The 72,089-nt window shown below is 40.8% G+C and overlaps 3 protein-coding genes and 1 pseudogene across 4 annotated transcripts in view; 3 read left to right on the top strand and 1 right to left on the bottom strand.

Moving 5' to 3' along the window:
• Positions 1-5,429, bottom strand: part of LOC110533811 (plastin-3) — a 17,547-nt gene extending 12,118 nt beyond the window's left edge. The window contains exon 1 of the mRNA XM_021618337.2: positions 5,278-5,429. The gene's annotated coding sequence lies outside the window, so the exon portion shown is untranslated. The remainder of the gene's footprint in view (positions 1-5,277) is intronic.
• Positions 5,430-16,465: 11,036 nt separating this feature from the next.
• On the top strand, positions 16,466-62,825 carry LOC110533809 (transcriptional regulator ATRX). Of its 2 annotated transcripts, XM_021618336.2 has the most exons (35): positions 16,466-16,731; positions 27,866-27,972; positions 28,058-28,113; positions 28,220-28,263; positions 28,578-28,699; positions 28,838-28,954; positions 33,179-33,288; positions 36,504-36,571; positions 36,690-38,506; positions 38,653-38,719; positions 41,441-41,592; positions 41,837-42,001; positions 42,123-42,237; positions 42,367-42,466; positions 42,691-42,864; positions 43,014-43,158; positions 43,270-43,379; positions 46,393-46,536; positions 47,101-47,278; positions 47,382-47,519; positions 47,708-47,883; positions 48,025-48,142; positions 48,265-48,395; positions 48,506-48,543; positions 53,420-53,565; positions 53,727-53,883; positions 54,014-54,114; positions 54,229-54,337; positions 54,540-54,717; positions 58,012-58,206; positions 60,506-60,649; positions 60,903-61,019; positions 61,155-61,250; positions 61,360-61,488; positions 61,594-62,825. In XM_021618336.2, exons 1-35 carry the CDS (start codon positions 16,712-16,714, stop codon positions 61,708-61,710), a joined length of 5,901 nt encoding a protein of 1,966 aa, XP_021474011.2. In that variant the 5' UTR covers positions 16,466-16,711; the 3' UTR covers positions 61,711-62,825. The 2 variants fall into 2 exon arrangements, with proteins under 2 accessions (XP_021474011.2, XP_036846101.1); XM_036990206.1 differs by lacking the exons at positions 27,866-27,972; positions 28,058-28,113; positions 28,220-28,263.
• On the top strand, positions 20,635-21,427 carry LOC110533810 (annotated as a pseudogene).
• Positions 62,826-69,462: 6,637 nt separating the features above from the next.
• Positions 69,463-71,806, top strand: LOC110533808 (cysteinyl leukotriene receptor 2-like). Its single transcript, XM_021618335.2, has 2 exons — positions 69,463-69,698; positions 70,218-71,806. The coding sequence occupies exons 1-2, from the start codon at positions 69,662-69,664 to the stop codon at positions 71,270-71,272; spliced, it is 1,092 nt and encodes a 363-aa protein (XP_021474010.2). The 5' UTR covers positions 69,463-69,661; the 3' UTR covers positions 71,273-71,806.
• Positions 71,807-72,089: the final 283 nt, after the last annotated feature.

Here is a 72,089-nt window from a genome sequence, read left to right as displayed (position 1 = left end):
GCCCTGTACTGTTCCCACTCTGCGCCATCCAAAGCTAAACCGGAATAAGCACATTCTCCTTCCATAAAGAGTTCACCCATGAAGGCAAGCACTGACAAAATACTCACAAGTATGAATGCAATTACAATGTTCTTTAACAAATTACTCCTCCCTGAAGACATAGGCTTGGGAATCTGGATTCCTCACAATCATGCTTTCAGAACATAATTAATAGGCTTGGGTAGTATACCGTTTATACTTTGGGAAAAGCCACAGGATGGCTCTTCAATACCCCAGAGTGCTGTAGCGTGTAAAAATCGTATGTCCTCGGTTGCAACACTCACTACCTAGTTCCAAACTGCCTCTGAAGCACCGTCAGCACAAAAACTGTTCGATGGGAGCTTCATGAAATGGGTTTCCGTGGCCGAGCAGCTGCACACAAGGCTAAGATCACCATGTGCAATGCCAAGCATTGGCTGAAGTGGTGTAAAGCTTGTTGCCATTGGACTCCGGAGAAGTGGAAAGAGTTCTCTGGAGTGATGAATCATTCTTCCCCATCAGGCAGTCCAATGGACAAATCTGGGTTTGGCGGATGCCAAGAGAACGCTACCTGCCCCTTGCATAGTGCCAACTGTAAAGTTTTGTGGAGGAGGAATAAATGGTATGGGGCTTCAAAAAAAATCCTCTCTTCATGGTTTGGCCTAGGCCCCTTAGTTCCAGTGAAGGGAAACACTACAGCATACAATGATATTCTAAACAATTCTGTGCTTCCAACTTAGGGGCAAAAGTTTGGGAAGACCCTTTCCTGTTTCAGCATGACCTATTTATAGTGCAGTGAAGTGCACAGAGCAAGGTCCATACAGAAATGGCTTGTCGAGATCGGTGTGAAAGAACATGACTGGCCAACACAGAGCCCTGACCTCAACCCCATTGGGATGAATTGGAACGCCGACTAAATCGCCCAACATCAGTGCCAGACCTCATTAATGCTCGTGGCTGAATGGAAGCAAGTTCCTGCAGCAATGTTCCAACATCTAGAGGAAAGCCTTCCCAGAAGAGTGGAGGCTGTCGTAGCAGTAAAGGGGGACCAACTCCATTAATGCCCATGAGTTTTGAATGAGATGTTCGACAAGCAGGTGTCCACATACACCACATGACCAAAAGTATCAAGATCAAGCAGCAGAGACAATCCCCTCCTGGATTAAGATCCCTGCTGCCGAATATTTGTTTTGTCTTTGCTGCAAGCTATGTTTTGAGATACTTTCATAACTTCATGGGCTGGGTTGTCTGTCCTAGAGGTAAATGTTTGCATGTACTCGTTAGCATTTACCTAGCATGCGATATGAGAAGTCCTTAGTACTTGTTAGCATTCTGGTAAGTGTTGGTTTTTGGCCTTTTATTATACAAAAAGAATAATAAATTACGCCCCTTGTGTGTACTACTGATAAAACTGTATATCCCGGGATGGCACAGGCAAGGTATGGAGATCTGGATACAGCACAACCCTAACAACTAACATGTCGGATGGGCTATACAATACAGTGAGTCAGTGCATAACAAAATGTCCTTGCTAAATATAAGTCCTGGGTATGAAGAAATTATCTATGATAATAGATCAATTGATTAGAGAGGCCTAAATCATGAGTCATGACCATAAATAAGATGGCAATATCAGTCAGTTCAGTTCCTCCAATGGGACCAATTTCTCCTAATCTGCATCTGGCATCACAGGCACACATTCAACAGGACGAACAAAGGACAAAAGACAAGACAGAATGTGTAATCACTGCCATGAATGAAGATCATTGATTGCCTTGACACTCACATAAACTAAAGGGGCAAAGAGGTGCTTTGGTTTCTGCTTATGACACTCACACTCCTTATCAAGCAGCTGGAAATGAAATTCAGTCAAAACCATACAAGGCAATCGTTTTCCCCCCAGAGAGTAGCAATTTCCTATGTGAGTCATGCAGGGGCATTTCCCCAATAATCAAACCATCTCATTCTGCAAGTTGAAATTCAAAATTACAGGGCGCAAAACTGCTAGAATAGTCCTACAACATGGGGGGGGGGGGGGTAAATTTAGCTTAGCCTGATCAAAATTCACACATCCTCACACCCATACCTCTTGTTTATTTTGTATTGTTTAGCCATTGTAAGACTATACAACGAGAGAAAACATACAACCCTAAGTAAACCTTTGTATTATCACTAGGAAAATTACCAACCATGTGAATGACTATTACTGTGTAACTGTATTTGAGCCTCGCCTGGATGTGAAATGAGGCCACTGGAGTCAGACCAGCCATAATAAGGGACTCCAAACATTACCTCATATGCCAACCCCTGTCACACCCCAGACAGAAAGAGAGAGGGAGAGAAAGCGAACGAATGAGAGAGAGGGGGTGGGGGTTACATACACAGAGCAAAAATGGAGGCGGTAGAGAAGTAGTGTGCACACTGTAGAGTATAATCATTACTGGTATAGAAGAATAAGGACATTGTAATGTGAACCATCATGTCTAGACATGGGGATAAACGTTAAGAATAACATCTCTGTCAACACCTAAAAATAGCAGGCCTCAATGGCAGTTGACAGAACAAGCTGTTTTTGGACGGGTGACAAAGTTAAATACATTGGACGGATACAGGTAACAATGTTCTCTGAATAGAAGTACATTTGCATAATAGCACGATCACAGAATGTGATATGATTCAAATGCATTATTCAAATTGACAATGCTTTGCTTAGCAGCAAGTCAACGCAACAATGTACACATAATTATAACATCTTGACATATGGCTAGGCACTCAAGACTAGTACAAGACCAGAGGATTTAAAGAAAAGTTATTCTGCGACTAATACTAGCCCCACCTCCACGGCAATTAGACACTTTGCAGCAGCCGGCGACAGCTGTTAATTGCCACAACATACAAAACATTTACAAGTTTGAACTGATCTTTCTGACAGTTGAGTCAGATCAGGGGAGGGTTCCCAGATGGTAGAGACAACAGGGTAGAGCCAAGACCACACCTTGCCAGTGCTTCACCCGCCCCGTCCGTGACATGGGAAATGTAAGGCACATAAATAGAATGGGCACCCCTCCCAAGTGTGGTCAAGTTCATGTGCACACACCCAGCGAGCTCCTACAGGAACATGAGGATTTTCTGCACCGTCAGCTTTCCACTTACATGTGATATCTTGAGCCTATTCTAAACTACATGTTCTTTATGACATTACAGCTCAACTTCCTGTCAGCTTGTGTGGGTACAAGATAAGCATAATTATGTTTACTGACAGGTGACTCACTGACAGATCCTAAAGATCAACAAACCACACTGTGACCCATTCCAACATGGTTAGAAAGAACAGCTTTCTGCCCGTGAAAAACAGCTGACACATTGCTGATGTGCCAATGCTAAAACCAAACTTTGGGCTTAAAGCTGCACTATGCAGAAATTGCTCCGCCATTTCCTTGTTGCAAAAAGTCTAAATAAATTTCAGTTTGTGACAAAACAAGCACGTATAGTGTAGATAATCATTGTACCATCTAAATCGCTGTGAAATATATTTTTCATAACCAAACATATTGTATTTTCAGCTGTTTAAAGCTGGTAAACATAAAAAACAAAACTTAACAGGAAGCAGACATAGCCCACACAGCACAGATATACCGCTTCTTAGACTTGCTTTCAATGTGAATGACCGATCTATTACTAACATTTCTATGTGAATTTGGAAGAGTAGCCCAAAAAGTTACTTATTGCAGCTTTAACTGGCCATGGCAAAGCTATGCGATTACTCATTTTATGAATAAGGACAACAAAAATCAGACCATACTAAGACAGAAGAATGAGCCAGCTATAATGCATTCACTCACAGAGAAAGGAACTAGACTAGCCAGGAAAATATATTAACAAAGATTATTTATATACACTACTATACTTCACCTCTTCCTCTCGGTCTTCACTGCACTATAAATAGGTCTAAACATGTCATGCCTAACTTATGTTTACTCCACCACAAAATGCACACATTTGTACAAATGTATGCACAAAGTATTGTCTATAGGGGTTGTTACTAGCAAATGGATATAAAATATGCACTGTGGAATGACTGTCCTTGCATCCTTAGCTATGTCTAGGAATGTGAGTGACTAGCCTAAATTTATTTCCCTGGCTCCATCCCTCTGCTTCATACTAAAAGTGCTGAGGATGACTTGGGCTTAAACACAATCTCAAGATTGTGGCTTTAACACACACACATGCATTGGGTGAAAAAAAATTGTATGAACAGTATGGCATTATCTCCCACAAAGTAAAAAGAAGTAGGCAACAGGTATCAGGCAACAGGTATCCTGCATGCATGGAAAGAATGTCATCAGACTGGTGACTGAATTCTTGAAGCAGCCAGTTATTTGGTCTACGCATAGCAAGCAGCAAGACATCACCATGGTTGAGAATGCTGCCTACATGGGAGAGAGGATATGTATGATAGTATTATAGTCAGTAATGTAACAATTCCTAACCATTATCAGTCAGCACTAATATTTAGGACATTTTTCAAATCCCCTATAATATTGAAACATTGCTTCAAAATAAATAGTATAGGTCATGGTGTAATATTTCTGAGGATAATAGTTATTTCGAATGTAATTCAAAACATTGCCAATAGTCTGGCTGGTATGTACTTATTTGGGTAGGCTACGAACAAAAAAAGTACGTTTTTGAGGGCGCAGTAGACTATGTGGCACGAGTCTACTCCCTGTTTGACTTTACGGCAGGCTACTAGGTTAGGTCGTACAAACATATCGGCACTTTAATAGGCGCGGGATAGAAGAATACTCATCAAATATCCTGTCATGTCGGCAGAAAACAACCAACTGCAGCTGCCACTTTTCATGGCAGACGCAATTAACGTTAGCTAGCTAACGCTACTGATTGTTCTTCCAGGTGCAATGAGTGGGTGGTAAAATGGATGCAAAATGGTATTCCCCGTCGTCCTTTCCCAACATATTTTTTTTAATATATTGCAATTTTAAAGATCTTAACGTTACCAATCACGTATTCACCCTAAAAAAAAAAGCAATTTCCCCAAGTAAAGTTGGGACGATGAACGAATAACGTAGCTGGCTGGCTTGGGTTGCTAGCTAAATGGCTAACAGATGCGAACGTACTGCAAGCTAAAAATAAAAAGCAAACAGGCAAACTAATACTGTAATGGATGAACAATTCGAACGTTTTTAACAAGTTTCAACAAACCATGATGTACTTTTTTGAATCTTAAGAATAACTTACTTTAGCTAACTAGATACCCCCCAAATTCCACAAACGTCCAGCTCGAGCCCAGAGACTTCCTCCCTCATCCAGCAAGGCACGGAAAAGTGAGCGGGTGGAATGTTATCCCCGCCCGCTGACTACCCATTAGGTGTTCAGAGTAGCCAGAACATTCCAACCCTACCGTTACACTGGGCTGCACTGGGGTCGGAACGCCATCATGGTTAGATTAAGAGAGCTGAGATATTGTTTGGAAAACGTTCCTCAGTGCAGGGATGTGATATGCTACTGTACACCTAACATTTACCTTTATCCAAACTGATACATTGAGAAGATTGAAATATTGCTTATTTTTCAAGAAAATGGTTGTTTTTGTCCTCATGCTAGCTAGTAGCAGCCACTGCAGCCATTTTGGAATGGCTGTGTCAGCCAATTAGTTATTTTGTTGTTCAACACAACATGCTATTCGATAATAGAGTCCCACAGTGAAGGTGTCATAATATCCATCAAACAAAGAGGTCAAACAGGGAAATGAGTCCAGTCATTTTTACACACCATTCATTTTTCCCATAGGAAAAATGAAAATGTGTTTCGTATAGGCTTACCCTGTCATGATGTTTTGATAACCATGTAAATCTCTCTCAAGGACAAGGTGACTTTTATCAATATATTCAGCTCTATTTATTCTCATATTCCAAAATGCTAATTAGCATCAAAGAAGACATCCTGCAAGACTAAAAATCCATGCAAGCTCCTGCACATAATCTCTAACTGAAACCTTTGCTAAACAGGCATTGTGTCAATTTAAAACTTGCACAAGATAGTTCACAGAATTGTCAATTTAAAGACATTTAACCAATTTATTCATTACAACATTTAGTTAATCGAGTTAATCCAGAGATTTTTTTTTACCTTTGCCTCGATTCAGCAGTCTTGTCCAGATCACCATGGTATTTGTAGTTCTTTATGATAGCCACATTAGCAGCTAATTAGAATTTCATTTTTTCAGGGTAAATACAGCCGAATATATTGATACAGTGCCTTGCGAAAGTATTCGGCCCCCTTGAACTTTGCGACCTTTTGCCACATTTCAGGCTTCAAACATAAAGATATTAAACTGTATTTTTTTGTGAAGAATCAACAACAAGTGGGACACAATCATGAAGTGGAACGACATTTATTGGATATTTCAAACTTTTTTAACAAATCAAAAACTGAAAAATTGGGCGTGCAAAATTATTCAGCCCCCTTAAGTTAATACTTTGTAGCGCCACCTTTTGCTGCGATTACAGCTGTAAGTCGCTTGGGGTATGTCTCTATCAGTTTTGCACATCGAGAGACTGAATTTTTGACTGAATTTTTTCAGCAGTTTTCAGTTCTTTCCACAGATTCTCGATTGGATTCAGGTCTGGACTTTGACTTGGTCATTCTAACACCTGGATATCGTTTATTTTTGAACCATTCCATTGTAGATTTTGCTTTATGTTTTGGATCATTGTCTTGTTGGAAGACAAATCTCCGTCCCAGTCTCAGGTCTTTTGTAGACTCCATCAGGTTTTCTTCCAGAATGGTCCTGTATTTGGCTCCATCCATCTTCCCTTCAATTTTAACCATCTTCCCTGTCCCTGCTGAAGAAAAGCAGGCCCAAACCATGATGCTGCCACCACCATGTTTGACAGTGGGGATGGTGTGTTCAGGGTGATGAGCTGTGTTGCTTTTACGCCAAACATAACGTTTTGCATTGTTGCCAAAAAGTTCAATTTTGGTTTCATCTGACCAGAGCACCTTCTTCCACATGTTTGGTGTGTCTCCCAGGTGGCTTGTGGCAAACTTTAAACAACACTTTTTATGGATATCTTTAAGAAATGGCTTTCTTCTTGCCACTCTTTCATAAAGGCGCATTTATATGGAGACTTGATTACACACAGGTGGATTGTATTTATCATCATTAGTCATTTAGGTCAACATTGGATCATTCAGAGATCCTCACTGAACTTCTGGAGAGAGTTTGCTGCACTGAAAGTAAAGGGGCTGAATAATTTTGCACGCCCAATTTTTCCGTTTTTGATTTGTTAAAAAAGTTTGAAATATCCAATAAATGTCGTTCCACTTCATGATTGTGTCCCACTTGTTGTTGATTCTTCACAAAAAAATACAGTTTTATATCTTTATGTTTGAAGCCTGAAATGTGTAAAAAGGTCGCAAAGTTCAAGGGGGCCGAATACTTTCGCAAGGCACTGTAAATCACCTTGTCCTAGAGCGGTTATCAAAACGTCACACCAGGGTAAGCCTTTGAGCAGAAAATGTGTCAGACAAAGCAAGAGCTGATGCTGGAGCATTTTGTGGGGCTTTCAAGGCAACTGGGAACTCTGAAAAATACGAGGTCAAATCATGACGTCAGTGATCTTTAGGTCGAAAAGTTGGTGCCCTAGAAAGAGTCAGAGATTTCCGAGTTCCCAGTTGTTAACTCAGCATCAAACGGCAACGGAAGGAAGACTTCATCAGCGTGTCACACACCACTTTGTAATGAGCTGGAGGCAGTACTCATTTTGAAAACATATAATTAATTGTTTGAAACCTGAACGTTTGAATACATATTATGAGGCATGTCTTACCTTGCTTCACAGTAGTCTATTAGAACTCCTCTCTTTCTAAATTTCTAACAGTTATTTTAATCTCTGTCACATGAAACTGCTCTCATGTGCAGTGCCCTTTTGACAATGCTGTTTTCCTGCTAATTACATTACAGAACGAATATTCGGGCATAGCCTACTGCCTTGTGTGCATTGCTGCGCTTATGTGAAAAAATTATAGTTTATCAACATTTAAAGCTAAACGTTCTGATCTGTTGCATCAGACTCATTGCTTTTTAATTTTTTTTTATGTAGCATAGGTTGTACGAATTTGGGATCTATCGCCCGACAACTGTCCCAGAGTCGGTTTGGAATAGGCTAGTTCTTTCTCGACAAGCTGACCAATAAAATAGGTAGCCTAAACTTTTCTTCTATAATAGATTGATATAGGCTAATGATTTTGCTGTTTGTTACTCATCTTATTGGCTGATGAAAATGAAGTGTGGGCAGTTATTCTAACATGTTTAAAGTGCACATCAGAATTCAGTAAGCAGATCATTGCATCCTCGACTTGCATGTTCTGTTAATATGAATTACCATATTCTAAATGTGATTTTTGTCATTCTTAGCACCGTGGATGGATGCACTAATCAGGTTACGCACCCAATGCATAGGGGTCCGGTAAATTTCTCAAATGTCTGGTAAATTAAAATGTTGCTGCTCAAATGTCCGGCGCCACATTTTCCTAATTGAAACCCTGCTACCAAGTGGGAAACTCAGGATCCGACGTCCGCCTAAGTTAGCAAGTCTGACATTTTTTCAGTTTCCGACATGAAGTGGACTCGGCATCAATCTAACCATCATGGCGTTCCGACCCCAGAGCAGCTCACTGTAAACAAGCGTAATGGTAGGGTCCAGATGTTCTGGCAAGTGAATGGCAGTCTGCCCATCACATAGAAGTCATGTTCCCCTGCTCAGGCCAGGCAAGGCCCTGGGCAAAGATGGTGGATAGATTAAGATAGTTCACTCATGCGGTTTATCTTTTTTTTTTATGGTAAATTCCGGTCTACTTAAATGGGTGAGTCTCCCATAGACGCCAAAGCAATCGAGGGGTTGGTTGTTTAGCAACAAAATCGATGCCTTCACAACTATGGGTCAAACATACGGGGTTGGCTTAGATTGTTGACAACATGTAAACTATACTTCATCGCCAATGTTTATTGAAAACATAAATACATTTGCACAATGAGCAATTGTCTCTCAAATACATAATTACAGTTGTTGGTTAATTGTCAGTTGTTTATGTGTGCAGAGAGTCCCTGGTTCGCGCCCGGGTTGGGGCGAGGAGAGGGACGGAAGCTATACTCTCACACCGCCAGAAACAGACCCTCGAGCATCATTGATTCGGACTCGGGGATGGGGCTTCATACGGGCGGAGCTCTTCCCGAGTCCGGGAGATTCATATTACTCTGGGTTCCGGCTAATGGTACTTGGGCCGAGTCAACTTCAGCATATCTGTCTGTCCCGTTTAATTTTTCAGAAGTAGGCCATATGAGGTTTTTATTTGGAAGGTGATTGAAGAATAAAAAAACGAATTAATGTAATAATTTCACCTCTAAAATCAAAAATTGGTCCCATTAGGCTATTAGATTGAGAAGGACCCTAGAGAATCTATGCTATAAATTAATTAGATTTTACTACATATTTTTTTTGGAACCCCACTCACACTAATTCTATTCATTTCAGTGCTTTGGCCATTCTTGGCTTAATATAATAATATTAGCGATATTTAGGCATATGCTGGTGGTTATGTTAATTAAAAGACGATTTGGGACAGATGATCCACGATAAACAGCACATCTCAGTGTCATAGGCCTATTTTTCTAAGGTAGACCTATCTATAAACAACGATACATCATAACAAAATACACCATATGAGTGGCCTAATGTAATTTGGACCTTCTAAACTGATACAAATGGTTGTATTATCGGGGCTTTATTTCGGCAAATTTTTTGCAAATTTAAGTTAAAACTGTAACTCGGCCACCACTATGCTTGAAAATGTGTTGTATTTGATTTGCCCCAAACATAACACTTGTATCAGGACAAAAGTGAATTGCTTTGCCACATTTATTTGCAGTATTATTATCAATCACATTTATTTACATCAGCCGATGTCACAAAGTGCTGTATAGAAACCCAGCATAAAACCCCAAACAGCAAGCAATGCAGAAGTAGAAATACAGTGGATAGGAAAAACTCCCTAAGAAAGGCTGAAACGTAGGAAGAAACCTAGAGAGGAAGCAGGCTCTGAGGGGTGGCCAGTCCTCTCTGGCTGTGCCAGGTTGATATTATAACAGTACATGGCCAAGATGTTCAAACGTTCATCGATGACCAGCAGGGTCACATAATAATAATAATCCCAGTGGTTGTAGAGGATGCAACAGGTCAGCACCTCAGGAGTAAATGTCCATTGGTTTTTCATAGCCAAGCATTCAGAGTTAGAGACAGCAGGTGCAGTAGAGAGAGAGTTTGCCTTGTTGCAAACAGGATGCATGTTTTGTAATATTTTTATTCTATACAGGCTTCCTTCTTTTCACTCTGTCAATTAGGTTAGTATTGTGGAGTAACTACAATGTTGTTGATCCATCCTCAGTTTTCTTCTATCACAGACATCAATCTCTAACTGTTTTAAAGTCACCATTGGTCTCATGGTGAAATCCCTGAGCAGTTTCCTTCCTCTCCAGCAACTGAGTTAGGAAGGATGCCTGTATCTTTGTTGTGACTGGGTGTATTGGTACACCATCCAACGTGAAATTAATAACTTCACCATGCTCAAAGGGATATTCATTGTCTGCTTTTTTATTTTTACCCATCTAACAATATGTTCCCTTCTTTGCATGGCATTGGAAAACCTCACTGGTCTTTGTAGTCGAATCTGTGTTTGAAATTCACTGCTCAACTGAGGGACCTTACAGATAATTGTATGTGTTTGGTACAGAGACGAGGTAGTCATTAAAAAATCATGTTAATAAACACTTATTGCACACAGTGTGAGTTCCTGCAACTTATGTGACTTGTTAAGCACATTTTTACTCCTGAATTTACCATAAGGGGTTGATTACTTATTGACTCAAGACGTTTCAGCTTTTTATTTTTTTTATAAAAAAAAATTATAATAAAACATAATTCCACTTTTATATTATGGGATATTGTGTGTATAGGCCAGTGACAAAAAATATAAATGTAATGAATTTTAATACAGATTTAACACAGTAAAATAGGTAAACACTCCCACTAGTACATCACAGTGAACTTTGAGTGATTTTAATCAAGGCATTCATTCATGCAGACATGTGATGTTAACCATCCAATTTTACTGTGTTAAAATGAAAATGATAGTCCATCAAATAGCACTGTAATATAAAGTAAACTAGTGTTTTTCCTATTTTGTAGCTGGCATGTGACAATGGATTAGTGATCTACTAGTGGCAAACGTGTGACCAATTGTTTAACATCCATTTTTACTGTTTTAAAATTGAATTATGTTCCCTCAAAGTTCACTGTAATATACTGTAAACAAGTGTTTTTCCAATGTTGAAGCTGTCCTAGTATGGGCATGTTATACTGAATCAATAAGGCAGGAGGAGGTGTGATATATGGCAAATATACCAAGGCCAAGGGCTGTTCTTATTCACGACGCAATTCGGAGTGCCTGAACGCAGCCCTTACCGTGGCATATTGACCACATATCACAAACCCCCAAAGTGCCTTATTGCTATTCTAAACTGGTTGCCATTGTAATTAGATCAGTAAAAACGAATGTTTTTTCACACCCATGGTATACGGTCTGAAATACCATGACTGTCAGCCAATCAGCATTCAGGGCTCGAACCATCCAGTTTATAATTTGCAATGTTAATGACAATGGATTAGTGATGATCTAGTGGCAGACGTGACAAAATGTTTACCATCCATTTGTACTGTTTTCGAATGTAATTGAAATCACTGAAAGTTCATTATAATGTACAGTAAACTAGTGTTTTTCCAATGTTTTAGCTGGCATAATATGAGCATGTTATGCTTTGCATTAAAAATGACAATGGAATAGTGATCTACTCGTGGCAGACACAGGGATTTGGAACCAAAATTATTTTCCAATCGTTTCGTTCTAAACAGAACCATTATTGTTTTTGTTCCATTCCACTGTTCCAGCAAAATAATGTTCTGAACCGGTTCGAAACCCCCCAAAAATATCAGTTTATATTGTTTCTTTCTGTTCCTTTTTAAACCTCTGAAATATATTCTTTGACATTTAGCTCAATATTAAATTACTTCACCAATCAGTGCAGATAAAGCAGCTTGCTGTGGAGCGGGTAACCAATTTAATCTGTATAGGAAAGTCATTAAGAACAAATTGTATTTTGCAGTAACTGCATGGTTTAATCATAATGAAAGACAAACAATTTTGAGGGTGAGGAGAGAGCGAGTGAGAATGGGGGAAGCTTGAGTTGAAGTACTGGACATCTTGTTATGACATGCATTATTTGAATTAGGCCCCAAAAATTATACCTACGGAGGAGCAGCTTCTATGGAGGAACTTTTAACGTCTATGAGCTTCCGAGTTGGTTTAACGTTGGACTAGAGAAAACGTTAGCGAGCTAACAAGCTTGTGTTCAGAGTAGCGCTAAAAAAAAAAAAAGCTGTCTTACTAATAAATCCAATGTGAACCGCGATAACTATAGGATCCTTAACTTGCATTGAAAAAGTAAATCCATTCTTCTGTAATCTCTTCTTTTTGTCTTAGTGGGAAAGGGCAATGTGGAGTGCAATTGAGATTGTGTCATCTGTGGATCTGTTGGGTTGGTGTGCTAAAGATTGTGTTGTGAGCCATGACCAGCCTTTCAAAGCTTTTCATGGCCACAAATGTGAGTGCAAGGGGGCGATAGTCATTTAGACAGATTATCATGGCGTTTTCGGGCACAGGGGCTATGGTGGCCTGCTTGAAACATGTAGGTATTACAGACTGGGTCAGAGAGATGTTGAAAATGTCAGTGAAGACACTTGACATCTGGTCACCCCATGCTCTGAGTACGCTTCCTGGTAATCAGTTTTACACTGCAGCCTTTTGAATGTTACCTGTTTAAAGGTCTATGGAGAGTGTGATCACACAGTCATCCGGAACCGCTGGTGAACTCATGCATAGTTCACCAGCTGAACTATGAAGGTATTCAATCAATCAAATGTATTTATAAAGCCCTTTTTACATCAGCAGATGTCAAAGTGTTATACAGAAGCCCAGCCTAAAACACCAAACAATGCAGATGTAGAAGCACGGTGGCTAGGAAAAAGTCCCCAGGAAGGCAGGAACCTAGGAAAAAACCAGGCTCTGAGGGGTGGCCAGTCCTATTCTGGCTGTGCCAGATGGAGATTATAAGAGTACATGGCCATTTAAGGCCAAATTGTTCTTCAAGATGTTCAATTGTTCTTAGCTGACCAGCAGGGTCAAATAACAATCAGTGGTTGTAGAGGGTGCAACAGGTCAGTACCTCAGGAGTAAATGTCAGTTGGCTTTCCATGGCCAAGCATTCAGAGGTCGAGACAGCAGGTGCGGGAGAGAGAAAGAGTCAAAAACAGCAGGTCCGGAACAAGATAGCACATCCGGTGAAGAGGTCAGGATTCCATAGCCACAGGCAGAACAGTTAAACTGGAGCAGCAGCACGACCAGGTGGACTGGGGACAGCCAGGAGTCATCAGTCCAGGTAGTCCTGAGGCATGATCCTAGGGCTCAGGTCCTCCGGGAAGGAGGGAAAGCGGGAGAGCGAGAGAATTAGAGGGAGCATACTTAAATTTACAAAGGACACCAGATAAGACAGGACAATTACACCAGTTAACAGATTTTAGCTCATCTGGTAGGCTCCCGTCACTGGACAGATCGCAGCTGGTTTTCCCTTTGTAATCCGTAATAGTTTGCAAGCCCTGCCACATCCGACGAGTGTCAGAGCCGGTGTAGTAGGATTTGATCTTTGTCCTGTATTGACCAGGTCTAACCTTTAGCTCAGTGTGGATGTTACCTGTAATCCATGGCTTCTGGTTGGGATATGTACATATGGTCACTGTAGGGACAATGTCATCGATGCACTTATTAATGAAGCCGATGACTGATGTGGTAAACTCCTCAATGCCATCTGATGAATTCTGGAACATATTCCAGTCTGTGCTAGCAAAACGGTCCAGTAGCTTAGCATCTGATTCTTGAGCACGTCACTGGTACTTCCTGATAAGAGTTTTTGCTTGGAAGCAGGAATCAGGAGGATAGCATTATGGTCAGATTTGCCAAATGGAGGGCGAGATTTTTATGCGTCTCTGTGTGTGGAGTAAAAGTGATCTAGAGTTTTTTTTGCCTCTAGTTCACAGGTGTCATGCTGGTAGAAATGAGGTTAAACGTTTCAGTTTTCCTGCATTAATGTCACCGGACAAAAGTAACCTGTTGGTTATCATTTTCTTGTTTGCTAATGGCAATATCACAGCTATTTGAATGCAGTCTTAGTGCCAGCATCGGTTTGTGGTGGTAAATGGACAGCTACAAAAAATATAAACTCTCTTGGTAAAGAGTGTGGTTTCAACTTATGAGGTATTCTAACAGGCGAGAAAACCTCAAGACTTGTTAATATTAGAGATTGCGCACCAGTTTTTGTTAACAAAGAGACACACACCACCTCTGAGCTTCTCCGATGCAGCCGTTCTGTCCTGTTGATATATAGGAAAACCATCTAAATGAACATTTACCATGTCTTTGTTCAGCCAAGACTCTGAGAAACATAGGATATTACAGCTCATCACATCAATAGGATAGTCTCGAACCGAGCTCATGCAGTTTATTCTCCAGTGGTTGCACAGGTGACATGCCAATAGATCGAAGCATAGAGGCGATTTATCCACTCTTCAACATGGTCTTTTCAGGTATCCCGCACACCAGCCTATATAGGCCCGTCTCATCCATCCTTCATCGAGTGTCGGGATTTGGGCCTGGTCTACAATAATCAATATGTCTCAGACTCATTGAATTAGACCTCTTTGTCCAAATGGAGGTCATTGATAGCTGTTCTGATGTCCAGAACTCTTTTCAGTCATAGGAAACGATGGCAGAAACAGGAAAAAGTCTCTGCACACTTCCAGTCAGATGCAAATGTTTTTAATTATAGCTGAGCTTTCGGTCAGTCGACCTTCATCAGAGCATATCTCCACAAACAATAGCGGGACAGATAAGGCCACAGTGAGCCAGAGGTAATTGCAGACACCTGTGGTAATCTAAAGTACCCAAAAGGGCCACAAGGTGTCATAATATCAGATACAGGATAAAATAGAACTTGTTATAGATGTATTTCTACTAGAACAAAAACACATGTACACAGGGAATGTGGTTAGTATAATTAATCCATACTCTCAAAGATAGCAATAAAGGTGAAAAACTACATAAAAAAGAAAGAAAAGGAAAACATATACAGCACTATATACATATGCAGAACCAGGAGAAATCTAGAAAACAACCAGATAACGGTAAAGGTAACCTGTCAGGGAAGTATCGGGCCACTAGGGCTGTCATGAATACAGGACATCATAATAGCAGGGAGTGTGTTAAGCTGAAATGATGTAAAGATTATGTACAAAAAGGTTAAGATCAGCCCAATACAAAAACACAGAAACCAGGCCCTGATCATGTGCAAGTTAATACATTTACATACACAAGCCCACCCCCTTACCAAGATGAACAGTCGTTGGTCTATTATAATCAAATGTTGTGGGCCAATAGTTCCATCCCAACTGAAATTCCCTTTAAAGGTAGTTTAGTAATTGGTAGCTTGGAAGACGATATTTTCAGAGTAGCTTCCCCAGTGCTAACCACTGCTCCTATAGGGTTATCCCACTTGGGGCACAGGTTGTTATTTGTTCCACTACCTACCCTCTTCATTCAGGAGAGTGTGGCTGTGGCCACAAACACCATCCTACTTATGATACCAGTGCAGTGAACAAAGACTGTGCACTGCCTCTTTCAGGTATTGAACTTGGGTCTCCCAGTCCCAGTCAATGACGTTTTAAGTAACCTTACATTTTCCAGGACATAGCCATGTCTTATATGGGCAGAAAGCCTAAATTCTTGTTAATCTAACTGAAGTGTCCAATTTACAGTAGCTATTTCAGTGAAAAAATACCATGCTATTGTTTGAGGAGAGTGCATAACAACAAAAACTTTTATCGTGGCTGGTTTGATACATTCACCTCTGAAAGTAAATAATGTACTTACATTCAGTGATCTTGCTCTGATTTGTCACCCTGAGGGTCCCAGAGATAAAATGTAGCATAGTTTTGTTTGATAAAATCAATTTTTATATTCAAATGTAGGAACTGGGTTCTACAGTTTGAACCCCTGCTGTGTAGATTTGGGTGTCATTTTAGTCGAAAATTGAAAAAAGGTCCGATCCTTATTAACCCACTTAGGGGATATGGTAAGGATGACCCAAGGGTCTTTACAATAACAATGTGGCTCCCAGGCGTTGTGACTGTGAGATCATCTGCGCAACTCGAGTAGCCTACTATAAAAAGATGTCCAGGAAGCGGCCAAATTAACATTTGAACTCAAAATGACTGCAGCTCCGACCACACAGGACAGTCTGGAACGCGCCCATTCTCAGATTTGCGCAGTCGCAATGATGAAAGCATTCGAGAAACACCGCCATTATTGCGTAGCTAGTCTGACTATTGCATTGTGTTAGCGACCTAAACAAAAGTTACCTGCAATAATGAGGGCAATTGTGAAATTTTGTGGGAGTAAGCCCATATAGTGCGCGCCGTTTGCATAAGGTGCCGTTGACCAGCTCAAGATGTCCGCAGAGATGCTCAGGTAACAAACATATCGACCGTTCAGCAAGCTACTGTAGCTAGTAGGGCAAGCCGTAGATGGCTAACCGTAACCTAGCTAGCTTATTTGCTGCCTGCTAGCTTCCTAAAGCACTCAGTCCTCACATTCAAGCTACAAGTCCGACTTGAACTTCTGACATTTACATCATTACATACATCAAGATATACCTAGTTATGTTTGCCCAACGTTATTGTATGATATTTATCTAGCTAGGGAACAAGCTTTACTGCTAGCTAACTAGCTATACATTAGTTGAATGACGTACATTAACGTTAGCTAACGAGCTAGATAGCTAATTGGTTTGTCAATGATCTGAGCGCGGTTTCCCAAAAGCATCTTAAGGCTAAGTTCAACGTTAGGAAAATATATGGTGAATTTAGTCTTAAGATACCTTTGGGAAAACAGGCCCTGTTGTTTTTTTTTAGGGTAGCTCTCAGAAAAAAACCTTAGGGTTTAAATGCAATTTCAAATATAAGTTACAGTTCATATAAGGAAATCAGTATGGTGAGTGAAATTTATTAGGCCCTGGATTTCACAGGGCAGGGATGGAAATCATGGGCTGGCGTGGTTGCACGTTGTCTGAGGTTGAGTCTGGGTGGATGTACTGCCAAATTCTTTTGGAGTTAAGTTGGAGGTGGCATATGGTAGAGAACTTAACATTCTAATCTCTAGCAACAGTTCTGTTGGACATTCCTGCAGTCAGCATGCCAATTGCACGCTCCCTCAAAGCATGGGGCGTCTGTGGCGTTTTGACAAAACTGCACATTTTAGTGCCCTTTTAGTCCCCAGCACAAGGTGCACCAGTGTATTGATTATGTTTAAACAGCTATTTGATATGCCACACCTGTTAGATGGACGGAGTATCTTGGCAGAGGAGAAATGCAACCTAGCAGGAATGTAAACTAATTTGTGCACAGAAAGAAAGAAATAAGCTGTGTATGGAACATTTCTGGGATCTTTAATTTCAGCAGATAAAACATGGGACCAACACTTTACATGTTTATTTTTGTTCAGTATACAATTCTGACACTGTTTTAACATTTAGAAAAGCCAATCATCGCTTGCAAAACGATTTTTGAAAATACATAATAGCCCTTTCATATCAGCCAGAAAGAAACTTTCACATAAAAATATACACTTACCGTTGCAGATTTGTACAGATCATATGCTGTGTGCCTCCAGTTGTAGAACTACACTTCCTCCCCAGTAACTTACACACGGGTGTTCGAGCAGATAGCTAATTGGCACAGGTGATCGCCTCTGTGTACCTTCTGTAATCAAGGGCTGTAACATGGACATTAGTCTGGTTAATCAAGCTGTAATACACAATTCATTGGTATATCGCCTGAAGCTAATGCTTGCAACATCATGTAACTGTTCCTTACCAGCCAGAATGATTAATAAAATGAAATTCAAACTTAACCTGTTGTGCATGCTCAGACATGTCACCCACTGAGCATGTTTGGGATGCTCTGGATCGAATAGTACGACAGCGTGTTCAATATCCAGCAACTTTGCACAGCCATTGAAGAGGAGTGGGACAACATTCCACAATCAACAGCCTGATCAACTCTATGCGAAGGAGATGTCGCTCTAATGAGGCAAATGGTGGTCATACCAGATACTGACTGGTTTTCTGATCCACTCCCCTACCTTTGATTTTAAGGTATCTATTCCCAGTCATGTGAAATCTGTAGATTAGGGCCTAATGAATTCATTTAAATTGACTAGTTTCCTTATATGAACTGTAAACAGTAACAGTAAAATCACTGAAATTGTTGCATGTTGTGTTGATATTTTTGCTCAGTGTAATTAAAATGATATAAATATCAAAGCAAAAATTCAACCAATGCTAGAGCACCAGCCTCTGCCACATTGATACATTGTCGGTTAAATGGCCTAAATGAGCGCATGGAACTCCGAGATGGCCAATGCAGCTGTTGGCCTATAACTTCCATTGTCAACTAATTAAAATGGATAAAGCCAAGAAATAAAACAGAAAATATACGGATGAAAATTCCGGTTCTTTCATTCACCTCTACTCAGCATGTTGGCCTTCCTTTCACTAATAAAGTGCAACATTTGTATCGACTGGATCTTGCATGAAGTTGTCTCTGAACTTGCAACATTGTCTCAACTAGCCTATTCCAGGCGCTCAGCTTCCTACACCAGTGAGCTCGGGACAGACAGCTATTTTTGTGCAAGGGAAAGGTATTTTCTGACGTTTCAACTGGATATATCCAGTCATCGGCTGATATTTTGCTCTTTCACACCAGGCTTGGTGATTATCGCGGGGGAGAGATTGGAAAGATTCTTTCAGATAGGCCTACTGTGAGGAACTATAATTTGCAATTGAGCTGAAATAAAAGATCCCCCAAAAAATTCCAAATGCACAAAAAGCTTATTTCTCTAAAAATGTTGTTCACATATTTGTTTACATCCCTGTTAGTGAGCATTTCTCCTTTGGCAAAATAATACATCCACCTTACAAGTGTAGGATATCAAGAAGCTGATTAAACAGCATGATCTTTACACAGGTGCACCTTGTGCTGGGGACAATAAAAGGCCACTCGAATGTGGACTTCTGTCACACAACGCCACAGATGTCTCGTGTTTTGAGGGAGCATGCAATTGGAATGCTGACTGTAGGAATGTCCATCAGAGCTGTTGCCAGAGAATTGAATGTTCATTTCTATACCATAAGCCTCTGTTGTTTTAGAGAATTTTACAGTACTTCCAACCGGCCTCAAAACTGAAGACTGTGTAACCATGCCAGCTCAGGACCTCCACATCCGACTTCTTCACCTGCAGGATCGTCTGAGACCAGCCACCCGGACATTTGATGAAACTAAGGAGTATTTCTGTCTTATAATAAAGCCCTTTTGTGGGGAATAACTCATTCTGATTGGCTGGTCCTGGCTACCCAGTGGGTGGGCCCATGTCCTCCCAAGCCCACCCATGGCTGCGTCCTGCCCAGTCATGCGAAATCCATAGATCAGTGCCTAATTTATTTATTTAAATTGACTGATTTCCTTATGAATTGTAACTCAGTAAAATTGTTAATTATTTGTTAAGTATAAATGTGATTTCTGTCATTCTGATCACCGTGGGTGGACACCCTAATGGGTTACACACCCAATGCGTAAATGTATGGTAAATTTCTCAACTGGTCGGTAAATTTAAATCTTCCTGGTCACGTTGTCCGCTGCCACGTTTTCCTACCGGAAATAAACAGTTGAAGTTGGAAGTTTACATACACTCAGGTTGGAGTCATTAAAACTAGTTTTTCAACCACTCCACAAATTTCTTGTTAACAAACTATAGTTTTGGCAAGTCTGTTAGGACATCTACTTTGCATGACACAAGACATTTTTCCAACAATTGTTTACAGACAGATTATTTCACTTATAATTCACTGTATCACAATTCCAATGGGTCAGATGTTTACATACACTAAGTTGACTGTGCCTTTAAACAGCTTGGAACATTCCAGAAAATAATGTCATGGCTTTAGAAGCTTCTGATAGGCTAATTGATATAATTTGAGTCAATTTGGAGGTGTACCTGTGGATGTATTTCAAGGCCTTCCTTCAAACTCAGTGCCTCTTCGCTTGACGTCATGGGAAAATCAAAAGAAATCAGCCAAGACCTTAGAAAAAAAAATTGTAGACCTCCACAAGTCTGGTTCATCCTTGGGAGCAATTTCCAAACGCCTGAAGGTACCACGTTCATCTGTACAAACAATAGTACGCAATTATAAACACCATGGGACCACGTAGCCGTCATACTGCTCAAGAAAGAGATGCGTGCCTTCTGAATTTGTGGCGATTTGTGTACTGCACTGCTGCCCTTTTGACGTGAACTTCAGTTTGAAGAACAGGTGAAGTTTTCTTCTTTCAAAGTGAAATCCAAAGTGCAACTTAAAATGCCTGGACCAGCATCAAGTGCAACTAATGTCGGTGCAGGGAGCCGATCCCCCAGCAAGACAGCAGCCCCCCGCGCAGCAGGATCCACAGTCCGACAGAGGAAAGCAACGAGCAGTGGCAAACGCAGTGCAGGCAGGACCACAGCGTCAGCGGGCGGCACAGGGGGCATGTGGCGCTTCTACACTGAGGACTCACCAGGACTCAAAGTAGGTCCAGTACCAGTGCTGGTGATCAGTTTTGCTGTTCATCGCGTCGGTCTTCATGCTGCACATCTGGGGGAAGTACACCCGCTCCTAAACCCCGCCCCATGACCCTTCACCCTCAATCCCTGAACCTGCGGCGCAGCTTCTTAACACATCAGACCTGGACCAAACAACCAACCAACCTGAATCCCCAACAACACTACTCGCCTGTCTCGGCGGGTGGTACAGCCCCAATCTGTCTGGTGTTCTCTTAGAGTAGAGCAACAGTCTAGTGTCCAACTCAAACTGAAATGCAGATCACCAGTGTGTTGACTTTGAGCACAGATCATCTAGGACTGAATCCTGACATGAGACTCATCTCCTACTGTCATTAACAGGACCTACAGCAGCCAATGGGTGATTCCTCTCCAGTAAGGATCAGGCACCTAGTCCCCTCATCAGGACGTCAGTAAGCATCTATATATTTCAGCCTGAATTGGAACCTGTAGATGTTTTGTTAACATCATTTGGACATTTTTATTGTGATATTGTACAATAAATGGACTCAAAACAGAATGCATCTTTTTAGTTGTCTCCTAGAGATGAACGTACTTTGTTGCGAAAAGGGTAAATCAATCCCAGAACAACAGCAAAGGACCTTGTACCTAATTCCTCCAGCATCTTCACAAAAGATGTGTATCTATATCCACAGTAAAACAAGTCCTATATCGATAACCTGAAAGGCCACTCAGCAAGGAAGAAGCCACTGCTCCAAAACCACCGTAAAAAAGCCAGACTGCGGTTTGCAACTGCACATGGGGACAAAGATTGTACTTTTTAGAAAAATTTCCTCTGGTCTGATGAAGCAAAAATATAACTGTTTGGCCATCATGGCCATCGTTATGTTTGGAGGAAAAACTGGGAGTCTTGCAAGCAGAAGAACACCATCCCAACCGTGAAACACAGGGGTGGAAGCATCATGTTGTGGGGGTGCTTTGCTGCAGGAGGGACTGGTGCACATCACAACATTTCCCTCCCTAATGATGCCATCTATTATGTGGATATATTGAAGCAACATCTCAACACATCAGTGTTGTTAAGTTAAAGCTTGGTCCAAATGGGTCTTCCAAATAGACAATGACCCCCAAGCATACTTCCAAAGTTGTCAAAATGGCTTAAAGACAACAAAATCAAGGTATTGGAGTGGCCATCACAAAGCCCTGACCTCAATCCTATAGAAAATGTGTGGTCAGAACTGAAAAGGCGTGTGCGCGCAAGTACGCCTACAAACCTGACTCGGTTACAGCAGCTCTGTCAGGAGGAATGGGCCAAAATTCACCCAACTTATTGTGGGAAGCTTGTGGAAGGCTACACGAAAAGTTTGACCCAAGTTAAACAATTTAAAGGCAATGCTACCAAATACTAATTGAGTGTATGTAAACTTCTGACCCACTGGGAATTTGATGAAAGAAATAAAAGCTTAAATCATTCTCTCTGCTATTATTCTGACATGTCACATTCTTAAAATGAAGTGGTTATCCTACCTGACCTAGGACTGGGAATTTTTACTCTGATTAAATGTCAGGAATTGTGAAAAACTGAGTTTAAATGTTTTTGGCTAAGGTGTATGTAAACTTCCGACTTCAACTGTATGGCTTTGTGGAAATGCTAACCCTATAAAGGTGCTACACACAGGATGTATTTTAATATTTGCATTTTAATTTCAGAATTTACATAATATATCTGGCGATAATAGTGGAATGATAGTGTTTCACAGTATTACTTACCCACAATATTTGTGATATTCGCCTATTGATTTCTCCCGCCGGAGCGGCATCTGTTGTCAAACTGGGAAAGCTGTTTTGACTTTGGCTGTGTTTTCTAGTGAAAATCTAAATTTTCTGGTTTCTAAAATTCTTCGCTGTTAGTTCAATTTCAGTTAGAGAACAAGCACTGGGTAATATAGGGAATCCTTATCTAAATTGTTGTGAAATACACTACATGATCAAAAACATCTCACTCTAAAATCATGGGCATTAATATGGAGTTGATCCCCTTTTGCTTTAAACTGCTTAGGGCTGCAATCCTGTTAACGGGATCGATATGACAACAGCCAGTGAAAGTGCAGGGCGCCAAATTCAAAACAGAAATCTCATAATTAAAATTCCTCAAACATACATTTATTTTATACCGTTTTAAAGGTAATCTTGTTGTTAATCCCACCACAGTGACCAATTTCAAAAAGGCTTTACAGCAAAAGCACCACAAATGATTGTTAGGTCACCACCAACTCACAGAAAAATTCAGCCATTTTTCCAGCCAAAGAGAGGAGTCACAAAAAACACAAATGGAGATCAAATTAATTCCTAACCTTTGATCTTCACAAGATGACACTCATAGGACTTCATGTTACACAATACATGTATGTTTTGTTTCATAAAGTTCATATTTATATAAAAAAAATCTCAGTATACATTGGCTCGTTACGTTCACTTGTTCCAAAAACATCCAGTGATATTGCAGAGAGTCACATAATTTTACAGAAATACTCATTATAAATGTTGATAAATACAATTGTTAGACATGGAAATATAGATATACCACTCCTTAACCTGTTGCGACGAGCAATCCCGTATCCGGGAGCGTAATTATAGCCTCAAGCTCATTAGCATAACGCAACGTTAACTATTCATGAAAATCGCAAATGAAATAAATATATTGGCTCACAAGCTTAGCCTTTTGTTAACACTGTCATCTCAGATTTTCAAAATATGCTTTTCAACCATAGCTACACAAGCATTTGTGTAAGAGTATTGATAGCTAGCATAGCATTAAGCCTAGCATTCAGCAGGCAACATTTTCACAAAAACAAGAAAAGCATTCAAATAAAATAATTTCTTTGAAGAACTTCGGACGTTTTCAATGAGGAGACTCTCAGTTAGATAGCAAATGTTCAGTTTTTCCAAAAAGATTATTTGCGTAGGAGAAATCGCTCTGTTTTGTTCATCACGTTTGGCTAAGAAAAAACCCCCAAAAATCAGTCATTACAACGCCAAACTTTTTTCCAAATTAACTCCATAATATCGACAGAAACATGGCAAACGTTGTTTAGAATCAATCCTCAAGGTGATTTTCACATATCTATTCGATGATAAATCACTCGTGGCAGTTTGGTTTCTCCTCTGAACCAAATGGAAAAATACATGCAGCTGGAGATTGCGCAATAATCTCGACGGAGGACACCAAGCGGACGGACACCTGGTAAATGTAGTCTCTTATGGTCAATCTTCCAATGATATGCCTACAAATACGTCACAATGCTGCAGACACCTTGGGGAAATGACAAAGTGTAGGCTCATTCCTTGCGCATTCACAGCCATATAAGGAGACATTGGAACACAGCGCCTCCAAAATCTGGGGCATTTCATGTTTGAAATGTTATCTTGGTTTCGCCTGTAGCATCAGTTCTGTGGCACTCACAGATAATATCTTTGCAGTTTTGGAAACGTCAGTGTTTTCTTTCCAAAGCTGTCAATTATATGCATAGTCGAGCATCTTTTCATGACAAAATATCTTGTTTAAAACGGGAACGTTTTTCATCCAAAAAGGAAATACTGCCCCCAGAGGTTCAAGAGGTTAATGCAACCGCTGTGTCAGATTTCCCAAAAATTATACAGAAAAAGCAAACCATGCAATAATCTGGGACGGCACTCAGAAAAAAGAAAGAAAAATTACCCTCCATGTTGGAGTCAACAGAAATCACATTGTCAAAAGTAAGGGAATATTTATAATCTTCATCAGAATACACTCCCAGGAATCCTAGTTCCACAATAAATGCATGATTTGTTTGATAATGTCCATTATTTATGTCCAAGTAGCTACTTTTGTTAGCGCGTTTAGTACACAAATCCAAACGCTCGTGCAGGTCCAGCCGAATGTCGGACGAAAACTTCAAAAAGTTATATTACAGATCGAAGAAACTTGTCAAACTAAGTATAGAATCAATCTTTAGGATGTTATCATAAATCTTCAATAACGTTCCAACCGGAGAATTCCTACGTCTGTAGAATTCCTATGTCCATGTGAAATGCGCATGACCAGGACCTGGCTCTCTGCCAGACCACTGACTCAAACAGCTCCCATCCGGCTCCAAAACACAGTAGAAGCCTCAGTCAAGTTTCTACAGATGGTTGACATATCCCACTGTGTATTCAATAGGGGCTGGGTTGAAAATCAACCAACCTCAGATTTCCCACATCCTGTTTGGATTTCTTCTCGGGTTTTTGCCTGCCATATGAGTTCTGTTATACTCAGACATCATTCAAACAGTTTTAGAAACTTACGAGTTTTCTACTCCATACTAATAATAATATGCTTATATTAGCAACTGTGACTGAGGAGCAGGCCGTTTACTCTGGGTACCTCTGGGAACCTTTCATCCAAGCTACTCAATACTGCCCCTGCAGCCATAAGAAGATAACAGCCTCAAGTCTTCTGGGAAGGCTTTCTACTAGATGTTGGAAAATTGCTGTGGGGACTTGCTTCCATTCAGCCACGGGCGTTAGTAAAGTCGGGCAATGATGTTGGGCAATTAGGTGTGGCTTGTAGTCAGTGTTCCAATTCATCCCAAAGGTTTTCGAAGGGGTTGAGGTCAGGGCTCTGTGCAGGCCAATCAAGTTCTTCCACCGATTTGTCAAACCATTTCTGTATGGACCTAGCTTTGTGCACGGGGGCATTGTCATTCTGAAACAGGAAAGGGCCTTCCCCAAACTGTAGCCCGTAAGTTGCAAGCACAGATGCTTCTAGAATGTCATTGTATGATGTAGCATTTCCCTTCACTGGAACTACAGGGCCTAGCCCGAACCATGAAAAACAGCCCCAGTCCATTATTCCTCCTCCACTTTACATTTGGCACTATGCATTGGTGCAGGTAGCGTTCTCCTTGCGTCCGCAAAACCCAGATTTTGTCCGTCGGACTGCAAGATAAAGAAGCCAGATGGTGAAGCTTGTTTTTGTCACACCAGGGAACACGTTTCTACTGCTCCAGAGTCCAATGGCAGCGAGCTTTACACCACTCCAGCCGACGCTTGGCATTGCACAAGGTGATCTTAGGCATGTGTGCAGCTGCTCGGCCATGTTCTTGTGCTGACGTTGCTTCCAGAGGTAGTTTGGAACTCCGTAGTGAGGTTTGCAACTGAGGACAGCCCATTTTTACGTGCTGCACGTTTCAGCACTTGGTGGTCCCATTCTGTAAGCTTGGGTGGCCTACCACTTCGCAGCTGAACCGTTGTTGCTCCTTGACATTTACACTTCACAATAACATCACCGCCTTGTATGGCAACTGCTCGGCATCTGACCGTAAGGCGCTACAGAGGGTAGTGTGAACGGCCCAGTACATCACTGGGTGCCAAGCTTCCTGCCATCCAGGACAAATATAATAGGCAGAGTCAGAGGAAAGCCCATAAAATTGTCAGACTCCAGTCACCCAAGTTAGACTGTTTTCTCTGCTACCGCACGGCATGCAGGACGGAGCGCCAAGTCTAGGACAAATGCTCCTCAACAGTGTCTACCCCCAATCCATTAGACTGCTGAACAATTAATAAAAATCACAACAAGGCAATTTACATGGACCCCCTCCCTTTTGTACACTGCTGCTACCTGCTGTTTGTTTGTTTTACCTATGCATAGTCACTTCGCCCCAACCAACATGTACAGATTACCTCAACTAGCCTGGACACTGACTCGGTACTGGTGCCCCCTGTATATAGCCTCGTTGTTCTTATTGTTACTTTATTACTTTTTTTAGCCTACTTGGTAAATATTTTCTTCTTGAAGTGCACTGTTGTTTAAGGGCTTATAAGTAAGAATTTCACGGTAAAGTCTACACTTGTTGTGTTCGGCACATGTGATAAAGTATGATTTGACAAACTGACTTGTTGGAAAGGTGGCATTCTATGACGGTGCCACGTTGAAAGTCGCTAAGCTCATCAGTGAGGCCAATCTACTGCCAATGTTTGTCTATGGAGATTGCATGGCTATGTGCTCAGCAGCGGGCTTGGCTGAAATGGCCAACTCCACTAATTTGAAGGGGTGTCCAGATGCTTTTGTATATACAGTTTATTCGGAAAGTATTCATACCCTTCGACGTTTTCCACATTTTGTTATGTATGTTACTGTATGGTGCATCTTATCAATAACAAACTATCGTTTTTACAGCTGGTGGAAACCGGAATTTAACCAGCATCAAACAGCTGTAAAACTTTTTGGTTTTGTTATTTGTTAGATATTTCACAGCGATTTATTGGTACAATGATTCACTACACTATTCAGTGCTTGTTTACACACAAACTGAAATTTAGTAGACGATGTAGAGTTTTACTAACCAGGAAATGACAGAGTGATTTCCACTAGATAACGAGGCCACAAAGTCAGAACAGCTTCCCATTTTGACAATAGTTGCTGTTCCGGCGGGAGAAATCAGTCGGCGAATATCACAGCTAATCACAACACGCGATTTAAGTAATCCTTTGAAACACTAGCGCAAGATATATTTAGACATATTCTGAAATTACAATGCCAAAAGGCAAACTAATCCTACTGTATGTGTTGCATCTTCTAAAAAATATATTTCTCACTGATATAAAATGTTTTCCTTATGTTTCCAAAACAAAACACGTATTGCTTGTGGTTCGGTTAATGTTTAGAGAAAGCGTTGGATCGCTTAACAAAATTCTTCCAGCAAGAAGATGCCTTCATCAATAGGCGCTTAAAGTAGTCAACGTCTATGAATGGGCTAGCATTAGGGTAAAATGGCTAGCTAGCCTATTGAATTGTGATAACTGTTTCTGAAGTAAAGGGACAGAAGGACAAGGACGGATATGTTCACATCATACCAGTAGCTATGGCATATCCACATACTTCGGAATTTAAACAAAGGTGTATAGCTTTCTAGAAAGAAACTTGTGAGGTATGCTGGATTTTTATTAATTTGGCTGTCATTCCTCTTAGCATTCCTCTTGGCACGAGCAAGCTCAATGTGTTGGTGACCAAACTGCATGGGTTCTTGGCTCATGCTCCAGAGGAAGATGACACACTGGTGACTGAAAGTCCTGAGGGTGAGAACTGTAATAAGTGCACCTTTAACTCAGTAGGTATAGTGGTGTTGTCTGGCCATTATTGTCTGCTGATTTTAATTCACAGGTATAATGACCAAGGACTGTGTGGAGCCACACTCAACAGACCGAACCTCCCTTGAGGTATTGACTTGAAAAATATCCGTATTGGCTGTTCTAGACCAAAGAGTATTTAGTATTGTTGCAGATCTAGAAGATGTAGTTATTACATATTTCTTGTTGAATACAGACCTCAACAGACGCCTTGAAGCAGTCCAGATGTGGTTCCAGGAGGTGGGCTTTCTTCTGATATTTTGAAATATGTGATAGTTAATGTACATGTTGTTTATGGACAGGAAACGCATAAAACATTATCCTCTAATGCAGAGGTTTTCAAACATTTTGACGGGGACCCCAAGCCATTCCATATATTTTAACTATTCCTGAGTTAGCATGCCCAATTCAACTTGTCAAGTAATTACACACCCTTATTGAGGTCAATCAGGTGAGCTAGTTTAGGGCTCCAACGAAATTGTGAGATGTCTGGGGGGTCACTGAGGAGGTTTGAAAAACCACTGCTCTAATCGATGTCACTTCTTGTATTACAGAAAACCTTCCGTTGTGATTAAACACAGTGGACTGGATGAATCTGGTGCTTCAAATGAAAGTGATGATGACTGCTTGATCGTCAATTCAAACGGTTATCCTGATGTAACAAGATTGCCTAAAGGTTTGTTTTTCTGCTACTTCTTTCAATACTGTAAGGGGATATTAACACTGGAAATGCATAATGTATGACTGACTGGATTTATAAACAGAAAATGCCTTTGTTTCCATGCGTTTGTTTTTACATGTCTTATGCACAAAGGTACTGCACTGGTGAGGCCTGAGCCGGTGGAAAATGTCAGAGATGACTTCCGAGGTACAGAATTACATTGTGGAAAATCTGGTCATCTGAGGAGAGTTTTTCCCAGGAGACGTGGAGGTGAGCTTTCATGAATTAATATGAATATGCATATCCATTACCCTAAAAGTGTGCCGCAGAATGACAATGAATTCATGTTTGTAATCAATCAAATCAAATTTGTACATGAGCAGATGTCAACTGCTATACAGAGACCCAGCCTAAAACAGCAAGCAATGCAGATGTAGAAGCACGGTGGCTAGGAAAAACTCCCTATGAAGGCAGGAACCTGGGAAGGCAGGAACCTAGGGAAAAACCTAGAGAGGAACCAGGCTCTGAGGGGTGGCCAGTCCTCTTCTGGCTGTTCCAGGTGGAGATTATAAGAGTACATGGCCATTAAGCCCAGATTATTCTTCAAGATGTTCATCGGTGACCAGCAGGGTCAAATAACAATCAGTGGTTGTAGATGGTGCAACAGGTCCGTACCTCAGGAGTAAATGTCAGTTTGCTTTTCATAGCCAAGCATTCAGAGGGTGAGACAGCAGGCGCAGTAGAGAGGGCAAGAAAGTTGGGGGAGGAACAGCAGGTCTGTGACAAGGTAGCACGTCCTGTGAATAGGTCAGGGTTCCATAGCCTCAGGCAGAACAGTTGGAACTGGGGCTGCAGTACGACCAGGTGGACTGGGGACAGCTAGGAGTCATCAGTCCAGGTAGTCCTGAGGCATGATCCTAGGGCTCAGGTTCTCCGGGAGTGGGGGAGAGAATTAGAGGGCACATACTTATATTCACACAGGACACTAGATGATAAGACAGGAGAATTACACCAGATATAACCCTAGCCCCCCCACCACTGCTAGCTGTCATCAGCTAAACTTTAGCCCGGACAACTCCTGCCAGTCTGCACAATGCGATTCAACCCAGAGCGTATCGGACTTCTTTTCTCTCCATATCCCTGGATTCCTACTGCAAGCTCTGAACCACTTCACCTGGATCATCGGAGCTAGCGATTGGCTTCTCCTTCCTAACGTCTCTGTCACAAAGAAAGCGCCAATTAGCCTGGAGCTAGCCTATGCTAGGCCCATCTCCTGGCTAGCTGAAGAGGTCCATCAGCCAGTCCTTGGGCTACAATACCTATTTTGCCAATTGGCCTGGACCCCTTTTATTGCCGATCTGGAGCCCCGCCAATCCGGAGCCCCGCCAATCCATCATGACTGGACTACCAATGTATTCTGCCCGAGGGGGTTTTTCAACTGGCTCCCCCATCGTGATGTCCCCTGAATGCCCATCTGCTAGCCTGCTAGCCGTGGCCCACTTGTTCTCTAGAACACACTGGACTGTTAGCTGAAGAGGTCCAAAAGCCAATTTTCTTGGGCTACAATACCTATTTTGCCTATTGGCCAGGACCCTTTTTCTACACGGAGCCCTGCTGATCCATCACGACTGATCTGCCGACGTAACCGCATTTTTGGTTAGTTATTATTGCCTTATTTCACTGTAGAGCCTCTAGCCCTGCCCAATACGCCTTAGCTAATAACCCTTTAGTTCCACCTCCCACACTTTGGTGACATCACCTGGTTTAAATTGTGTTTCTAGAGGCACTATCCCTCTCATTGTCACTCAATGCCTAGGTTTACCTCCACTGTATTCACATCCTACCATACCCTTGTCTGTACATTATGCCTTGACTCTATTCTACCGTGCCCAGAAACCTGCTCATTTTACTCTCTGTTCTGAAAGTACTAGACAACCAGTTCTTATAGCCTTTAGCTGTACCATTATCCTACTCCTCCTCTGTTTCTCTGGTGATGTAGAGGTTAATCCAGGCCCTGCAGTGCCTAGCTCCACTCTCATTTCCCAGGCGCTCTCATTTGTTGACTTCTGTAACCGTAAAAGCCTTGGTTTCATGCATGTTAACATTAGAAGCCTCCTCCTTAAGTTTGTTTTATTCACTGCTTTAGCACACTCTGCCAACCCGGATGTCTTAGCCGTGTCTGAATCCTGGCTTAGGAAGGCCACCAAAAAATCTGAAATTTCCATCCCTAACTATAACATTTGCCGACAAGATAGAACTGCCAGAGTTCTTTCTTACTAACCAGTTCTGTGCCCAAACAATTTGAGCTTCTCCTTTTAAAAATCCACCTTTCCAGAAACAAGTCTGTCACTGTTGCCGCTTGCTATAGACCCCCTTCTGCCCCCAGCTGTTCCCTGGACACCACATGTGAAGTGTTTGCCCCCCATCTATCGTCAGAGCTTGTACTGTTAGGTGACCTAAACTGGAACATGCTTAAAACCCCGGACATCCTACAATCTAAGCTTGATGCCCTCAATCTCACACAAATTATCAATGAACCTACCAGGTACAAATCCGTAAACATGGGCACCCTCATATATATATATTATATATATTATATATATTATATATATTATATATATATATATATATATATATATATCTGAACCAACCTGTGCTCCAAATACACCTCTGCTGTCTTCAACCAGGACCTCAGCGATCAATGCCTCATTGCCTGTGTCCATAATGGGTCTGCGGTCAAACTATCACCCCTGATCACTGTCAAACGCTCCCTAAAACACTTCAGCGAGCATGCCTTTCTAATCGACCTGGTCCGGGTATCCTGGAAGGATATTGACCTCATTCCGTCAGTAGACGATGCCTGGTTACTTTTCAAAAGTGCTTTCCTCACCATCTTAAATAAGCATGCCCCATTCAAAAACCGGACGGCCTGTTGTCCGAACCTCTGGCAGTCTCTATGGGGGTGCCACAGGGTTCAATTCTCGGGTCGACTCTTTTTCTCTGTATACATCAATGATGTCGCTCTGGTGGTGATTCTATGATCCACCTCTACACAGACGACACCATTGTGTGTACTTCTGGCCCTTCTTTAGACACTGTGTTAACTAACCTCCAGACGAGCTTCAATGCCATACAACACTCCTTCCGTGGCCTCCAACTGCTATTAAATGCATGCAAAACTAAATGCATGCTCTTCAACCGATCGCTGCCCGCACCCGCCCGCCCGACTAGCATCACTAATCTGGACGGTTCTGATTTAGAATACGTGGACAACTACAAATATCTAGGTGTTTGCTTAGACTGTAAACTCTCTGTCCAGATTCACATTAAGCATCTCCAATCCTAAATTAAATCTAGAATTGGCTTCCTATTTCGCAACACAGCATCCTTCACTCACGCTGCCAAACACCCTCGTAAAAGTGACTATCCTACCGATCCTTGACTTCGGCGATGTAATTTACAAAATAGCCTCCAATCCACTCAGCAAACTGGATGTAGTCTATCACAGTGCCATCCGTTTTGTCACCAAAGCCCCATATACTACCCACCACTGCGACCTGTATGCTGTCGTTGGCTGGCCCTCGCTTCATATTCGTCACCAAACCCACTGGCTCCAAGTCTTCTACAAATCTTTGCTAGGTAAAGCCCCGCCTTATCTCAGCTCACTGGTCACCATAGCAACACCCATCCATAGCACGTGCTCCAGCAGGTATAGCAACTCCTCCTTTGGCAGCCTTTCCTTCCAGTTCTCTGCTGCCAATGACTGGAACAAACTGCAAAAATCACTGAAGCTGGAGACTCATATCTCCCTCTCTAACTTTAAGCACCAGCTGTCAGAGCAGCTCACAGATCACTGCATCTGTAAATAGCCCATCTGTAAATAGCCCATCCAACTACCTCATCCCCCCCATACTGTTATTTATCTCTACTTGCACACATCTCCTGCACATCCATCACATCGCCACTATGGCCTATTTATAGCCTCCCTTATCCTACCTCATTTGCACACACGCTATATAGACTTTTTCTATTGTATTATTGACTGCATGTTTGTTTATTCCATTACTGCCACTTTAAGTGAGTTTGGTACAATTTACTATGTTCCACATAGGAGGGCCAAGCACAGGAAGTAGCTCTTTTAGTAGTTGGAATAGGGTCCAGTATGCAGCTTGATGGTTTAGAGGCTGTTACTATTTTCATGAATGTGCCAAGAGATACAGGATTAAAAAACTTGAGTTTCTCCTTGATCCTAGATCCTGGCAGTTCTGTGCAAACAACTGAGCATTGGAGAAATATGCAGATTCAAAGAGGAGTCCATAATTTGATTTCTAATGATCATGATCTTTTCATGGAAGAAGTTCATGAATTCATCACTGCTGAAGTTGAAAGCCATCCTCTCTTGGGGAATGATGCTTTTTCTTAGCCAGCCTAAAACCCCAAAGAGCAAGCAATGCAGACTTTGAAGCATTGGTTGATTGATTGTGTGTTTTGTAGGAGGTGAACACTTGGAGATTGTTAGCTGTACAGCCTGTGGCCAGCAAGTTAACCACTTCCAGAGGGACTCCTTCAATCAGCATCCGGTACTCAAAGTACTTATTTGCAAGGTGAGGTGAACCTGGGTCTGTCAAAGATTGGGACAATTATAGTGAACACAAATATAAACGCAACATGCAACAATGGCAAAGATTTTACTGCATTACGGTTTATATAAGGAAATAAGTCCATTTAAATAAATAAATTAAGCCCTAATCTATGGATTTCACATGACTGGGAGTCCATATGTTGGTCAGAGATACCTTAAAAGAAAACCACTCAGTATCTGGTGTGACCACCATTTGCGTCATGCAGCGTGACACATCTCCTTCACGTAGAGTTTATCAGGCGGTTGATTTTGGCCTGTGGAATGTTGTCCCACTCCTCTTTAATAGCTGTGTGAAGTTCCTGGATATTGGCATGAATTGGAACACGCTGTCAATCCAGAGCATCCCAAACATGCCCAATGTCTGGTGATTATGCAGGCCATGGAAGAACTGGGTCATTTTCAGCTTCCAGGAATCAGGAACAGATCCTTACGACATGGGGCTGTGCATTATCATGCACGACAATGGCCCTCAGGATCTTCTCATGGTATCTCTGTGCATTTAAATTGCTGTCTATAAAATGCTATTGTTTGCTGTCCGTAGCTTATGCTGCCCATACCATAACGCCACCATGGGGCACTCTGTTCACAACGTTGACATCAGCAAACCGCTCACCCACACATCGCCATACACGTGTTCTGTGGTTGTGAGCCAGTTGGATGTTCTGCCAAATTCTCTAAAATAACATTGGAGGAGGCTTATGGTAGCGAAATTAACATTAAATTCTCTGGCGACATCTGTTGGACATTCCTGCAGTCAGCATGCCAATTGCACACTCCATCAACTTGAGACATCTGTGGCATTGTTTTGTGACAAAACTGCACATTTTAGAGTGGCTTTTTATTGTCCCCAGCACAAGATGTACCTGTGTAATGATTAGGGCTGTCCCCGACAAAATCCAAAATCTTGGTCAACCGAAAGTCGTCTGTTCAATTGCTCAACATTTTTAAACATGCATTTTCCGTATATAGACACACCCTATATGTTTTAATAAAATAAACTATATGCATTGAGTTTGTCTGATGCTTTAAGCTTACGGTTGGATTCCTCGAGGGCGCCAGAGATCTCGATAACCAGAAGAAAAAAAACTTAACCTGACCCAACTATTCTCCGCCCGCTCCTGCTGGCTTTCGCACATTCTGCCATTACTCTCCTGAAGTTGCCGGTAATGGGCTACATGAGGAGTTGGCCACCTTTCTCATGTGGAATGCCAATTTATCTTACCATTTCTACTGATCTGCGTGCCAGTTATGGTTTTCATATGCACATTTTAGTGAAACAGTTTATTTTTTAATAATGTCTTCATATCTTAATCATTGTCATGTGGTTAATCAACATTCAATATAAATGAAAAAGATACAAACATAAAAAGTTACTTCTATTGCCATTGCCAACTACTTTAAAAAAGCCTACATAAAGCCAACAAATAAAAACATTGTGCCTGCAGGTAGAATTTTTTTTTTCTTCTTAGAAATCAGATTGGCTACACACTGCCTGTTTGCAACAAACTTGAAACATTGTATCAACTATTAACTTGGGTCCAGCCAAAACTTGCTCTAGCGAACTTGCAACATTGTATAAAATATTCTGCGTCCTCAATTTCCTGTGCCAGTGAGCTTGGGACAGACATTTGTAGGCTATTTGCGCAAAGGATAAGAAGCTGTGCTTGACTTGGGCAGGAGTTCACCTGAGCTGAGTACCAGCACCTCAAATGTTCTACTGCTTGAACTCCTGTTCCTCTTATAGAATATTAGCTCTAAAGTATTGTGGAGCTTAAATGAGTACCAGAACCTATTTCAGTCCAAGTCCAGCACTGACATTTCCACTGGATCAGAGCAGAGCATGACATTTTTCCCTTTCTTGCTGAGTGGTTATCGAAAGGGAGAGCACTGGAAATATTTTCAAATACATTGATGAACTATTGTCATTCTCAATGGATAGAAAACATTGAGGTGAAGAAAACATTACTTTGAGGAGCTCCACAGGTCATTAGTGGTGGCGCGTTAAGCCAATCATAAATGTGCCGTTTGGGGATCCGATTAGTATTTCTATGCCTGCATTTGTGCGCAGGCCACTTCTATGTATGCGTCCTTACTCAACATTGACAGGGGTGTTCCAAACAGAAGACGATGACTAATTTGACAGAACTTGTAAATGGAATTAAATAAACCGAAAGTTGTTTCTCACAAGTATAGCATAGGTTATGGACTTTGTAAATAATATGTCCACTCCGACAAAAGACTGGAATAATATTGAATGCATTAAAAGAAATGACCGTAACCAAAGTAACAAACGTTAGATTAGGAATTAACGGTTAATTTACTACTGGTGATATGTCATGGAGTTGATATACACTAATAATCAAATGCAAACAATTCACACAATGAAGATATGAAACAGTGAATGCACAAATTGGTGGGAGAGAAGTGCATTGTGCATCTGGGTGCATGGTCAATCACACGTCTGCATTGGCCATGCAGGATTTATGGTGATATGGCCTCCACAGATGTCAGGGCATTCATACTTCTTGCGCTTTGCGGAGCAGGATGTGCTGCCCCCACCTACCGTCAACCCATCATGTCAATGGGGAGCTATACAGAGCCCTCCGCATTAAAACATTTGGGAGGCGCATGGCGATGTGGTACAGAGCTCGATTTGGCCTCTGTATGCCTCTGGAGGCTCCGCAATTGTCACACCAGCAATATGGAGCCGCCGACCACATTTTCGAATCGAGTATAAATGGGCTTTTAGTCCAAGACTCCAATGGATTAGTTCACTGAGATGGGCGCGTATATACACTTGTTACTGCTCAGCTAAAACAATCTCTGTCGACCAACAGCCTAACGACCAAACAATAGACCAGTCAACTAATTGGGGTCAACCCTAGTAATGATTATGCTGTTTAATCAGCTTCTTCATATGCTACACCTGTCAGGTGGATGGATTATCTTGGCAAAGGAGAAATGGTCACTAAATGTAACATTTGTGCACAACATTTTAGGGAAATAAGCTTTTTGTGCATATGGAACATTTCTGGGATATTTTATTTCAGCTCATGAAACATGGGACCAACACTACATGTTGCATTTATATTTTTGTTCAGTGTCATTCTCCAAAAATATTTTGTTGAGCTTAGCTACATTTTTGGAGGCTTTGTCCTTATTGTCTTATTTTCTCAGTCTTGTTTCAAGTATTACTCAAGTGATGACATCAGCAAGGATTGTGATGGCATGGATGAACAGTGCAGGTACGATGGGGTGGTTCTCCTAAACAAAAAGATGCTGCAAGCAAATCATGAGACGTTAAAAAACATACAGGTTGTTACGTTAATCATTACTTCAAACTACTATATTTGCTTCTTACAGATGGTGTGCAGAGGGGGGAAACCTGATCTGCTGTGACTTTTGCCCCAACGCCTTCTGTAAGAAATGCATTTTGCGTAATCTGGGGCGAAAGGAGCTGTCTGGCATCCTAGATGAGGAGAGTAAGTGGTACTGCTACGTATGCAGCCCAGCGCCTCTTCTAGACCTGGTCGTCGCCTGTGACAACGTTCTTGACAACCTGGGGAGTTTGTGGCAAGACCACCGCAAGAGGGGCAGAGGTGATGGCAAATCTGGACATTGTGACTCCCATCCCAGGCATTCTCAAAACATTCCCACGGGTCATTGGAACCATAGTGGTATGGATGGTCATGTGGTGTTCAACTACAACACCCTTCAAATTCCAGAGGAGATGGCCAAAAAGGCAAAAAACCTTGTGGACTCTACAAACACTGTAAACACAACTTTTGTGAAATTCATTAAAGGTGGAATGGATTTTAAGCGACAATACTTGAAGACTTTCCAGTCAGTACTAAAGGGTCTAAAGAAGTCCCACACAGCTCTGGAGGAAGCCCTTTGGGAGGAGTTCAAAGAGATTGGTCTGCCAAAAGATGGGGGAAACCCCACTTTTGGTACTGATGCACCTCAACAAGCACAAGAGGGTTGTGTGGAAATGGACATTGTTGATAAAAATTGCCTGCATTACTTAAAGAAAATTGCATCTGAACATTTGGAAGAGAATGATTCAGACTCTAAAGGCTTTACGGATGATGAAAGGCCTTCGTCCTCAAGTGAAATGAAAGGTGTCCTTGGCACAGAGAGAATACCCCGTCGAGGTAGAGGCAGGCCACGGAAAAACTCCAAACCCGGAGAAGATCCTTCCAACATGACAAAACAACTGGTGGTGCAACTTACACCTGTCCCTGTTGAAAAACAGCCACCCTCTGGCCCCCCAGAGTTGGAGGCGGAGGAAAAAAAGGAGTTGGAGGAAGAAATAAAAGAAAAAGTGGATGAACGTAAGGGGGACTGTGAATCTATTGAACCTGCAACAGAAGGGGAGTATGAATCCGCTGAGGAGGGAAACGAATCTCTTGTGCTGGAACTGGAAGATGAACCAGAGAATAGACGCTCACCTCGGGTAAAGACCACGCCCTTACGCAGGCCAGGTGAGGGCAAGACCAAGTCTACCCCCTCAGGCGCTGACAGTGAGGGTGACTCCGACCCTGATACCAGCCCCAATGTTGAAGTGCCTCAAGGAGCTGATGAGGGAGGGCTTGAGAGAGGAATTGAAGACTCGGACTCCGATGAGGTCCCTGCTGTCCTTCAGCGGGCAGCCATGGCTCGCAGTTCAGACGAAGCCGGGAGTGACGATGGAGACCATCGGAGCGTGACCAAGAAATGCCTCTTCGGCCTGAAGAAGAACACTGCCCTCTCTCCAGAAAGAGTGGTCCGCAAACGCAAGGTGCAAGACCGCTCCTCTGACTCCGACTCCTCCAGTGACAATCCAGACCTGCAGAAGGAGATCAAGACTATGAGCAGGCCCAGGGGGAGGCCTCGGAAGGTTAAGAGAGAGGATGAACCTACCCCCAGCAAGAATAGTCCACAACATAGGCCCCCGGGCAGACCTCGGAAGGTCAAGAAAGAGAATGAATCTGCATTCAGCAAGGAGGGTAATACCCAGGTAACCAAGCCTAAAAGCACACCTCGGTCCCAGCAGAAAACAAAGCAGTCGCCATCCTCTTCCAGTCAAGAAGAGGGAGACCAGGATTCTGAGTCTAGCGACGACAGTGGTGACCAGAAGATTAAGCCTATCACTGAGGAGGTGGCCTTACTGGGGTCAGCAGCTTTCCACCAGTCATCTGGTGAGTTGGTCTCTCACTTTCTCTACACTTTTGAGGCAAACCACTGCATTCATGAGCTGTATTTCAACCCTTTTCAGGTAGCCATGTAGATTTCATCATTGGCAAATGTTGAACTGACCTTTTTTTTTTGTACTCTTAACCTGTAGGCGATGAAGAGCAGACCCGGTCTGGGCCTTCTTGGGATGCAGAAGATGATGACGATCCAGAAAATAGGTATGGTTCCGAACAAACGGACTTAGCGTTTGTAATACACCCTAGGCGCGGGAGAAAGGCCACGCCACGGAACTCTAAGTTGGGTGCTAATAATGGTGACTCCTCCGTTGTCAAGACCCCTTCCCAATCAATCCTGTCTCGTCCAACCCGCAGCTGCAGTAAACCAGCAGCTATCCCATACAATTTCTAGTGTAGAGCAGAGGTACCGTGTCAAGCACAGGGAGAAACCCCTCCTTACACCTTGCTAAGGCTGTGTTATGAATGATAGGCTACTTATGCCACTGTTTTCATTTACCTTTTTCTTAATTTTTTTTTGAAAATGTAATTTAAAGTTAAATGTGAGTTGTCTATTAGCAGAATGTGGCATCATTTGTCCATGTCTGTGCATTTCAAGGTGATTAAGAGGGGAAAATGCTGGTTATCGTATTAATTTGCACAAAAGCCTGATGCACTTATTAAAACAGATTAAACAAATTATTTTATACCTCATAGTTTCTCATTGGTCAACAATACTGTAAGTCATCCTTATTTCTTCCACATATAGTATTCTAGTTTTTACCAAAAAGAACAGTATACTGTATATTAAGTATTTTAAGCCATGTTAAAGGTATCGATTGCATTATTTGTTAATAGTGTGATTATACTTTCTTTTTTTAATAAAAGCTAATGAACCACACCAGGGTACTGAATACACACCTGAATGTACCCTTAGACTTAATTTACAGGTCTGGCTATATTTATCTTTGACTATACTAGGGGTGAATTACATTCCTGTCACTGGGAATTGGTCATCATGGAGTTTGATGTCATTTCTTAAGTGACTGGAATTTGGACCCCAACCCTCATATTATACATCCCCTAATGGTCAGTTCATGATCAGGTATTCTTTAGGGGGACCGTATTGTACATGACTGCACCCTTCTGGCCGCTGGATGTTGCCCATTTCTCTAAGGCAGTGTAAAAGCATACACATTACTGCTAGTATTAGGTGTTGGTGTATGGTTACTGTATGGAATATATTTTTTTCTTGATATATTTGAAGTGCATGTGCAATATGCCAGTGGTGAAGTGGCTGTATTTAGCACTGCTATTCTGACACAGTTGAGTACTAATACGATGGGTTGACTATCCAATGATTCTCTGAACAGACTGGAAAACTATCTATTCTGCTTGATTGAATCTTTAACATTATATGATTTATTGCTTCTGGCCAGGTTGAGGGCTTAGCCGAGAAAGAGGACTTGTGATGCGAAACAGCAGTATACCAAAGACACTGATTATAAGACTGTACTGTATTTGACTTTCTTTGTGCCTTTTTTCACCACAGGCACCTAGCTGAATTTCTTGTATGCTTTGTTTGTGATACTAATTGCATAATCATATTTAGAGTATTTTCATGTTTGTTTTGCATGCAAGGCCATATTTATTGGCCATTTACCTACATTTTAAATGATTTAAAAACCTCTAATTTAATGCAATTGTTTTTTACTTTGGAGGAGCTCGATGCCTAATAGCAACCGCTCTTCAAGCTGGTCCTGTAGAATGGTTGTAATGCATTTTATTCAACCACAACTTTGTCCTCTTGTGACCTCTGAGGTCAGCCTTACAACATTGCTGTGAGACGAGGAGACATGTTGTCTTACATAGTGAAGTGTCTTTTTGTTCTTCCATTTTCCCAGTTTAAACACTTGCGGTAAGGCCTCCGGCCCAGGCTGTTGCCGGCCGCTGCTGTTTGATACTGCCTCATATGAGGGGCCCTCCTCATGTAAACTTACTTCTCGCTGAGGCTTCATTCACCTATTATTCTGCCAAAAGGATTGTTTCTTAAAAACATATTCATGTGTAAGTAGATACATGTATTTCACCGAATATTGAACTTCGTAAAAAGCCCAACAAAACTTTTTTTTTTTTTTTTTTTTACCCCACAAACTATTTCCTGCATACCACCTAAAATAAAAGTGGTTGTAAGAACTTATTTTCAAATTGAACTAATAATTATTCTGTCATTAGCTCTGAGGTGCTGTAGTGTTAGCCTTGTTAAAGGCCTGTTGTAGAGCATGCGTTAAACCAAGGATATGTTCTTACTTTTGTCATTGACTGAACTCTGTAAGAGAAACTATCCGTTGTAATAAATGAATACCCTTTTTATAATGTCTCTTATGTCTTCATTATTCTATATAGGACCAGCTTTGTTCATCTTGTGAGTGATACGTCTTAGATGTTTGTTTTGGAGGGGAGGGGGGTTGATTTCAAATGTGCTTACAAAGTCGTTAGGTTATCTGGCCTTTGACTCCTCAATGTGTTGCGTTTTTAACATTAAATTAAGTGAAATGGTCTTTGACAGAGCATTTCAGGTGTCTATTTGGTCACATAACAGATATTTACATCAGTAAAGAAAGAAAAACATTCAACCACTTAAAGCAATGGCCTGTTCCCCCCTCATAATTATTTTAAAACTGTATTGTCGGTTGTTTATAGGTCAGGGAATGCAAAGAGGTATTAGAATAGCTAGCATTGTTATTTTCATTAATTCTAGAAGAAATGTATCTCCTGGTGATATTGCTAAGTTTAAGATGAAATCCTGCGTCTTGATTGTAAATTCCTATGTAAGACCAGTTCCTTTAGAGAATCAACCTATTAAGCAGGGCTTGTTGGATTTTATGTGATGATCATTAAAATGATCCTCCGGTCCCTTTTCCCTCTCTTCCTTGCTTCTGAAAGAATCGCTAAGAAAATGCTCTTGGCCCAAATCAAAGCCAACTACTCATCGGGGGAGGATTTCTCTTCAGACGAGGAGTCATCACAGGATGATGAATCTGACAGGGAAGAGAAGGCGCAGGAAGAGGGGAAAGATCAAAGCTCAGATGAGAATGGTAAGTGATCCCTCCTTTCCTCCACTGAAATTTCCATTTTTTAAAGTTTTTTTTGTCATTAAGCTGAAATACTGTCCTGACATGACCTGTTTCTTATTAACTGGGCATTTTAAAGTAGGCTCATTTTGTAATTGTGGTGATCTAAGACATCGCCATGTGTCACTGCTTATTAGTGTACAGGTTGAATGAACATTTGCAATAGGAATATTATGTCCTCCTGACATTATTCATGTTTCTGCTGCAGGGGAGACCTCCAGTTTGACCTCTGACTCTGAGTCCAGTAAAACTCGTCACAGACACTGTCTGCTACGCCACAAGCTCAGCCTTGACGATGGAAATCCAAGTGATCAGAAAACAGCTGAAGAAAATGGGAACGAGCAGAAAGTCAAGAAGTCTAGAAGAACCGAAGGTGTGTGTGGGATGGGTTCTGTGGAACGACTTTATGATTGGATACCATCAGTGCCCTAGACTAGTTTTGGAGTTGGTCCAATTACTTTGAACTTATTTTCTGCTTTCTTCCATCGCCTCAGGTGAGACATTGGAGAGCCAGAGTAGTGATGATAGCCAATCCGAGCAGGAAGAGTCTGGTATGAGTGAAGAGCTGAGCCAATCTGAGAACGAGGGCAATGAACAGAAGCCCAAAAGGTAAGAAGACTAATTTGTTTTGTCAATGCTACTAATCTGGAAGGAAACCATGTTTTCTGTCATTGTTACATGTAATTGTGGTTGCATTATTTTTATTAGTGAAATATCTTTGCTCTTTTGTCTCCTTAGCTCATCTACCTCTAGAGTCGAGAGGGAATCAGTCCGTAGTTATCTACAGAAGAAGCAGCAGCCCTCATATATTGTGCTGTCTGACTCCAGCGTCGATAAGGTAATAACGAGTGGATGTCACCATCGCATCTTACCTTTGCATGGTCAGTCGACCTTTTAAATTCTTCTTAATAACTTCATGATGTGCAACTATTTGATTTCTGAGAGGTATGATCATCATTCTGCTATTCTTGTTTACTGTTTGTGTATCAGGTGCTAAATGTTAAATTGTACTGGTAAAAGCGTTGTTGTGCTGGTGACCTCCGGATCTGTCTATCTAAACAGAGTGAAGATGACGAGAAGGACGGAGACAACAAAGGTACACCTAAGGGCCGCAAGAAGATCCGCAGAATCATCATAGATGAGCACCTCCGCTCAGAGACCCAGAGAGCCCTGAAGGAGGAGGAGGATAGATGCAGACGCCTGGCAGGCAGAGAGCAGAGGGAGGACTTCAGAGAGGTACACAGCTGACCCTCTCATTCACACTCACTGTTGAAACCATGCTCTCTCAGAAATGTCATACTGTTAGTCTATTTTATTTTAATACGTTATAATATCTATATATGGTTTATATGATCGGTTTTGGTCTAATGGTGGTTTTCTCGCAGGTGATTGTTATTGACGATGAGGTGTCTCAAGTGGCCTGTCCAATCACCACTAAGCTGGTCTTGGATCAGGATGAGGGGACCAGGGAGCCACTCATTCAGGTGCACAGGAACCTGGTGACCAGGCTCAAGCCTCACCAGGTGGATGGTAAGTCTTGGTTTTTATTTCAGTTGTACAAGTCCAAAACATACAATAATTAACAGAGTGGCAAATACAGCAGTGTCCCCTTCGATTTGCTGTACTTCTTCCTTTTGATAGGTGTGCAGTTTATCTGGGACTGTTGTTGTGAGTCAGTGAAGAAGGCCAATTCAACCCCTGGATCAGGTTGCTTACTGGCCCACTGCATGGGCCTAGGGAAGACACTGCAGGTAAGAGGAAGGGAAGAGAGAACAAAATGAGTGTTTAGCATTTGATATGGATCCCCATTAGCTGTTGCAAAAGCAGCAGCTACTCCTCCTGGGGTGCAAAAATAATAATAAAACTTGACATAATACAAAATAAGAATAGACATGAACAGCTCAAGATCAGCGCAACGTACCAGTCGTTTGGACACATCTATTCATTTAAGGGTTTTCCATTATTTTTAAAAAATGTTACATTGTAGAATAATAGGGAAGACATCAAAACTATGAAATAACACATGTGTGTTAATAACACAGTGTTAAACCATTGCTTGTGTTTCTTGGCTCAAGTAAGTCTCTTCTTATTGGTGTCCTTTAGTCGTGGTTTCTTTGCAGCAATTCGACCATGAAGGCCTGATTCATGCAGTCTCCTCTGAACAGTTGATGTGTCTGTTACTTGAGCTCTGAAGCATTTATTTGGGCTGCAATTTCTGAGGCTAGAAACTCGAATGAACTTATCCTCTGCAGCAGAGATAACTCTGGGTCTTCTATTCCTGTGGCGGTCTTCATGAGAGCCAGTTTCATCATAGTGCTTGATGGTTTTTGTGACTGCACTTGAAGAAACTTTCAAAGTTCTTGATATTCTGGATTGACTGACCTTCATGTCTTAACGTAATGGACTGTCGTTTCTCTTTGCTTATTTGCGCTGTTCTTGCCATAATATGGACTTGGTCTTTTACCAAATAGGGCTATCTTCTGTATACCACCCCTACCTTGTCACAACACAACTGATTGGCTCAAACACATTAGGAAGGAAAGAAATTCCACAAATTAACTTTTAACAAGGCACACATGTTAATTGAAATGCATTCCAGGTGACTACCTCATGAAGCTGGATGAGAGAATGCCAAGAGTGTGCAATGCTGTCTAGGAAAAAATGGTGGCTACTTTGAAGAATCTCAATATAAAATATATTTTGATTTAACACTTTTTTGGTCACTACATGATTCCATGTGTTATTTCATAGTTTTGATGTCTTCACTATTATTCTATTCAAAACAATGAAAAAACCTTGAATGAGGTTGTCCAAACTTTTGATATACAAGTTATTTTGGGTATGGGTGTTGTGTTGTGAGTTTTATTCGTTTAAAATATATATATATATATATATATATACACAGTGCCTTGCGAAAGTATTCGGCCCCCTTGAACTTTGCGACCTTTTGCCACATTTCAGGCTTCAAACATAAAGATATAAAACTGTATTTTTTTGTGAAGAATCAACAACAAGTGGGACACAATCATGAAGTGGAACGATATTTATTGGATATTTCAAACTTTTTTAACAAATCAAAAACTGAAATATTGGGCGTGCAAAATTATTCAGCCCCCTTAAGTTAATACTTTGTAGCGCCACCTTTTGCTGCGATTACAGCTGTAAGTCGCTTGGAGTATGTCTCTATCAGTTTTGCACATCGAGAGACTGAAATTTTTTCCCATTCCTCCTTGCAAAACAGCTCGAGCTCAGTGAGGTTGGATGGAGAGCATTTGTGAACAGCAGTTTTCAGTTCTTTCCACAGATTCCCGATTGGATTCAGGTCTGGACTTTGACTTGTCCATTCTAACACCTGGATATGTTTATTTTTGAACCATTCCATTGTAGATTTTGCTTTATGTTTTGGATCATTGTCTTGTTGGAAGACAAATCTCCGTCCCAGTCTCAGGTCTTTTGCAGACTCCATCAGGTTTTCTTCCAGAATGGTCCTGTATTTGGCTCCATCCATCTTCCCATCAATTTTAACCATCTTCCCTGTCCCTGCTGAAGATAAGCAGGCCCAAACCATGATTCTGCCACCACCATGTTTGACAGTGGGGATGGTGTGTTCAGCTGTGTTGCTTTTACGCCAAACATAACGTTTTGCATTGTTGCCAAAAAGTTCCATTTTGGTTTCATCTGACCAGAGCACCTTCTTCCACATGTTTGGTGTGTCTCCCAGGTGGCTTGTGGCAAACTTTAAACACCACTTTTTATGGATATCTTTAAGAAATGGCTTTCTTCTTGCAACTCTTCCATAAAGGCCAGATTTGTGCAATATACGACTGATTGTTGTCCTATGGACAGAGTCTCCCACCTCAGCTGTAGATCTCTGCAGTTCACCCAGAGTGATCATGGGCCTCTTGGCTGCATCTCTGATCAGTCTTCTCCTTGTATGAGCTGAAAGTTTAGAGGGACGGCCAGGTCTTGGTAGATTTGCAGTGGTCTGATACTCCTTCCATTTCAATATTATCGCTTGCACAGTGCTCCTTGGGATGTTTAAAGCTTGGGAAATCTTTTTGTATCCAAATCCGGCTTTAAACTTCTTCACAACAGTATCTCGGACCTGCCTGGTGTGTTCCTTGTTCTTCATGATGCTCTCTGCGCTTTTAACGGACCTCTGAGACTATCACAGTGCAGGTGCATTTATACGGAGACTTGATTACACACAGGTGGATTGTATTTATCATCATTAGTCATTTAGGTCAACATTGGATCATTCAGAGATCCTCACAGGGGGGCTGAATAATTTTGCACGCCCGATTTTTCAGTTTTTGATTTGTTAAAAAAGTTTGAAATATCCAATAAATGTCGTTCCACTTCATGATTGTGTCCCACTTGTTGTTGATTCTTCACAAAAAATACAGTTTTATATCTTTATGTTTTGAAGCCTGAATTGTGGCAAAAGGTCGCAAAGTTCAAGGGGGCCGAGTACTTTCGCAAGGCACTGTGTATATGTGTATTTATTTATTTATTTATTTATTTGCTTTGGTAATTTTAAATGGAAGGGCGTTCCATGTAACCGTGGCTCTGTACAATACTGTGCGTTGCCTTAAATTTGTTTTGGACTTAGGGATTGTGAAGAGACCCTTGGTGGCATGTCTGGCAGGGTATCTATGTCTGTCAGAGTTGTGACAGACGTGTTGTCGTATGCATGTGTCAATAACAAAACAGTATATTTTGTTAATGATACTAGTCACTTGATGAAATATTTTTCTCATTTAGGTGGTGACATTCCTCCACACAATGCTGCAGTCAAGGTGCCTGAACTTCAGGACTGCCTTGGTGGTGTGTCCACTCAACACTATCCTTAACTGGGTCAACGAGTTTGACAAGTGGCAAGTTAACATGGGAGCTGACAAAGTCAAGGTAGTTGTAGATTCGATTTTTTTTTCTTTGAAGGTAAATAAATGCAGAGGTTATTCATATACAATGTAGCATCAAGAAATAGCAATGGCGTCATTTTGTAGGCACTAACTCCGCCATGGTTAAGCCTCTGTGGAAATAAATTGTGCTTTGGATAAACACCGAAAATAAGACTTCAGAGATTTTATACGTTTTGTTCTATGAGATCAGCTAATGTCACTTTTTTTGAATTTTGAGCACATAGAAAAAGCACATAAATGCATCATAATTCATGAAGGCCATGTTGACTGACATCTCATAGAACAAAACGTATAACATCTCCTAAGCTTGTGTTGACCTCAGACCTTGTTTTCGGTGTTTATCCCAAAACCCTGTTCTTTCCTCGTTAATTGTCGCCATAGGAATGGCTGAATGAACCAGAGGTAACTCATTTCAGGGTTTTTTGACTACAAGCTGGCGAGCTCTATATTCAAAGTATTTAATGTTTCTTTCATCTCCCTGTCTCCACCTCTTCATTTCTCTCACCATTTTTCTCTCGGTCTCTATACACTAACATACACCTCGTAGGTGACAGAGTTGGCAACACTGAAGCGACCTCAGGAGCGTTATATTGCCCTGCAGAAATGGCAGAAGGATGGTGGTGTTATGATCATGGGCTATGAGATGTACCGCAACCTCACACTAGGCCTCAAAGTCACCCACAGACAATTCAAAAAGACCTTTAACAGCACACTGGTCGATCCAGGTACATCCTCTACTAAATCTATGCATGTAGTGTTGAGAGGTATGCACCATTCATTTGTTTATTGTGTTGAAACTCTTAATGCACTACATTTGTTGTACTCCAGGTCCAGACTTTGTGATCTGCGATGAGGGGCACATCCTTAAGAACGAGGCGTCCAACATCTCCAAAGCTATGAGTGCCATTAAGACCAAACGGAGAGTGGTGCTGACAGGCACCCCACTGCAGAACAACCTCAATGAGTGTAAGGAGCTTCAGTCTATGACAACCTTTCCATTAAAACTGTACTCTGACCAGTATCCCAACATTTGGCCAAGTTAATTCATATTTCAGTTTTAATATATCTCAAAACTGATTTTAGGAGAACATAATTTGCATGATCATTTCCTTGTTAATGTTCAAGTCTAGTCATATATATTTTGGTTCTTTCAGACCACTGCATGGTGAACTTCATCAAGGAGAACCTTCTAGGCTCAATCAAGGAGTTCCGGAATCGGTTTATCAACCCCATTCAGAATGGCCAGTGTGCAGACTCCACCCCCAGAGATGTCCGCGTCATGAAGAATCGCGCCCATGTCCTTCATGCAATGTTGGCAGGATGTGTACAGGTGAGATGGCTCAATTACTAGGAGTGTATGGCACTTTCATTTGTAGTTTATCAGAACCACTGACAATATTTTTGCAAGTATTTGTTTGTTATTCTTTGTCAGTCTCCAGTGGATACACTTAGTGTGTTTTTCTTTTCTCAGAGGAGAGACTACTCAGCCTTGACCAAGTTCCTGCCCCCTAAACATGAGTATGTTATGGCAGTGAGGGTGACCCCCCTCCAGTACAGACTGTATCGCTACTACTTGGACAACTTCACTGGTAAGAACCTCCATCTTTAGCCAGTTAGCTCAGAAAGCTCTGTAATGAAATGTGTATTATATTTAGAGACATTTTGGCTTTAACTGAGAGTATAGGGGGAAAAAAGCTATGTGTGTCTGTAGGAGCAGGATCTGTAGTTGAAGGAGCCAGGGGCAAGACTGGAACCAGCCTCTTTAAGGACTTCCAGATACTCAGCCGAATCTGGACGCATCCCTGGTGTCTGCAGCTCAACTTTATCAGTAAAGAAAATAAGGTAAAGACCCATCAGATGCAGATTTGACCAAAGGTACTATTTTCTCATCACCAGACAGATCCTGATGCATCAGTCAAACTGTCACCAACTGAGATTCTCTTTGTTTTCAGGGCCATTTTGATGGAAAGCACCATGGGAAAGCTGAGAGGTGTGTAAGCATGAATATTCAGGCTACCCCTTGTCAATATCTCTAAAGTAGGCTTGCACGGTATCCATATTGTCATACCTTCATACCTAACTTGGCCCATACGGTATATTCTGTAATACCAGCACGGAACACAAGGGGTGCTATTTTCAAACCCGACTGGGCCTCTGTAATCCGGAGGTTAGCAATGCTAACAAGTAAATGTGAAGTCCCATAGAGAATGCTAACTAAATGTTAATGAGTGCATTGCTAACATTTTATACAGTCTCTGACCTAAACTACTTGTAGGACAGACATCCCTGCTCATAAAGATATACAAGTATCTCAAAAATACTACTTAGTTTGCTGCACGCACAAAATAAATATTAGACAGCGATGCTCTTGATCCAGGAGGGGATTCTCTGCTGTTAGCAAGTGAAGCTTGATTTTAGAAAAAGCTAACCACTTATTTAAATAGCTAACTAGCTATAGCTAACTAAATTAGCAAATCAAATGCATAATAGCAGAGCATTAGAACATTTGACAGTTAACTCATTTGTTATAAGATATCTAGCTGGAAAACATTTAGATATGAATTCCATACTGTAACTAGATCACATGCTTCACAACAGTAAGTGACTCAAGGCTATGGTCTCTTGACTGGGAACTACTATGTGACTGGTAACTACTGGTAAGCTTGATAATGAAAAATGATGTGACAGGTGAAATTAACACGGTTTCTTTATCTCCTAATGTATTGCGCAAGCTGACTGCAGGTAAAACTTAAACCGTTTCGACGGTATTGGAAAAAAACATCCCGTGGCTATTTCCAAATTGCTCAGTATATGGTATACTGCTAAAGCCTACTCTTAAGCGGTCCACAAAGTTCATGCGTGTCTATGTACGCTTGGGTGTAGTCAGATTTTTATTTCACTTTAAAAAAATATATATATATTTTTAGCAATGCACACCTTTTGGTAACATAATACCTCGCCTGTCCATTTGTTTCTAGACTCCCAAAAAGCAAACTTCACAAGAAGGCGATAGCAGAGTTTTTCTTTTTGTCTGCCCGTTTGTGGTAGAGGAAAAGAAGAATCACATTGAAAACATCACCACTGCAAGCTAATTTGAATGAAAACCAACTGCATATTTAAATAATACCTACATGTAATGAAAGTTTAATTTTTTACATTTTAATTAACCTTTATTTAACTAGGTAAGTCAGTTAAGAACAAATTATTCTGCCTTGTTCAGGGTCAGAACGACAGATTTTTACCTTTCCAGCTCGGGCATTCGATCTAGCAACCTTTCGGCCCAACGCTCTAACCACTAGGCTACCTGCTGTTTTACATTTACTTAGTTTTGTGCCTTCCAGTAGACTACATCTTGCTAGCTACACTACATGACCAATAGTATGTGGACATCTGCTCGTCAAATTGCATTCCAAAATCATGGGCATTAATATGACGTTGGTCCCCCTTTGCTGCTATAACAGCTTCCACTCTTCTGTGAAGGCTTTCCACTAGATGTTGGAACATTGCTGCGGGGACTTGCTTCCATTCAGCCACAAGAGCATTAGTGAGGTCTGGCACTGATGTTGGCCATTAGGCCTGGCTCGCAGTCTCTGTTCCATTTCACCCCAAAGGTGTTTGATGGAGTTGAGGTCCGGGCTCTGTGCAGGCCAGTTCAGTTCTTCCACCGATCTTGACAAACCAATTCTGTATGGACCTCACTTTGTGCACGGGGGCATTGTCATGCTGAAATAGGAAAGGGTCTTCCCCAAACTGTTGCCACAAAGTTGGAGGCACAGAATCGTCTAGAATCGTCATTGTGTGCTGTAGCGTTAGGATTTTCCTTCACTGGAACGAAGGGGCTAGAACCATGAAAATCAGCCCCAGACTATTATTCCTCCTCCACCAAAATGTACAGTTGGCATTACGCATTCTGGCAGGTAGCGTTCTCCTGGCATCTGTCAAACCCAGATTAATCCGTTAGACTGCCAGATTGTGAAGCGTGATTCACCACTCCAGAGAATGCAATTTCACTGCTCCAGAGTCGACTTTTCCACCACTCCAGCTGACGCTTGGCATTGCATATGGTGATCTTAGGCTTGTGGGTGGCTGCTCGCCCATGGAAACCCTTTTCATTAAGCTCCCAATGAACAGTTCTTGTGCTGACGTTCCTTCAGAGGCAGTTTAGAACTCTGCAGTGAGTGTTGCAACCGAGGACAGATTATTTTTATACGCTACGCGCTTCAGCACTCGGCAGTCCAGTTCTGTGCGCTTGTGTGGCCTACTATCATCTTGCGGTGAGCCGTTGTTGCTCCTAGACGTTTCCACTTCACAATAACAGCACTTAGAGCTGCCCCGGTCAACTGTACCGGGGCAGAAATTTGACGAACTGACTTGTTGGAAAGGTGGCATCCTGAGACGGTGCCACCCTATGACGGTGCCACGTTGAAAGTCCCTGAGCTCTTCAGTAAGGCTGTTCTACTGCCTATGTTTGTCTATGGAGATTGTATGGCTGTGTGCTCGATTTTATACACCTGTCATCAACGGGTGTGGCTGTAATAGCCAAATACACTAATTTGAAGGTGTGTGTCAAAAAATCATATATATATATATATATATATATATATTTATTTACTCTCTCACATACACACACGTATCTAGTTAAAAACAGCAAGCAAGCTAGCCTTTTAGCTTCCCACATCTCCATCATGTGAAATAATCTGATTTATAAATAATATGCCCTGACATATACTTGCCAGTGTAATTTATACCAGTTTGATATGATGCTTGAATGTATTCGCTCCCTTATCAGATAAGCATAGAATGTGCCTATTTACTCCATGAGGAAAAATAGCATGGCTACAACTGTTTTCACTCTTTCAAAATGGCCTACAATCACATAGGTATTACTTTTAAACAAAATACATTTTGCAGGTGTTTCTAATAAGGCTACATCGTTTGAACTGTCGCTGAGATGATACACTGCTCAAAAAAATAAAGGGAACACTAAAATAACACATCCTAGATCTGAATAAATGAAATATTCTTATTAAATACTTTTTTCTTTACATAGTTGAATGTGCTGACAACAAAATCACACAAAAATGATCAATGAAAATCAAATTTATCAACCCATGGAGGTCTGGATTTGGAGTCACACTCAAAATGAAAGTGGAAAACCACACTACAGGCTGATCCAACTTTGATGTAATGTCCTTAAAACAAGTCAAAATGAGGCTCAGTAGTGTGTGTGGCCTCCACGTGCCTGTATGACCTCCCTACAATGCCTGGGCATGCTCCTGATGAGGTGGTGGATGGTCTCCTGAGGGATCGCCTCCCAGACCTGGACTAAAGCATCCGCCAACTCCTGGACAGTCTATGGTGCAACGTGGCGTTGGTGGATGGAGCGAGACATGATGTCCCAGATGTGCTCAATTGGATAAAGGTCTGGGGAACGGGCGGGCCAGTCCATAGCATCAATGCCTTCCTCTTGCAGAAACTGCTGACACACTCCAGCCACATGAGGTCTAGCATGGTCTTGCATTAGGAGGAACCCAGCGCCAACTGCACCAGCATATTGTCTCACAAGGGGTCTGAGGATCTCATCTCGGTACCTAATGGCAGTCAGGCTACCTCTGGCGAGCACATGGAGGGTTGTGCGGCCCCCCCAAAGAAATGCCACCCCACACCATGACTGACCCACCGCCAAACCAGTCATGGCATCTCCAGACTGTCACATGTGCTCAGTGTGAACCTGCTTTCATCTGTGAAGAGTCAGTGGCGAATTTGCCAATCTTGGTGTTCTCTGGCAAATGCCAAACGTCCTGCACGGTGTTGGGCTGTAAGCACAACCCCCACCTGTGGACGTCGGGCCCTCATGCCACCCTCATGGAGTCTGTTTCTGACCGTTTGAGCAGACACATGCACATTTGTGGCCTGCTGGAGGTAATTTTGCAGGGCTCTGGCAGTGCTCCTCCTTGCACAAAGGCGGAGGTAGCGGTCCTGCTGCTGGGTTGTTGCCCTCCTACGGCCTCCACGCCTCCTGATGTACTGGCCTGTCTTCTGGTAGCGCCTCCATGCTCTGGACACTACGCTGACAGACACCGCTAACCTTCTTGCCACAGCTCGCATTGATGTGCCATCCTGGATGAGCTGCACTACCTGAGCCACTTGTGTGGGTTGTAGACTCCGTCTCGTGCTACCACAAGAGTGAAAGCACCGCCAGCATTCAAAAGTGACCAAAACATCAGCCAGGAAGAATAGGAACTGAGAAGTGGTCTGTGGTTATCACCTGCAGAACCACTCCTTTATTGGGGGTGTCTTGCTAATAGCCTATAATTTCCACCTGTTGTCTATTCCATTTGCACAACAGCATGTGAAATTTATTGTATATCAGTGTTGCTTCCTAAGTGGACAGTTTGATTTCACAGAAGTGTGATTGACTTGGAGTTACATTGTGTTGTTTAAGTGTTCCCTTTATTTTTTTGAGCAGTGTATATTCGTTGCAAAATAGACTACTTATTTTTGATGCATAGCCTATAGATCAGCTCAGGAACTAAGCAAGTTGTTTCAGCCTCATCTACACAACACTGCCACCATCTCAATGTAAGGAATAATACATTGCGTTTCAAAATTTGCGTTGCACAAATGTGAGTAGCAAGCAACATAGGTGCCAGGACTTCATACTGCAAGGAGCTGTTCATTTTGTGACAAAAAACAGCATTCACGTACAGCGTTGCTTAGCATTTGCGTTAACTGCGTAATGTCTGCCGAGCTCCTTAATTACTACGACAGTGTGATGCTTGAAGTGGGTTATGTCTCACCATCAAAAGGTAATCTCATGCAAATAATAGATTGTTGCCTTTCGTCCTTTCCTTTGTCCCACTCAGTAAAGAGAAGGAGAACAAGGGAAAATTGCGTAATGCTGATGATAAAAGCAATGACGTGGAAGTGATCATGGTGTGGAACAGCTCATCAAAGGGTGTCAATGTGGAAGGAGACCAGCGAGCAGGGCCACTGGTTCCAGTGGTAGATGGTAGTAGTCTCTCTTAAATTAAGGAAATTACTTTACCGTCTATTTTACATTAGCTTCTTGTGTTACAATAGAACATTTTAAATGATTTACAATTAAGTCATTAATATAAGGTGAATATATTCATGTGAGGTCAGTGGTGATATTGTATGCTCTGTGTTCAGCGGTGAGAGCGTCCACCAGTTTCAGGCCTGACAGTCCGGCTGCAGACTGGTACAAGTCAATGCTGAGTGATTCTGACGCCACCATCCTGGGACACTCAGGGAAGATGGTGCTGCTGTTTGAGATTCTCCGAATGGCAGAGGAACTGGACGACAAACTGTAAGTGTGCTTGAGAAATGCATTCAGGCACCGGGGGGGTATTTTAAAAAATAAGTATCGAGTTAGCCAGAGGTTTATAGAGCAGATTTGTTGAATTAACCTTCGTCAATTTTTGTTTGTATATTCACAGGTTGGTGTTTAGTCAATCCTTGATCTCATTAGACATGATTGAAGATTTCTTGGACCTCGCTAACAAAGCCAAAGACAACGGACAATCATCCCTATACAAAGGTACGGTTCCCATTGGCTGTTCACATATTCAAACATATGTTATAGTGTTACAAAACAATTGTTTTCTTCAGAGAGTCTATAATTGTGTCATTTGTTTCCTTTTCCAAACTGTAGGTGATGGCAGCTGGATCAGAAACATTGACTATTACCGTATTGATGGGTCCACCAGTGCCACATCCAGGAAGAAATGGGCTGAAGAGTTCAATGATGCCACCAATGAGCGGTACGTCTCTGACTGCTGTACTATTCTACATCTCAAATTTCACTGTGCCAAACCTCAACACAGTATGTAGCATAACACTAGTATTTTATTATTCATGACAAAGCATCAGTAACTGTAGACAGTGTGATTTCTTTAGATGGTCTGTTTAAGATTCTACTCACACTCACTCCTTTGATTTCATTTCTTACCAATTTACTTTCAGAGGTCGTCTGTTTCTCATCTCAACAAGAGCTGGGTCCCTTGGGATCAACCTGGTAGCAGCTAACAGGGTCATCATTTTTGACGCTTCGTGGAACCCCTCCTATGACATCCAGAGCATCTTCAGGGTGTACCGTTTTGGCCAGCTGAAGGCAGTGTTTGTCTACCGCTTCTTGGCACAGGTAATGACATCTCATATGCACCCCATCTTCTGTAATATGATTGTGGGACACATTTTGTGTTTTTTACATATAGTCACATCCAAAATTGTTGATAAGATTAGCAAAAAATAAATAAATATATACAAATACGAGCTATATTGTATGCAAAAAAAAAAATGTCTGAGATTCTGTTAATAAAAAATAAAATAAGGTAAATTATTGGTACCCCTAATGATTCTTATAAATATAATCAATGTGATCTGCATTAACATTCTACTATTTAAATTTAAAGGCCAGGCACCACGCCCTAATAGGGGATTTTTTTCTCAATCATATCACAGTCAACTTTTACCAGTTGAATGTAGATAAGCATAATACTTTAAAAATATATACGCAAATTAGGTGATATTTCATTAAATATGCACCTTTTGCATATCCCACAAAAAAAATTGGTTCACTGGATTAAGTCGGCATAACTATTTAGGTAAAATGGTCCTGAAACTTTCATACACGTGAAGGGGAACCAATTGTATCGATTCAAGTTATTTAAAAAAAATAATAATGAAAATCACCACTTTGAGTTACGAGGTTTGCATCCGACATTGACCATTTGCATATCCCACAAATCCATTTTTCAGGACACTGGATTAAGTCTGCGTAAATATTTTAGTTTCATTTTGTTAAGACACTCCAGTACATAAATGCATTTTTGGCAAATTTTTCAAAACAAAATGTTACTTAGAATAACAAATTGACAACATATCAACAATAATCAAGTCTTGAATATATCCAAGGATAACCACACAGTCTGGTGAATGTTGATTCTTGTGACACTGAGGAAAATGAGTTGGCATGTGGGAAGAGTCTGACTTTCGGTAAATGGCAGTTAAAGACAAGTACACTGAATTTAGACGACCAAACATCTATTTAGACCCAATCACCATCTCTTCAAAGTAAGTTACTACATAGTCCAGTTTGTTACATTCTCTATTCTCTAAAATAAAATATACATGTTCATGAAGATTTTGTAATTTTTGTTCACTTTCTGAAAATACTCATATTTATGGGCCAAAATACCAACAAATCTAAAAATTGATAGGTACTGTAGATGCAAAAATGTCATTTCAGTCTGTGGTGCCTTGCGTCAAGGAACTGTATTGTGGCCTTTCATGGCTTCCTGTTTCACTGGGTATAAAAATGTGGTAACATGCATGTTAGGTTCTGAACAAAAAGAGTAAAAACTAAAACAGACGACTAGATAAAGCTCAAACCAAGTTTATTCACCCACTGGTTCATGCAGCTGCAAAGACGAAGCATGATTACACAAGCACATTTATTTATAACCTCCTCCTTGGCGGGGGTCAACTTCTACACCTCTAGACAGCCAATACATATCTGTTAGGCAGGAACTTAATTGGTTCCTCTCACTTGTGTAGTCATGGACCTGCCTGATGCTAGAACCTTTTGGGGGTTGACGTGTACAGTGCATTCGGAAAGTATTCAGACCCCTTGACTTTTTCCAAATTTTGTTACGTTAGTCTCAAATGTTAATGACATTTCACATAAGTGTTCAGACCCTTTACTCAGTACTTTGTTGAAGCACCTTTGGCAGCGATTACATCCTTGAGTCTTATTGGGTATGACGCTACAAGCGTGGCACACCTGTATTTGGGGAGTTTCTCCCACTCAACTGCAATCCTCTCAAGCTCTGTCAGGTTGGATGGGGAGCGTCGCTGCGCAAGCAGGTCTCTACAGAGAATTTTGATCAGGTTCATGACCCGGCTCTGGCTAGGTCACTAAGGAGATGCGGAGGGAGAGATCACTCACTATTAGGGCAAAACATTTTGAAGGTTAAAACCACTGGTACAGTGGTAACCTTTCCTGGTAGAGGACCCAAGTGTACCTTGTCCCCACGCACAGTGAGGAAGATGGTTCCGGAGGCACAGAAAAGTCCAAGGGCCACAGTTGGAGAGCTGAGAACTTGGTTGCATCTTGGGCTCCAAATCTACATTTGCACGCCACCTCCATGTCAATAGGCAATTTGGAAGTGTTGTCATAAAAAAGCCCTTTATTGAGGGCAACCAATAAATGTGAACACTCAGTTAGCTGAACGGCCTTGTTGTATTGGAACCAGGTGCTATGGTCCGATGAGATAATATTACAGCTCATACATACTGTAAAATATGGTGGTGGATCTTTGATCTTAGGGGCTGTTTTATTTCCACTGGTCCTGAGGCACTTGTTGTGGCGCCCGCATGCTTCCCAGACGGAACAGTTAGTGCATATATTATGGCATTTTGTGACGTTTTTGTTCGTTTTGGACTTCGGCAAGTGTTCTTTCGGCTGTTCGAGCACACATTGTTTTTCTCAAGGTAGCTGAAGTCTATACACCCCCTCGTCGGCGATTGGTCAACAGTAGGTATTCCTTAATGAAGTGCCTTTTGTAATTTTTTCACTTGAGAAATATTGCACCAAACATCCTAGTCAGATGCAAAATTGTGCGGCTAAGATCACTTCTGCTTAAACATCAAAATTAATGACAGATTTCTTGAGAGATTAATTCTGATTAATTTGTGGAAGTGTATACTGGCTACGGCATCTCAAGATGGACAAACAGTACTATTGCCTGCTGCTTTTTTCTTGTTTTTCATGCAAAGGTTTTTTAAGGGAATATGTGACCACACTCATTTGGTTCGGCTAGCTGAGGTTGGATAGCTCAGGTCGGCTAGGCGCCAGCCGAATTGATGCATGCTGACGCCTTTAAGGTCCATGGCATCATGACATGAACTCTACCAAGTATCAGGACATTTTAGCCAAAAACCTGGTTGCCTCTGCCAGGAGGCTGACAGTGGGCCGCAAGTGGATCATCCAGCAAGACGATGACCCTAAGCACACACACAAATCCACAAAGTAATGGTTAATTGACCACAAAATCCACATTTTGCATTGGCCATCTCAAACCTGTGGTTCGAGTTGAAGAGGGCAGACCGAAGGTTAATTCTGTATGGAGGAATGGTCTAAGATCCCTCCCAATGTGTTCTTCAATCTCATAAAACTTTATAGAAAAAGGTTAAGTGCTGTTATCCTCACAATGGGAGGGTGCACAAAGTATTGAAAATAGGGGTGGCAATAATTTTGACACTTTTTTTTTTTTTTAATTACTTGGTAAAGAAATAGTTTTCTCAGCAATTGTATTAGAACAGTATCGCTAAAAAATATATATACATATTTTTTTTGCTCATCTTTATCAAGGGTGACAATTTTGGATGTGACTAATTCTGTAATCACTGATATTAAATTGCTGATTCTTTCCAGGGCACCATGGAGGAGAAGATCTATGACCGGCAGGTGGCCAAGCAATCTCTATCGTTCCGGGTGGTGGACCAGCAGCAGATACAGAGACACTTCACTCTGTTTGAACTGACAGAGCTTTACATGTTTGAGCCAGACCTGCTGGATGACCCCAACTCTGAGAAGAAGAGCAAGCGGATCACACCCCTGCTGCCCAAGGTGACCAAAGCTACAAATTAAACACACAAGACCATTAAATTCTCAATTGACCCTTTGCTAATCCCCACCTACCTTGGTTAATGTTGCAACCTCTGACAACATTTTCCCGGGAAGCTCAATTCCCCATTCAAGAAATCACCTCACAATATTCTCAAACTGTGTTTCTAATACACAATGACATTTAACACAGACTACCCCTTGCTCATCAGGAGACATTGTGTATGTTGTGGTGAAATGTCATGGAAATTGCTTAACGGGAACCTGGTGAAATTATGCTTTAGTGTAGCTAGCCACTGAATAGCTCTGAATTCACCATCAGCATATGCAGTCAAAGCTACAGTTGAAGTCGGAAGTTTACATACACCTTAGCCAAATACATTTAAACTCAGTTTTTCACAATTTCTGACATTTAATCCTAGTAAAAATTCCCTGTTTTAGGTCAGTTAGGATTACCACTTTATTTTAAGAATGTGAAATGTCAGAATAATAGTAGAGAGAATGATTTATTTCAGCTTTTATTTCATCACATTCCCAGTGGGTCAGAAGTTTACATACACTCAATTAATATTTGGTAGCATTGCCTTTTAAATTGTTTAACTTGAGGTCAAACGTTTCGGGTAGCCTTCCACAAGCTTCCCACAATAAGTTGGGTGAATTTTGGCCCATTCCTCTTGACAGCTGGTGTAACTGAGTCAGGTTTGAAGGCCTCCTTGCTCGCATATGCTTTTTCAGTTCTGCCCACAAATTTTCTATAGGATTGAAGTCAGGGCTTTGTGATGGCCACTCCAATACCTTGACTTTGTTGTCCTTAGCCATTTTTAAACAACTTTGGAAGTATTCTTGGGGTCATTGTCCATTTGGAAGACCAATTGTGACCAAGCTTTAACTTCCTGACTGATGTGTTGAGATGTTGCTTTAATATATCCACACAATTTTCCTCCCTCATGACGCCATCTATTTTGTGATGTGCACCAGTCCTTCCTGCAGCAAAGCACCCCCACAACATGATGCTTCCACCCTTGTTCTTCACGGTTGGGATGGTGTTCTTCTGCTTGCAAGCCTCCCCCTTTTTCCTCTAAACATAATGATGGTCATTATGGCCAAACAGTTCTATTTTTGTTTCATCAGACCAGAGGACATTTCTCTAAAAAGTACAATCTTTGTCCCCATGGCTTTATTTATGGTGGTTTTGGAGCAGTGGCTTCTTCCTTGCTGAACAGCCTTTCAGGTTATGTCGATATAGGACTCGTTTTACTGTGGATATAGATGCCTTTGTACCCATTTCCACCAGCATCTTCACAAGGTCGTTTGCTGTTGTTCTGGGAATGATTTGCACTTTTTGCACCAAAGTACGTTCATCTCTAGGAGACAGAATGCGTCTCCTTCCTGAGCGGATGCGCGGCTGCGTGGCCCCATGGTGTTTATACTTGGGTACTATTGTTTGTACAGATGAACGTGGTACCTTTCTTTTGATTTTCCCATGATGTCAAGCAGAGGCACTGAGTTTGAAGGTAGGCCTTGAAATACATCCACCGGTACACCTCCAATTGACTCAAATTATGTCAATTAGCTTATCAGAAGCTTGTAAAGCCATGACATTTTCTGGAATGTTCCAAGCTTTTAAAGGCACAGTCAACTTAGTGTATGTAAACTTCTGACCCACTGGAATTATGATACAGTGAAATAATCTGCCTGTAGATGTCCTAACCGACTTGCCAAACTATAGTTTGTTAACCAGAAATGTGTGGAGTGGTTGAAAAACGAGTTTTATTGACTCCAACCTAAGTATGTAAACTTCAACTGTATATACACTTTTGGAGCTAACTAGTGCTCTCAAATCGTATCCTGATGTCAATAGCAATGTTATGAATACCACTCATAACTTGCTAACAAGGTGTATTAAGTGGCTAGCTAACGTTAGAAACGTTTGGTAGTCAATGAGACTGAGAGCTAGCTAACCTGCTGAGCTATCAAACAATGTAACACAAGTATAATTTCGGATTTGAAAAATACTCCGCAACAGGCTCTGCATTTCAGAAATCACAGTAGCAAGTACTCCTGGTAAATTGTTCAATTATTTAGCCATAAAAAGTAAATAAATAACTGTTTTTGCCATAGCCCTCATTGGCTTTCATACGATTTAAATGTAAGCTTGTCTGAGGTGTTGGACATGACGACAGTTTCTGTCCATTGGAGCGCTGTTATTGGTTAACCAAAATTCTAGGGCTTGGCGAAGGGTGAATTAGTATTTTTACTTCAACAGTTTAGTAGGGATTGACATTGTGTGTCTGTTTCCCAGGACATCGTCCTGGCAGAGCTGCTGCAGATCTGTAAGGAGCAGATTGTCCGATACCATGAACACGAGTCCCTGCTGGACCACAAAGAGGAGGAGGAGCTCAGTGAGGCCGACCGCAAAGCTGCCTGGGCTGAGTACGAGGCAGAGGTAAAGAGGAACTCCTACACACATTATCTGACAAAACAGCTAAATATGTTTTCATAGACCGTGGTGAGCAGCCTCTAGTAATCTCACTCTCTCCTGCTCTCGCCTATGAACACTGAGAAATTATGGTTTTGAATCAATTGAAATCAATTGAATCAACATCCTTACTTGAATTCTCGTCTATATAGAAGTAAAGTAGTAATGATATATGCATGGTGTGTAAAAACAGGTGTATGTTTATCTCTCCTCTACGAAGGGTGCATTCTTCTTGAATAAGGCAGCACTCAGCAGCACCAACGTTCCCAGCCCCTCCACCTCTCGTATGGCCAACAGTCTGTCATCCCTGTACAAGAAGACTAATGAGCAGCTGAAGGTATTAGCCTTGTCTCCCCACCAGACCTGTGTGGAAATGAGTTGCTTTTCTCTAAAGTTTATGTTTGAGATTGTCTCTCAATAGATAGATGCCTCTCACATCAACATTTGAATGCGTCTCTCTCCTGAATGACAGAACATGATTAATGCCAGCCGTGACAAGGTCAGCGAGGCCATCAAGTCCCTGCATTCCTTAAAAAACCTCTCCATGGATGACTATGTGTTGCGCTTGGTTAGTCCCTCGTATTATATTACGTTAATATGATAATTATGTCTCCCTGAAGTAATGTGTGGGAGAAAATGTAATGTGCATTACGATGACATGTGACTTGTTTTTACAGTGGCACGATAACCCAAGTCTAGATGAGAAGCAGGTGAAAGTCCTGGCCCAGACCTGGAAAACCAGCAATGACAAGGAGCGGGAGCGAAGGCGAGCCTTATATCATGACCTTCTCTCAAAACAACAATCAGTAAGCTTCAATTGTCAACAACAACATTGTTCTAATTTTCTTTCTGCTTTTGATATTCCTTTGTAACTACTTAACCCTGCATCTTTCCCTTACTCTCCTCGACAGCTTACAATGTGCATCCAGACCATTTTGACCAGTAGAAAAACTGAAGTGACAGAGACTGCCACGGTCACCAATCAGACACCAGCCTTGACAGACTCCGTTAAGAAACCCATGCTGTGAGGCAGGAGAGACGTCTCTAGCCTCAGTCCCGTTCCACTAGAGGCCACTCTAGTCTAACCGCAGTAACTATAGAGGGTACTTAATCCCCCCCAAAGGGGTGATAGATGAAACATTTCCATTAAGGATTTCCTTTATTTTACATTGAAAATGAATGTATATGGTGGCAGGTAGCCTAGTGGTTAAAGCATTGGGCCAATAACTGAAAGGTTGCTGGTTCGAATCCCCGTCATTAATGGCTGATCCCTAGCTGTGAAGCCACTTTCTGAGGGTGTCTTATGAGGAGTAGGATATGCAAAAAAATTCACTATGTACATGTGTGAAATAGGACAAATGTAAGTACCCACCCTATTATTATTAAACTCTTACCCTACGAAGTCCAGAGCCTGCTGCTTTTCTGTTCTACCTAATCATTAATTGAATGCACCTGGTGCGCCAGGTTCTAAATCAGTCCCTGATTAGAGGAAACAATAAAACAAGCAGTGGAACTGGCTTTGAGGTCCAGAGTTGAGTTTGAGGATTCTATAGCAAAGATATTATGTTAAAGGGGCAGTGCAGTAAAACATTTGATTTTCCAGTTTTTATGTGTTTCCACACTGGGGTTGGAATAACACTCTGAAATTGTGAAAATTATGATAATGCCCTTTTAGTTTAAGAGCTTTTTGAAAGAAAATGCCTGGAATTTCAGTCTATTCAGGTGGGATTGAGTTTTTGGTCCATATCATGACATTACAATCTGATCTGATTATTCTGCCAATAACCAATCATCTTTGCATATGTATCCTCCTACTTTAGAAGGGTAAGCGGGGTAGGCTCCAGAGTGTAGACGATCCTATCTGTCAATAAGGGCTGTGTATGTAAATATTTTATATTTGTATCAACACACCCACATGATCAGACTGAACATTTCAATGGCAAAATGAGGCTCAGGGAAATAAATTATACAAAATATATTTTGGAGTTATTTTCATGATGAACACTGATTTATTCAATTTAAAGACTGCATTGGGGGCTTTAAATAAATATTCTGCCTTGGAAAAGGTTTTCCTATGTGATTTAATGGTGTAATTGTCTTTCTCTGATCCTATAATAAAAATCTGTTCATTTGTTTTGTCAAATGTTGTGTGGTTTTTGTTATGGTGATTTTTTTGCCTTGGTTATTACTTTATTTTATGGTTACAGTCAGAAATTAAGGTTTAATCAAACGGAAGAAAAACACAAATACATGTGCCACAATGGAGCAATTTGGCAGTTTACAATAACTAAAACTGAATTGCAGTGCATCTTACATAAGAACATTAAAAGAGAAACTCAATAAAAAGTACCTTATCTAGCTAGTGTCTGTTTAAAACCCTAAATAAGGATGGTTTTGTTTTTTAGCATTCAGTACATCTGATCTCCAGTAGTTGCTCGTCCTGCACTTTCCTTACTCCTGGTTGCTTATCCCTTGTAGGTGGCAGCCAGCTGGAGAATTTGTTTGAACCCTGCAGCTTGAGAGAACATTTCAGACATCTCATCTGTAGGGTTTGGCAGGCCACCGAGTATGTTGAATAGTCAGAACCTAGGATGAACTTGAGGGCCCTCTGGACTCAAAGGTCTGGCAGCACACACACACTTACATGCACCAACTTATTAATGGACTGATGAATTGTTTTTCTTCTCGCTTTGCTCTTTCTATATGTTTATCTCTAAGCTACCCAGGAAAGGGCTAAAAATAGCCCATATTAATATGTTGCCTTAGAAATAAGGTTCATAAAATCAATAACTTGCTAACATCAGATTACATTCATATATTAGCCATTTCTGAGACTCACTTATATAATTCCTTTGATACAGCAGTAGCAATACGAAGATACATAAGTTGATGTTGATGTGTCTGTTACTTAAACTCTGTAAAGCATTTATTTGGGCTTTGAGGTGCAGTTGCCTCTAATGAACTTATCCTCTGCAGCAGAGGTAACTGGGTCTTCCTTTCCTTTGACGGTCCTGTCATGAGAGCCAGGTTCATCATAGCGCTTGCTGGTTTTTAAGACTGCACTTGAAGAAACTTTCAAAGTTTTTCTGGATTGACTGACCTTCATGTCTTAAAGTAATGATGGACTGTTGTTTCGCTTTGCTTATTTGAGCTGTTTTTGCCATAATATGGACTTAGCCTTATTTGCTAAAAGACCATCTTCTGTATACCACCCCTACCTTGTCACAACACAAATGCATTAAGAAGGAAAGAAAATCCACAAATTAACAAGGCACACATGTTAATTGAAATGCATTCCAGGTGACTACCTCATGAAGCTGGTTGAGAAAATGCCAAGACTGTGCAAAGCTGTCATCAAGCAAAGGGTGACTAATTTTAAGAATTTAAAATCTAAAATATATTTTGTTTTGTTTAACACTCTTTTGGTTACTACATGATTCCATGTGTTATTTAATAGCTTTGAAGTCTTCACTATTATTCTACAATGTAGGAAATAGTATAAATAAAGGTAAACCCTTAAATTAATAGGTGCGTCCAAACTTTTGACTGGTACTGTAGACGAGTCAGACGAGTCCCAAGACCCTTGTGGCGGTTGTGGCAAAAACGGAGAACACCATCGTGTTCATGAGTCTCATCTTTCCATAGAGAGGTCATAATAGTTTTGTAGGCCAAACCGCTTAGACGATACAGACGGGATGTCTTATGGTATGATAAACACCACTCTAGCTCTGTCACCTTTCACCGCAGATGCAGAAGTGCGACATCAGCGGATGTGGTGGTTTGAGACGCGTCCATTGCAAAAACATCTCTAGCTTAAACTGACATATTTATGGGGCTATTTTATTATGCTAATTCTATTTTTACGGGGGGGGGGGGCATCGACTCTGGAAATTCCAAATGGTTTGCATAGTCAACTTACACACAGCACTGACACACACACTTAACCCACCAGACATGCCCCCAGGGGTCTTTTCAGAGTCCCCAGGTTCAGAACAAATTCCAAGAAACGTACAGTATTTTACAGAGCCATGAGTGCATGGAACTCCCATCTCATACAGCGCGAGTGAACAGCAAACCTGGTTTCAAAAAACAAATAAAGTAACACCTCATGGCACCACGCCTCTCCCCCATGTGACCTACTTGTTGTATGTACTGACATGTATGTGTAACTGATAGATGCACGCAAACTACATGTTTTTAAATGTATGTAGAGTATTTTGTCTGTAGTGTATTTTTCATTATATTTCGGACCCCAGTCAGAATAGCTGTTGCCATTGGCGTCATCTAATGGGGATCCAAATAAATCAAATCACTGGGTAAAAACTGGTTGAATCAACCCACTGTGCATACACTGGTTAAATCAATGTTTCCACATCCTTTCAGCAAAATTATGTTGAAGCAACGGGGAATAGACATGGAATTGACGTATGCGCCCAGTAGGAACGTCATTTGAACCCAAACCATCAATGTGATGACGTTAAATCAACCTGGGAAACGAATTGGATTTGCAAAAAGTCATCAATTTAAATGACCTGGTGATTTTGTTGTTGTTGAATTCACGTTGTTACCCTACCACTGGTTGGCTATTGAATGAGCGACGGATAAATGGTAGCCTAATATTTGTTGCGTAGCAGGAATAAATCAGTCATGTCAGGAGACTGGCGCACTTAAGTTTTAGAGTATTTTTTTGTCCCTCACGCACCTTGGATAAATGAGGCCCCAGGACATTTTAGCCAAAAACCTGGTTGCCTCTGCCAGGAGGATGAAACTTGTCCGAAAATAGATCTTCCAGCAAGACAATAACCCCAAGCACACATCAAAATCCACAAAGAAATGGTGAATTGACCACAAAATCAACATTTTGCAATGGCCATCTCAGTTTCCGGACATGAACCCCATTGAAAACCTGGGGTTTGAATTGAAGGGGGCAGTCCATAAACACAGACAAAGGATATCAAGGATCTGGAAAGATTCTGTATGGAGGAATGGTTTAAGGTCCCTCCCAATGTGTTCTCCAACCTCATAAAACATTTTAGAAAAAGGCTCTGTGTCATTAGCCTAGCAGGGGGAGGGTGCTTGAGTAGGGGATCAAATCATTTAGAACAACTTTTTTAAAAATGTTTTATTTTTATTACTTGTTAAACTAAATCTCTTTCTCTGAGCAATTGTATAAGTACTTTTATTTGTTGTTACATACAATATACAGTTGAAGTCAGAAGTTCACATACACTTAGGTTGGAGTCAGTAAAACTTGTTTTTCAACCACTCCACAAATTTCTTGTTAACAAACTATAGTTTTGGCAAGTCGGTTAGGACATCTACTTTGTGCACGACACAAGTAATGTTTCCAACAAATGTTTACAGACAGATTATTTCACTTATAATTCACTGTATCACAATTCCAGTGGGTCAGAAGCTTACATACACTTGTTGACTGTGCCTTTAAACAGTTGACTGTGCCTTTAAACAGCTTGGAACATTCCAGAAAATGATGTCATGGCTTTAGAAGCTTCTGATAAGCTAATTGACATAATTTGAGTCAATTTGGAGGTGTACCTGTAGATGTATTTCAAGACATACCTTCAAACTCAGTGCCTCTTTGCTTGACATCATGGGAAAATCAAAAGAAATCAACCAAGACCTCAGAAAAAAAACTGTAGACCTCCACAAGTCTGGTTCATCCTTGGGAGCAATTTCCAAACGCCTGAAGGTGCCACGTTCATCTGTACAAACAATAGTATGCAAGTATAAACACTATGGGACCACGCAGCTGTCACACCGCTCAGGAAGGAGATGCGTTCTGTCTCCTAGAGATGAACATATTTTGGTGTAAATCAATCCCAGAACAACAGCAAAGGACCTTGTGAAGATGCTGGAGGAAAGGGGTACAAAATAATCTATATCCACAGTAAAAAAACATAACCTGAAAGGCCGCTCAGCAAGGAAGAAGCCACTGCTCCAAAACCACCATAAAAAAGCCAGACTATGGTTTGCTACTGCACATGGGGACAAAGCACATACTTCCAAGGTTGTTGCAAAATGGCTTAAGGACAACAAAGTCTCGGTATTGTAGTGGCTATCACAAAGCCCTGACCTCAATCCTATAGAAAACTTGTGAGCAGAACTGAAAAAGCATGTGCGAGCAAGGAGGCCTACAAACCTGACTCAGTTACACCAGCTCTGTCAAGAGGAATGGGCCAAAATTCACCCAACTTATTGTGGGAAGCTTGTGGAAGGCTACACGAAAAGTTTGACCCAAGTTAAACAATTTAAAGGCAATGCTACCAAATATTAATTGAGTGTATGTAAACTTCTGACCCACTGGGAATGTGATGAAAGAAATAAAAGCGTAAATAAATAATTCTCTCTGCTATTATTCTGACATTTCACATTCTTAAAATAAAGTGGTGATACTAACTGACCTAAAACAGGGAATTTTTACTGGAATTGTGAAAAACTGAGTTTAAATGTATTTGGCTAAGGTGTATGTAAACTTCTAACTTCAACTGTATCTCAATATTTGTATTATTTATTTTATACAGTCTATTTTGTTTTATTTTTTGCACCTTACGTGGATTAAATTATGTATATTATTTTTGCATCTCGGCCTCTTTGGGCTATTCCTTTTCATTATCCCTTTTTATTATTCCTTTTCACTATCCCTTTTTATTATCCCTTTTTATTATTCCTTTTCATTATCCCTTTTTACTATCCCTTTTTATTATTCCTTTTCATTATCCCTTTTTATTATTCCTTTTCATTATCCCTTTTTATTATCCCTTTTTATTATTCCTTTTCATTATCCCTTTTTATTATCCCTTTTTATTATTCCTTTTTATTATCCCTTTTTATTATTCCTTTTTATTATCCCTTTTTATTATCCCTTTTTATTATCCCTTTTTATTATCCCTTTTTATTATCCCTTTTTATTATTCCTTTTTATTATTCCTTTTTATTATTCCTTTTTATTATTCCTTTTTATCATCCCTTTTTATTATTCCTTTTTATTATCCCTTTTTACTATCCCTTTTTATTATCCCTTTTTATTATTCCTTTCTATTATCCCTTTTTATTATTCCTTTTTATTATCCCTTTTTATTATTCCTTTTTATTATTCCTTTTTATTATTCCTTTTTATTATTCCTTTTTATTATCCCTTTTTATTATCCCTTTTTATTATTCCTTTTTATTATCCCTTTTTATTATCCCTTTTTATTATTCCTTTTTATTATTCCTTTTTATTATTCCTTTTTATTATTCCTTTTTATTATCCCTTTTTATTATCCCTTTTTATTATCCCTTTTTATTATTACTTTTTATTATCCCTTTTTATTATTCCTTTTTATTATTCCTTTTTATTATCCCTTTTTATTATTCCTTTTTATTATCCCTTTTTATTATCCCTTTTTATTATCCCTTTTTATTATTACTTTTTATTATCCTTTTTATTATTACTTTTTATTATTCCTTTTTATTATCCCTTTTTATTATTCCTTTTTATTATCCCTTTTTATTATCCCTTTTTATTATCCCTTTTTATTATCCCTTTTTATTATTACTTTTTATTATCCCTTTTTATTATTACTTTTTATTATTCCTTTTCATTATCCCTTTTTATTATTCCTTTTCATTATCCTTTTTATTATCCCTTTTTATTATCCCTTTTTATTATTCCTTTTTATTATTCCTTTTTATTATTCCTTTTTATTATTCCTTTTTATTATCCCTTTTTATTATCCCTTTTTATTATTCCTTTTTATTATCCCTTTTTATTATCCCTTTTTATTATTCCTTTTTATTATTCCTTTTTATTATTCCTTTTTATTATTCCTTTTTATTATCCCTTTTTATTATCCCTTTTTATTATCCCTTTTTATTATTACTTTTTATTATCCCTTTTTATTATTCCTTTTTATTATTCCTTTTTATTATCCCTTTTTATTATTCCTTTTTATTATCCCTTTTTATTATCCCTTTTTATTATCCCTTTTTATTATTACTTTTTATTATCCCTTTTTATTATTACTTTTTATTATTCCTTTTTATTATCCCTTTTTATTATTCCTTTTTATTATCCCTTTTTATTATCCCTTTTTATTATCCCTTTTTATTATCCCTTTTTATTATTACTTTTTATTATCCCTTTTTATTATTACTTTTTATTATTCCTTTTCATTATCCCTTTTTATTATTCCTTTTCATTATCCTTTTTATTATCCCTTTTTATTATCCCTTTTTATTATTACTTTTTATTATCCCTTTTTATTATTACTTTTTATTATTCCTTTTTATTATCCCTTTTTATTATTCCTTTTTATTATCCCTTTTTATTATTCCTTTTTATTATCCCTTTTTATTATCCCTTTCTATTATCCCTTTTTATTATCCCTTTTTATTATCCCTTTTTATTATTCCTTTTTATTATTCCTTTTTATTATTCCTTTTTATTATCCCTTTTTATTATCCCTTTTTATTATTCCTTTTTATTATCCCTTTTTATTATCCCTTTTTATTATTCCTTTTTATTATTCATTTTTATTATTCCTTTTTATTATTCCTTTTTATTATCCCTTTTTATTATTCCTTTTTATTATCCCTTTTTATTATCCCTTTTTATTATCCCTTTTTATTATTCCTTTTTATTATTCCTTTTTATTATTCCTTTTTATTATTCCTTTTTATTATCCCTTTTTATTATCCCTTTTTTTTGGCTTTCTACCAGTGGTGTAAAGTACTTAAGTAAAAATACTAGTACTACTTAAGTAGTTTTTAGGGTACAGTATCTGTACTCTACTTTACTATTTTACAGCAGTGGTAGAATTGTGAGACAGCAGAGGAAGTCACGCCCTGCGTGAACACTGAAGGCATTGTAGAGGTAAAGTGATTGCACTCATTTCTCTTTGGCTTCCTCTAAACAGACACACATCTCTCAGTGGACACGGCCATCAGAAGACTGATTCAACAGGGTTCACTGGACTGATGACAAGGATGCAACAGTATTGGACCACGGAGAGAGGTACTGTCAACTTTCTCATGTTTATTTTTGTTCTACTAGAAATTGAACATGGTAGCCACGGGACCAAAACAGCGGAGAAGTTGAGCCTCACACTTAGTTGTTGTGGAAATTGACCTACTATGCTGTTTACTTTCTGCATCAACATTATATTGATGTGGACTTGTAATAAAATGTGAAAAATCCTTCCTGTAAATTGGCTCTGGCTATTTTTGTTAGATTTTTACATGGATTGAAAATGTCCCATTGGTAAACCTATTTTTCTATCACTCATACTGTTGGTCAGTTTTGTAAAGTAACCAGAACATATGATAGTAAAGTGATTATTTATGCCCTCTATTTATGCCTCTCTAGTGGTTGTAAAAATGTATACAGGCAGCATCGGAAGAGGAGAGGAACGTAATTAAATGCCTCAACATAATGTAGTGTTAGTTTCACTTTTCAGTCTCTCTTGCTGTCTTTTCACCTTCCAGCACACGCAGTACATTTTCCATACCTTTGTCTCCCTCCCTTTATTCAAAGGTCTAACTGGAGGCACAGACAATATGAGTCTGGAGTCAGGGATGAGTAATCTGACATGTGATTGTCCCATCGACAGCTTCAAGCACAGTGTGTTTCCTGCTACGTACCTGCTCATCTTCTTCCTGGGCCTAATAGCCAACAGTGCCTCCCTCTGGGTCTTTCTGAGCATGTACAGGAGGAGGAGGAGCATCACCATGGTCAACCTGTACATGGTGAACCTGCTGATGTCTGACCTCATGCTGGTGTGCTCTCTGCCCCTGAGATCAGCATACTACCTGCTGGACTCCCATTGGCCGTTTGGGGACCTCACCTGCCGCCTGGTCTCCTACGTATTCTATATCAACATGTATGGCTCTGTCTACTTCCTGCTGGCCCTGAGTGTCCTCCGTTACCTAGCTGTATCACACCCCTACACCTTCATGAGTCTGGAGGGTGGATCCTGTGGTTGGGGAGGGTGTCTACTCATCTGGATATTTGTGTCCCTGGCCTCTACACCCCTACTGAGTATTGGGACTATCCAGGAGGGGGAAGAGCAGACCCGCTGTCTGGAGCTGGGCAGCAGCTTGGGCACCATCATTCTTCTGAACCGTGCTGCCCTGGTGGTGGGCTTTGCCCTGCCCTTCACTGTCATCTCTGTCTGCTACATATGTGTGCTGCTCAGCCTGAGGCAGTGTAGGGCTGGGGTGGAGGGGATGAGGAAGCCCTCTACAAGAAAGTCTTGTGCCCTTGTCATCCTCGGTCTCTGCATCTTCCTGATCTGCTTCCTGCCCTATCATGTGGTGCGAACCCTCTTCCTGGCAGCAGAGCAGAATGTTCAACTAAATGGCTGTGAGGATTCTTGCAGCTACCTCCAGGGGATTCGGAAGGCTGCCGTGGTAACGCTCTGTCTTGCAGCGGGTAACAGCTGCCTGGACCCGTTCCTTTTCTTCTTTGTGGGAGAAAACTTCAGAGATTTCTGCACAAAAAAAATTGGGAGGCAGAGGAGAGTTATTGACAACACAGAGAGACCAAGGATTCAAGAGCTGCAGCCCATAGAATTAACAGTCAATTTATAATAAACTTGGCACTTTAAGCTTATCAAAAATGTTGCATTCACTTTCACATTCAAATAAAATGTACACCTCGTCTATAGATGGATGATTTGTAGTTATAAAATTCCTGTAGAGCCAAATTGTTTGTGGATTTATAATTATGGGATCATTGAAAATAGGTTTATGATGAGGTAGTCCTGGGTCTTCTTCAAAAATGGTGGCTTTTTGACCAGCCAACTTTTTTAAATGATTGAACTTATTTTTTTAGTTAAAACCCCTTAACATTATGAATCAACATATATTACAGCTTAATGTATTTCGATATTTTTTCCACATTAAATAAATAAATGCCTGCCTGCCTGCTGAAAATCTTTTCCTGTGCGTGTGTAGGCAACCTGCCCCTCCGAAGCATGGTCTAGTACAGTGGTTCCCAGCCTTTTTCATTTACTGTACCACCAACGGAATTTTGCTCTGCCTGGAGTACCCCTGTGGATAGGCCAAGTACACCCATCCTAGTACCCCTGGTTGGGAACCACTGGTCAAGTAGTGTGATTCAGAAATTAGGGAGTTTTTTTATTAGAGAAGAATGGATTAACCTTTTCAATGCTAGTTAAGGAAACTATAGTTATCACGTTTCACATTGGATTTATTAACTACAAAAAGGTAAGACGTGTTTTTATTTTAATTCTGGTGCTGCTCTGCACACACATGCTTGTTAGCTGGCTGGTCCAACATTAAGCTAACTCTAGGAAGTTCAAAGACATTCAGTTATTTCATAGAAGCCGCTCCTCTGTAGGTATAGTTCTGTGAGCCTAATAATATAATGCATGTCATAACAACA

This window comes from Oncorhynchus mykiss, chromosome 10 (genome assembly GCF_013265735.2).
Source record: "Oncorhynchus mykiss isolate Arlee chromosome 10, USDA_OmykA_1.1, whole genome shotgun sequence".
NCBI lineage: Eukaryota > Metazoa > Chordata > Actinopteri > Salmoniformes > Salmonidae > Oncorhynchus > Oncorhynchus mykiss.
The sequence above is the reverse complement of the archived record's forward strand: the minus strand, read 5'-3'. Positions and strand labels throughout refer to the sequence as shown.

Coding starts and splice junctions, on each gene's coding strand:
- LOC110533809 (XM_021618336.2), top strand. CDS start 16,712: ATGTCCGCAGAGATGCTCAG. Junction 42,865..43,013: donor AGAGGGAGGACTTCAGAGAG/GTACACAGCTGA, acceptor GTTTTCTCGCAG/GTGATTGTTATTGACGATGA. Junction 48,143..48,264: donor CTACTTGGACAACTTCACTG/GTAAGAACCTCC, acceptor GTGTGTCTGTAG/GAGCAGGATCTGTAGTTGAA.
- LOC110533808 (XM_021618335.2), top strand. CDS start 69,662: ATGACAAGGATGCAACAGTATTGGACCACGGAGAGAG. Junction 69,699..70,217: donor GTATTGGACCACGGAGAGAG/GTACTGTCAACT, acceptor CTTTATTCAAAG/GTCTAACTGGAGGCACAGAC.